Source organism: Diplotaxodon limnothrissa, linkage group LG2 (genome assembly GCF_057381915.1).
Source record: "Diplotaxodon limnothrissa isolate DT_005_m linkage group LG2, D_limnothrissa_male_GT1.1, whole genome shotgun sequence".
In the NCBI taxonomy this organism is placed as follows: Eukaryota; Metazoa; Chordata; class Actinopteri; order Cichliformes; family Cichlidae; genus Diplotaxodon; species Diplotaxodon limnothrissa.
Genome location: NC_140597.1, coordinates 39,411,282 through 39,469,627, shown reverse-complemented (window position 1 = coordinate 39,469,627; position 58,346 = coordinate 39,411,282). Strand labels below are relative to the sequence as shown.

The following is a 58,346-nucleotide window of genomic DNA, read 5'->3' as shown; positions in this document are numbered from 1 at the left end:
TTACCATGATATGAAAAATACACAGATTTTCTTCCACCAGTCCAATTCAGGGTTAGGTTTGTGCTGGAGCATCTGCCAGATGTCATTCTATTGATACAGATTTAGTTATTCTGATTGAGATGATTTTATGAGGGACTGGGTGTTCATAAAAAATAAGTAAAACTTAAAAAGTAAAAAAAATAGTTTATCTATTCTTTTTGAGGGTGTTTCTTTTTTGGAAATGTCCTTAGGCTGACTTTGGCAAGTCTGGGCAAAGAGTGCACAGATGAGGAAAAGTAGCTGCAGCATGAACTGCTTTAGCAGCAAGCAAGCATTCACGTTCCAAACCACAATGATAGGTCTTAAATCTCTCCAGACCATGGACACGTAACTACGGATAAGTTTATTATACTGCATCATACAAACAGTACACAAAGTAGCATGTAGTCAAATGCCAATAGATGACAAGGCGAAGAACAACAAAATGGCAAATTCAGGTTTTGTCTACAGACCAATCAGTATCAAGTAAAAGGAGCCCTGAGCATAATTTGTGATGAGAAGGCGTGGGCAGGGATCTTATATAATTGTGACATGAAACCAAAACGAACTGAATTACATTTATAATGTAAAATGTGAAAAACGTGTCTTCATAGGTTAATAAACAGTGTTGCACAGCTCCTCCAATTCCATGTGTATATTCACTTTCATCCACTCGTATCTGCGCTTCAATACAAGCCTGCGTATTCATGGCTATGTGTGTAAAGCCTGTAGGTGTATGTCTGCAGACATCTGTTTTTTTGTGTAATTAAATGTGTCCATGTGAGAATGCATGGACAACTACAAAGAAGTCTTGTAAATGTAATTTTTGCTTCGATTTCTACCATGTTTTCTGATAGAAGGGAATTCAGTGTACCTTTAGCTGCATATCTTATGGGGTTATAGATGCATGTAAGCGTTTACACTTAAAGGTTCACTATGTTGTAATGTGTTACAGTTGCCAGCAGCTGCACTGTATTAGCTGCATTCAGGTCCTGGAGCAGAACAGCATCAGAGGGAGAGCAGCTGGACAGTAATGACTGCCCACTATTCACCAATCCTTCAATGGCCTTTAATCCTATGGGTCCAACTGAGTTCTCATGGGAGCTCACTAGATTCCTACATACTTAAAATTCTCCCTGTGGAGGCCATTTTCTGAACAAACGCTCCTTCTCCTGAGGCAATTTCACAGTTACTGTCTCAGTATTTCAGGTGAAGCTGGTTACATTTTTCTTAACCTCTTGTTTTTATTAGTGAGTCTCGGCTAAATAACAGAAACAGATCTTTTCATTTACTTCTTTTTACTTCAAAATGATCATAAAATGAAACTAACATATTTACAACACTTTTAAAAAGTGTTTTAGGTCGAATCTTTGTCCAGATGAGCTAAAAATGGAAACGATTGACTTTAACAATGATTACTTTTTTATGAAAAAAAAAAAAAAAATCTATGGCCCATGTGATAGGCAAATGTACACGGCTTCATTTGATCTTAGTTTCATCCACCCCCACCTCACCAAAAGTCTCCAACTTTTAGCCTCTTAGTTTTAATCTCTGGGGTCCAGCAACCCTCGAAAATATTTGCTCCTCCCTGTCCTCTCTGTGCTACTGTGGTTTTAGAAATGGTTGAACTAGCAGTGAACCATGCCTTTCCTTTCCTGACTTGCCTCTCATGTGTAGTTGTGATCTTTAGATGGCAGATGTCTAGGGCTTATGGGAAATAATGATTGTTAAAAGCGAACGACTGAATAAAAACATGAGGTTGTTTTTCTTTTGAAAACACAGTCAACACATGTTTGCAAAAGGTTCCCGTTCAGTTCCAGTTTCAGTGCAGCTCTTCATGTAAATGTAATAGGTACATTGAGAAAGGCCCTATAAATAGATAGCCCAAGTCAAGTTGAAGTGCAATAATTAAATGAAACTCTTCACCCATGGTTATTTCTATTCCCATGGGATTTAATTGGAGGAAAGTGTGTTTTCGGTTTGAAAAGAGCAGAAGCAACAGAAGCATAGCCTCCAGTGCAATTAATTGGATGACCCAGTGGTAAAAAAAAAACCTCACTACATTTTCAACAAATGACTCTTGAATGGCAAAGCAAGAACTTCCAGAAAAAAGGGTTTGAAATTAGATAAATGATCCCAAACATGAGATTTTCCAGAGCAAACATAAAGGTGTCATTACACACGATACTCACAAATGATTATGCATATTATTTGTTAGTAAAAGTTGCAGATAGACACACATTCAAATTAGGCCAAAAAACACATTTTGGCTGATTCAAAATCTTGACGCTGAACCAGCGCACTGACATTAATCTTTCTGAGCATTTCTATCTGTATTTCTGCTCTACTGCTAAATGAGACATTCTGAAGGCAACAGTCTGGTGGGCTGAGTGTATGAGGATGTCAGTTCACATCCACTTCTGATACCAGCCATGCCCTCACTCAGTCACTATCATTGTTGTGAAGCCAGTCAGATTAAACCGAGCAGCTATTTGGCCTGAAGAAAAGTCTCTGCATGGGCAACGATATGGGCTAGAGGCTGGCATGTTGTCTGCCTCTTCTTTTTCTGCAGATTTACACATATTGCTGGGTAACCTTTCAACATCTTTAGCTCCAGATGTAAGCCAAGTCAGCACCTGTCCATTGGTGATCTAGTCAGCCTTTATAAAACCCACGCGTGCATTTCCATCTTTCCCTTAACAAGGAGTGAATGTTACAACAAGCCTTTTCTACACACAAAATCCAGAAGTTCAATCTCCAAGAGCCTTGTTAATATAAAAAACTGTTATCAGTTATCAAAATAGTATTTTTTATGAATCTACTCGATAGTTGAGCCAGTAATTGTTGCAATCATTCTAATTGTGACCCTTATTTGTCTTTTAAAAACACTCTATAATGAATACTGACCATAGCACAACTACAGTGTAAGTGTGGGTACGTAAAGAATAGAAATCACTAGGAAAGATGCAATTAACAATCAAAACACAAAAGCAATCAGTCCTGGAGCTGACATGATCAACAACACTAAAAAGATTATGCTTTGTAAACCTCACAGGAATATTTAATCTCATCGCTGTTATTTTCTGTATAACATTAATTAATTCCTTATATCAAAACTGAAAAACAAGAAAATATTATCTGTGGTTTTTCATTTTTGAGAGACTCAGCTGGGTTTATACTGCCCTCTAATGGGTTTAAAGAGTAGTACAACTCCTGCTTCTCCAGACTTTGAAACACAAAGACTCCATCACTCTTAGTGATAAGAACACAGTCTCATCAGTGCTGGAGTCAATGAAATGAAGCTTGTTGTATATACTATCTAAGAGTGATATTCTCACACTGCTGCCTCTTTGTAGCTCTGATATTTCAGAGCATCTTAAAGCAATCTGCAATAATTAAGGCTCTGCAGTCATGGCAACCCCCAGAGAAACAGCCTGAGAGTCTACACAGGTGCTCAAACATACTTATATAGAAAAGTCAAGTTTCACACAGACCAGCGAGGAATGCCATTTGAAAATGGCAAATGCAAATGCCATTTATTGAGCTTTCCTAACACATAGTTTAACATTTGTCATACTGAAAATAGAAGGAAACAGACACAGTAAAGGATTATGACAAAATATATCAAGTAGAATAACAAAACAAAGTTACTTGATAATGGAAATACTTTTAAGCTGCAGTCTATTTAAATATGTATGCTTTCACACAATTATGCGAGTTGTGCTTTTCCTGACAGAGACTTATTAACCGAGACCTTGATGCAAAGGTGTTATTGAAAAGCCGACAGGGAAATTATATATTTTCTCCTGTGTGTTATGTGCAAAAACAGTCTTACGTTGCAAAGCTGGCAGAACTTCTTCATGTGCTACCTTGATGCAACCTATCCCTGTCACCTTATTAGCACTGCCTCGATGCCAAAGGTCTGTTGAGGCATTGAAGCAGAAAAATATGTTACCTATCTGTATTATTATGTCTGCCCTTTTTGTAAAGCTTGCAGTTCACTTCTCACCATGGTTATTATAGATAGCTAACACCTCTGTCAGGGTCAAAAGAAAACAAGGTCACTAATTACCTAATTGTTTGCTCACTAACTCCAAAGCCCTTATGACCTCTTCATACCAGTCTTCCTTATCACATTTCAGGCATGAACCAAGCAACAATGAAAACAGATTTCGGGCAGCTATGTGAGCTTTCGCTTTGCATTTTAAAGCACTGCTAACTGATGTTCATAGTGCATGCACTCTTTGTGGCCTCCAAAATAACGGACTAATTTATGCTAGATCCAGGTTTTAGCTTTGTCACTGACGTTAATTGATCTGAGAGCCATGAAAGCGTATTGTTTTATCAACCAACCAGCAGGATTATCCACGCAAAATATTCACCAAAATGTAAACACAAATAAGACTTTAGGATCTATCTATCTATCTATCTATCTATCTATCTATCTATCTATCTATCTATCTATCTGATTTGTGGCTACCTTATGTCCCACTTGCACATTGACCTGATCTCTACATGTGCAGTAAGCCAATAAAGACATCCTATGAAAAGAATGTTCGAATGTTTTACATGGTATATACCCATGCTTTATTTTTAGTTGTTTGGTCTGTGATTTTCGTCTGTTGTTAAATGGTTGTTAGGCAACATGATGACACCATAGTATATAACTGAAAATTCAAATGTTGTGCTTTTCTTAGGTGTTATACATCGGTGCACATCCATAGGTGTTATATGGACTAAGTGCTCCAAATGGTTAAATTTAGCCTGATAGAAGGTGGGTGCTAGACAACATGAAAATATGTGACCTAGATGAGAACCTTCAGGCGCTTAACATGTATGGGTGTTGCATGTTTGGTTGCTGAATTCCTGATGTGTAGGGGCAGTTCATGTATGCTGGTGATGTATTATATGCACGAGGTTCTGGAAGAGGCAAGTATAACGAGTAGAACGACAGGACTTAGAAGAAAGTATGAATGCCTGGAAAGGCTTCTGTGTTAAAACTGTTATTATAGAATGTTATTATGTGAATGTCCAGGTCATGCAAGGCTGCTTAGTTATAATAAACTTATAATAACAATTGTTTTAGATTGATTAACAGAATTACTCATTGACTTTATTAAAACATAGAATTTATTGCCTTGAATTTTATTTGCAGTTCAAATGCAAAAATTAATAACAAAGAAAGGGATTAAATAAACGTGCCAGAGGCTGGTGGGCTGTTTATTTGGGATTCCAGCAAATGGCAAAGGTAAAGGAAAGTGGAGGGACTGAAAGGCAAAGATGTATTGCAAAATTTGAAGTGATAATTGTGTCTCTGTGATGAAGTTATTTGCATAGCTCTACTGTCATGACATGTCAGCTTATTTGTTATCAGCTGTGAGGCCATATTAAAATGCTCCACATACATTTCTTTTTTGTATTTCATTTCTTTAAAAATGTACATAAGGTGATGGATTGCCCAGATTTTAGACACATATTGTAACATAGTGTAAACGTATAAGCAAAAGTGGCACAGTTCTGTTCTGGGTCATTTTGACCGAGCATTTTTAGTTTCTTGTATTTTGGTATTATTCTGTGATATGATTTATATTCTGATTCTCTAGTTGTGCTGTTTTGATTATTATTATTGTCCTATGTTTCAGTTTAATTCTGGTTAAGAGTTTAGTTTTAGGTTTTGTTCTTGTGCCCTCGTGTTTAGCGTAGGTTTAGTTCGGTGTCAAATCTGTGCCTGTCGTGTTTCCTGTTTTACTTTGAAAGTCCATGTCTCATGTCAGCGTTTCCAGTTTTGCTTCCCTTGTCTTGTTAGGTCTGATTACTCCCAGCTGTGCTCTCTTCCTGTGTCCCATTCCATCCTTATCTCTCAGCGTATTTAAGCCCTGTGTTTTCCTTGCTCTGTGTCGTGTTGTACCTGCTTCGTGCTGTGTTTTTCCTCAGTGTTTCTGATAATGTTCAAGCTCACTGTTTCCTGGTTTTGTTTTCTAGTTTCCCAGTTTTCTAGTTTAAGCTTCATGTTTTGAGTTTCTAGTTTACTTCCCTGTATTTCATGTTAAGGTTTTTCTCCAGCAATAAAGCTGCTGCCTTTAGTTTATCATTCAGTCTCCAAGTCCTGCATGTGGGTCCTACATCCTCCTGCCACACAGCACGTCCTGACAAAAAGTCTTGAGCCACTTCTCATTTCTTAATATTTTGCTTCCAAGGATCCAGACTTTAATTTTTTTAAAGTGCTCTTGAGCAATAGTTTTCCAGTTTGTCTTTGAACATTGAACATGAATTTCTGCCCAGTCCTTTTACTTGATCATTTAAAGGAGCTTTTTTTGTTTGTTTGTTGAGTCCTAACTCAAGAAATGAACCAGTTGTGTCTAAATATAACATACAACTCAACATAACACAGTTTTAAGTTGCATCTTAAGGCACTGTCACAAAGCAGAAGTCTTTTTCCCCATTTCTTTAGGCTCAGAAAAATGCCAACGACACCACAGTTCGACCAACATAAAATGCTGTTTTTGCATCAACATAGTGATGCCCAAAGGGAAAAACCTGAAATTTGGCATATGCCACCATGGTGTGCAGTGTGTCCTTAAAAATGGATAAGGGGATGAAAAAAGCTATGAGCTATGAACACACAAAAGTCGTTTTTTTTAATCCACCATACAATACCATCTGGAAGCATCTAATTGGCAACAATTCAACCTTTTCAGCATGAAAATGATCCCAAATATGTTGTCAATGCAGTAAAAGCACATTTGGATAGAAAAACATACAATACAACACTATAAGTCATGGATCGGCCTTCCCACAAGATTACTGAAGCAGTATAGGGTTGTCTTGATAAATGGACTGGTACTTATTTAGCAGCTTTCCACTCTGACTCTTGAACGCACTTTTCACTGCAACCCTCATTTAACAAACCACACATGATCATTCAAGCATGTTTTTTCTATACCTTGTATACCCAACATTCATTGACATGTTCACACTACAATGGAGCAGCGCAGAGTTCAGTATCTTGCCTAAGGATACTTTGACATGAAGCTGGAGAACCAATCCAGTGACCTTCCACTCTTTTGGTCCAAAGAACAAAATGAAAGGCACCCAACACCCAAAGATGAGCTTTGGACTGTCCTTCAAAAAGCTAATTACAAAAAGTGTTGGAAAACTAAGATGATCATACCAATTATAGGCTTTCAGGCTTGTTGGAATAGTAGTCTAAGGAGCTTGGAAAGAAAACGACTGCACTTCTTGGGCTGCTTGGAGAAAATTCTCCTGTGTTTCTTGGATAAACCTGCTACATAAGGGATAAAAATGTTGTTTCGTTTGTCATTCTGTTTCTCCCAAGTTGGTGTCTCACCTTCTTTCCTGTCTAGCTTTGCTGATTCAATGAAGACCCAGTTGGGATAACCACATATTTTAAGAGCTATCTGATGATGTATGTATTCCTTTTCTTTCTCTTCTGGCTTTAGAGGGAACGTTTTCTGTCCGGTGACAGCTGATAATACATAAGATGACATGTCATGACAGTAGAGCTGTGCAAGTAACTTCATAACAGAAACAAATGTATTACTTCATCAAAATATATTTTGAAATACTCTGTCTTTGCCTTTTAGCCCAAGGACAAAACTCCAAAACACAACCTAAACAACATAGTGTATGCTGTGCAGTGAGGATGCTCAGACCTGTACATTGGAGAAACCAAACAGCCACTCCGTAAAGCATGTCACAACATAGCAGAGCCACCTCGGCAGGACAAGACTCAGCTGTACATCTGCATCTAAAGGACAAAGGTCACTCTTTCGAAGATGCCAGTGTTCACATTTTGGACAGAGAAGACAGATGGTTAAAACAATGAGTGAAAGAGGCCATTTATGCCCACCGTGACTGTCTTTGAACAGAGGCCATGGCTTAAGACACCAAATGTCAGCCACGCAGAATGCAGTTTTGAGGCCCCTTCCCAGGTGCCCTTAACCCCTACTCACATCTTGCATCAGGTGACCTCAACAGGTCACATGACAGGTTTAGACAAGGTCTCACAATGGTTCGACTTGAAACCTCAGCTGATAATGACCCCCGCCCTTTTTGGTTCATGTGATGAGGCACATGATCAATGGTTGGTCATTGACCCTCTTAAGGGACAGCTCCCTTTTTTTTTAACTGAAGAAACTTCTCGAATGAGAGTTAAAACATCTTCAAGAATTTTAAAGAAGTCCAGTCGCTTTCTTTCGAAGCTCCTTAGACTACCATGACCTGGATGATTGAGAACCTACACATACCTGTTGGAATAGTACAGTCTCAGTTTTAGCCCTATACTTATACTTCATTTCTTGTATTTCCATGTATCATTGGACCTATTTCAAATTAATGAGTGATAGCTCAAAACACTCTGCTCTGTTAGTAAAGCAGGTGGATGATTTGAACCCTGGTTCATCCAGCCTACATATCTGAGTGTCCTTGAGCAAGATAGTGATGAATAAAGGATGATGAAGACATTGTGTTTTCCTGACAGTTAGAAAATGCTTAAAAGCATAGAAAATAGTGCTGTATGAATGTGTGTGCTCAGTTAAAGACCAACAGTGCTATAAGTACCAGTCAGACTCAGACTAAGTTGTGACACTGTCACGATCCTGGGTCTTATGACCCAGTGTTTTGAGTTTTAGTTTATGTAAGCCCTTCAGGTTCCTAAGTTCATTTGTTATCATGCTTAAGTGTTTCTAGTTCTTATTATTTCCCCCTCGTGTTTCCAACTATGGTAAATCTCCCCTGCTTTTCATGTGTTTCATGTCTGTGTCTTACATTGTGAAGTTTGGGTTGTCATGTCTACGTCTCATTATGTTTCCTGTTTTATTGTGAAGAGGTCTGGTGTTTCTGTGTTCATCGTGTTCAGTTTTACTCTTCCCCTGTGGCGTTATGTTCATGTTGATCTACTGTGCCTTTCTGTTCCATGTTTCAGATCCCTATGTTCTGTCTCCCCCAGTCTGTTAAGTCAACATGTCTTGAGTTCCGTCAGTGTGTTTCCTGTTTTACTTTCACAGTCTGTTCTATGTTAATGTTTCTAGTTTTGCTTCCCTTGCCTCGTCCTGCTTAATTACTCTCAGCTGTGCTCTCCTCCTGTGGCTCATTCCCCCTCGTTATCCCTCAGTGTATTTAAGCCCCATGTTTCTCTTTGTCAGTGTTGCGTCCTCCATCATAGCTGTGTGATTTTTCCCTGTGGCTCCTTGTGCTTTAGTTTTTCCCAGTTTAGTTTATTTTGTATTGTTTTTCGTGTCCCACGCCAGCAATAAAGCTGTGTTTTTTGAGTTTAACTTTTGACTCTGTGAGTTTGCGTTTGGGTCCTTCTCCTGCCTGCCACACAGCCGAACTGTGACAGACACCTGGCTTTATTGCTACTACAATTGTATTTCTAAAATATTTCTACATAAGAAAAGGTCATTTTTTTTCATTTTACAGTTTGTACATGTATGTATGCATGTTGGCAGACATGCACTTTAGACTTCCTTGAACTTTTGTTGTTTTTTTTTTATTCAGGCAGTTTTGATGTAAATAGCACTATTCTGCTGCAATCAAATCATTCTGGATAATTTGTAATGTAGACTCAGCCATGAACAGCAGGCGAGTAATTGGATAACTTGCTGTGAAAATGCTTTCCTGAAGCAATTTGAATAGTGTTAGCAAGTTCAAGCAACTTTGGAAGAGATTTTTTTAAGTGTCCTCTTCATTTGCTTAAACGTTTGTCCCCCACACAGAGGAGGTAAGAAAAAGACTTGAAAGATTAAGATAATGTGGAAAAAATTTAGTTAGTACTCTGTTTTATGGATCTGAGGTTTGTTTGAAGAAGCTCACACAATAAGTTACAAATTACACATGACGGTAGATGATTGCACTAAATTTAGCTCCATTGGTTTAGGAGAAGAGCTTGTAAGAGGTGAAGTCAAGGATATTTGCTCATTTGGTCCTTTTGTTTGCAACTTTGGATTATTGTGCCTTGTCCGTCTCCACTGCTTGCTTAAACAGCTCCCAAAGTGTGGCCACGAAGAGCTGCTGAAAACTTGGACTAGACTAGACATACACTACTCTGAATTTGGATAATATGGGCTACGGAAACTATTTCCCTAGTAACTGCTTTAATTAGTTCACAACAGTGAGTAGCATTTGGCACAAAATAATTTATACGGAATTTATATGTATACTTAACATATGCAATAACTTTTTTCTTGGATTACAAAGATTATGAATATAAAAACATGAACTAACACATGCCAATATCTACAATAATAGCAACCTTTAAATAGTGCTAATGAATGCAGAAGTAGAAATCCTTGGTTTGAATGCCTGTGATGTTGTAGTGAATCATACATATAAACACTTCACTGGGGAAAAATAGTTTGAAGTCACTGTTTAACAGCAGTAAAACTTTTACATCTTAACATGCCATCAGTCATGTTAAGATGGCAAAGAGTCCCAGTTTGCGTTAAAAGTAGTTTCATTAAATATTCCACCTTCCACATTATTTTATGCACTTAGAACCAACTCGTCTCTGATTGGCAGAGAGGGCATTAAGGTGCTATGTGTAGTGACCCAACTCTCTTCTACCTGTGGACCTGCTTGCAAGACCATTCAAGCTGCAGCTCTTAAAAAAACAGCAACATCTTCCAGTTCTCCTTAAGTTTTCTTTGCAATATCATTACCTTTTCCTGCATCACAAGAACTAAATGAAGAGCAAAAAGGAAGAACGGGAGACGTCAGGAGTCATCGTGAATCAGTTTGCAGATGGTAATGATCATCAGACTGTATGTGGATCAGAGTTTTATGTGTGTTTAGTACTACTACTAGTACTCTTTGCTTCTGGAGCACCAGATGATGGGACATACTTGGTAAACTTTTTTATTTTCACGCATAATAATTTAACCTTAGCAGATACTATATTCTGGCTGTCATTATAATTTGATCAGTGAGAAATCTTGAATTTAGCATACCCAACATTTTAAACAGAATCCACTTATTTAGAAATATTATTTCTACCTAACATTTAGCAGAAAATAAAATCAGAGTATGTGATGAAACACCACTTATTCATTTTGCCTGTTTGGAAGGATGACGGTTTTTTGGTTCCAGACTCTCATTATTGTAAATATGTAAATGTTTGTATGACTTTGTTATGTCAATGGTGACAATAAGCATGTGATAATAACACATTTTTATCTTTAAAACCACAAGTATTGATTAAAGGTCAACAGGAACAATACAACAAATAGTACTTCATACGTGTGGTAGGTGTTACAGAATCAGCACGAAGGAAGTTTTCCAACACAGTTTAATATGCATAAACACACTCCACATGTGTGTCCACATGTGAGTCTATATTTAATGTTTGACTATTGCTGCTACTTTCATGCCTTCAGTTATACATTTATAGCTTTAAGTCAGCAAAATATTGTCTCTCATAGGCCATCCAGTACTGAATTATGAAACTGCTGGAACTGCTGTTCACAACAGGCATTTCTGCATATGCTGTTCAAAGGTTTATCATGATGAAGCATTGTGCTTATTTCTGTTATAAACACTGTGTTTTTCGTTGAACAATGCTTATGTGTTTGTATTTGTATGTTTCCCCACAGTTATTTCCCTCAGGGTGCTTGTGGGGTTTGATTAATGGTTCACACTAGAGTAAGCCAAGCTCGTTTACTTGCGATGAACCCCTTGACCACAGAACATTAGTTTATTAATGCAGTATTTCATTGCTTTCCTGGGTGCTGTGTTAGTGACTGTTAATGTGGTGATGAAAGGTCCACTATGCAGATCTTTCTTCCTTGAGCAGAAGTGTAAAGTGTTGAGGATCAGTTATTTAGGAAAGATGCAAAGAGTCTTCTGAGTAGACCTTATGAACTGGAAATAAGGATTTTTTTTCTCTGTGTTCTGATGTGATGCTTATTTGAATTGGTAAAATCTCAATAATATCACTTTATTTTGCAGATTTTATTTTGCAAATATGGCATGCGTGAAAAGTTTATTCAGTGCATAACTGATATAGATAATTGACAACTGGTTGTTAAAGGCAAGGCAATTTTATTTAGAACCCTTGTTTCATACTCACACTACAGAGGCAGATTCATGGTGCTGCAAATGAACAACATAGTGCAGCACAGTTCAAAGTTCAAACAGCGCAGAACACAATAAAAGATTAAACATCTACTTATGATCAAGGTTTCAGGCCTTTGAGCTTAATAAAAAAACAACAACAAGCAAACAATAATCATTTATTTCCACATAGAAATTCAAATTAATTAAAGGTAGTTTGTAAGTAGTTGCAAAATAGCTTGTAAAAAGCAACAGTGTGACTTTAGTGGTCAGGTTAGACATTAACACTTGAGAATGAATGAGGAGTACCCTCTTTTAGCCACTTCTGAGAGTCTCAGTCCTTTACAACATGCAGAATTCAGTTTGCTATGAAAGCCCCTACAGAATCCCAGCCTTGTTGCTGCCATGCTGCTTTAACACCAGACTCTGCTGCCATCTCAAGGCAAATGAGGGAATCACTTCTTCTTCCTAAACTGAACATTAGTCTGAAGCCAAATTCAACCAAGAACACAACAAACAAGTGATAGATATTAGATATTCTCAGAAAACATCGAATCTTATATACAGCTCATTACAAAATATACATCTCAATATAAACGTTATTTATGATTTTGGAAACGTTCATTGCAAATACATACTATAAGTGCAACTTATAAATATTAACTAAATATTCACTCTTATTATTCCAAATTCTGCATCTGTACAATGTCAGACAAAGGTATTCTATTCTATTTTATATTTTCAAATATTAAGTTAATTACAGAATTATATCTTTTGGTGTCAAGACACTACTTTTGCATCATTCGATTTTATTTCTAAACTGTCATTGAGTATCTTCATTTCATAACCAGCATGCAAGACACGCTTTTAAATAACTGCCACATCTATCTGTGAGAATAAACATCATAAGTTGAGTTATTTTATACTGTAATAATATATAATATACTGTACTGTTATTTTATATCGTAAGTTTATAATATGGTTACTTAAACCTTAAAACGGTTCTTTTTCACAGCTTTTGCCAGGTCTGCTTGTAGCAGTTAAGAGGATTTCCCAGCAGTATGTGCATATAGATAATTAAAATAAAGATGTAGATCCAGAATAAAGGGTAAACAAGTAAACTTTCCCCTCAGAATCTACATTAAAATAATGAAAGTGATTCTTATAGTGTAACTAAAGAATCTTGAGCATATTTTTAATGTTATGGATCAATAGTTTTAACACGGGTTATTTTTTTTAGTGTCTTCATGTTCTTGGATGTGCATCAGATTATAAGGAATAATTTGAGCAGGTGTTGTGGAAAGAAATACGGTATGCCAGTGAGGAATAAAACAGTGTCCTGTTGTTAAACAATGGGAATTTGAATTTCTACTGAGTCTATGACATTCAATAACAGATGTACAGGACATGTATTTCATTACCTCGGCTGCAAATGCGATATTTATATTTTACTGGTCTCTTTAAATGTTTCAGCCTCTTATAACGAACATTTGTTCACTTTTTCCTTGACTGATCTGTCAGAACCGGTTTGTGTACAATCGAAATATTCCCATTGTTTTTTTGTATTTATATGACATTTACAAAAAGAGACATGCTATTTGATGACTTTTGAATTGTTTATTGGTTTGAATGATTTAACCTTTTAAAGCTTACATCACGATGCTGAAAGAGTTACCTATGAAAATAACATACCAAAACCCTAAAATTGCCTTTTTAAAAGTTACTTGGAATATAGTCCATTTCATAGGCACAAGGACCCAGCAGAAACAAGCACCTCTCTCCCCCTCATGCTTTCCCTTTCTGCCCTCTCTCTCCCTCTTCCAAACTCGTGTGCTCCCAGAGGAGGTGCAGGGAGGTAACGTCACATCAGTATGTATGTATGGGCGTGTGTATAAAAGACGTGGAGGATGATTAGTAAATGCTGACGAGCAGAGCAAAGATAAAAGATTATGGGTTGAGCTTTGGAAAACAAATGACCTAAAATTTAAAAAACCCCTGGAGAAACATGGAAGACAAAAAGGTCCTTACTTTTGTGCCCTCTGGTAAGTTTTACAGGAGTGGAGTGAGGTGAGGAAGTGAAATGTGTCAAACATGTGGAGGAAGCCGTTTTAGAGTGTATGTGTGAATGTTTCTTTCCTGATTCTTTTCACTTGTGGTTACATTTTTAATGTCTTCTTGTTGTTAACAGTAAAACTACAGAATAGGAGAAAGATGCTTTCATTGCCCAGAAAGTGAAAAGCAAAGCACATGGGTCAATATTTACAGTATGGCAATAAATGATACACTCATCTGCCATGCAGTGCTTTAATAACAGACCTGCAAAAATATTTCCAGCACCAGTTTTAACTCTGTTGTGGCACCAGGAACAGTTCAAGAAAATTATCCAAGTTCTATATTTTTTCTTAGTGAAATTTGGCTTTTCTTTACAAAATAGTTTTCCTCTCTAATCTTGCAGAGTCTTTACATCATCCAGTGCCCTAAGATGACTATTATTGAAAACAGGTGCTATATAAAACATTTGAAAAGAAATCTACTGAAGTGTATGGGCTCATGTTAATGGTAACACAGTTCCACTGGCTGATCTGATTATTAGTGATTATTATTAATTAGTAAGTGTTTATTACAAGCCAAAATATGTCTAACATTAAAGGTACCAATATCTAAAATGGGACAATTCTCTTTGTGACCTGGAACTTACTTTCATCATTGCCATTAATATGTTAATTCCTACTTGAATTTTCTCAGGTCAAGGATTAAGAAGATTATCTGGTAGAAAAATGTCTAATGTTCTAATCTGGCAAATCTCAAGGTTTTCCATTCTCAGCTCTTCGTTCTGTGGTTGTCGTTGGTGATAATTTCAATGTCAGAAAATCTACCAACCTCAATAACACCCCTGATGCTCGACTTTAGATTATTACCTAAAGGCTTCCAGGTTTTCTATAATTCAGCAGAACCTTCTTGTAATGAATCAATTTGCTCTTTTAAGATTAGTACCACATGGCAAATAAATTCTTTTGAAGTGAGCAAAACCTCCTTTCAGTCAGATACTCAGGTTGGTATAAATTATGTAACTGTAACTGTACTGTTGGTTTCTAATGTTTGTATATCCAGCACATTCACTGTGCTGGATATGCAAACCGATAAAGATAACCTAATATCTTTATCGGTACCCTTTGAGGTGTTGATGTGGAATGAGCGCTAGTTCCTCCTTCCTGTTATTTATATTATAACAAAGCATATGTCTGCATTGTGAACCACAGTGTACACACTGTTCATGGTACAGGAGCGTGCACCCACCATGGTCAAATTAAGTCTCGATAAGATTTTGCTTTAGCAGCAGGTGTAGTAATTCAGTGTATTTTATTGAGTGGTGCATAGGAGGATATCATTAGCTGACCTTCTTATTTGATAGACAAGCTATTATAAGTCCTTACATGTGAACACCATGGTCCTTCTGCTTTCATAGTTTGACCTTGTGCAGTTCAGCACAGAGTTCTCAGATTTGCAGCTCAGCATACTTGTTTCCAGAGACCCAACAAGGATTCTCCTGTTTCCTTTTTCACAAGGACGTAGCCTGCTTGAAGTCTGCAGATGGCAGTGTGGCTGTCTGTAAGAATAAATCATATGTTATGCTTTAAGACTTACAGATTTGGTTCATGAGATAGACCAATAACAGATAGCAAACGATGTGCAACAACAGAGGGGTGATTTGGCACGTCAGACTTCAAAAACTGTAAAATACAATTTTAGATTCAAACATAGCGAGAAAAAAATACTGAAAAAATTCAGATAAACCAGCGATTGATACAAGGATACCAAACAAGCTGCATTAGCACTCTTAATTGTACTTAAACACAATTTTATTTTGAGCCAAATGCCAACACCAGCATACTACTATCCTGATGGCAGTGATATCCTGCTTATAAGGCATAATGGTCATTTTTTGTGGGGGCCGCTAGCCATAATAGATGATAAGCAAGAAGCAATAATAGACAAGCATTTCTGTCACTGACAATTCAGCCATTTTTTCCTTAATTTTTTCTTCCCCAAATGTCATTTATGTCCTCACCTCAGCTTTCAGTAGGGACTAATCGGAAAGTGATGCCATTACTCCTTTTGTTCACAATATTGATAAGGAATAGTTTAGCATATTTACAATAAACCTGACATTCATGTTTTCATGAGGCAGTTTCAGAGGTCACATCCACACACTGTCCTGGCACAGACAGCTGTGTAGTCTGTGTGGACTCCTGTGAAGAGGAGGAGGCCTGGGAATGTTCTATCTAATCTGCTTTGAGATATAGCCTTGCTCGCAAGCCCCTAGAGCCAAACAGTGCTTCAGGCAATGAAAACTCATCTGTACAGCTGCAGCCGTGTCTCACAGATACATGACCGCCAATACAAACATCAGACACAGCTGGCACTAGATTTGTTCTGTAACCGAGACTTCACAGATCTCTTTTAAGATTCCCAGGTTCTTGTCTTTTTTTCCCTCTCTCTCCACAGCATTACCATAACTTGACATAAGCTCCTTAATTTTCATAACAGCATCACATTATTTTGGTAAATCTGGAAGTAATTGTGCTTAGACGTGTGTGCTCGCTTTGTTATAGGAATTTGTAAAATGTGTATACAGAATGCACAAGCATGTGCACAGAAAAGAAAAGATGAAATCTTGAGATGCATCCTGAAATGAAAGTGAAACTGATTGTTGCTCTGGTGAAAAGCCACTGTTTTTGCATGTTTGAGTCCAGTTTCGCACAGTTACCATGTTAGCTGTGTCAAACATGTCACTCAAAACAATTATAAAGACTTTCCTTTATTATCATTGAAGATGTTGTGGTTTCAGACATGGTTGTAGTTTTGACTGAAGAAAGTTGATATCCTTAGAGGTTCTATTAACAACAATTCATGTTAGCCAGTAGCAGCTTCTGAAAAATGTGCTTGATGTGTAAAAAAGAAACATATTAACACTAACACGATATATTAACACTGCAGTTATTGTGCACTTACATAAACTTCATTATCTGAAAAAATATTAGTGATTCAAAATAGTTTATTCTGTGCTTATAGCGATGTGATTCTAACTTTTCCATACTGCACCTAAAGAACTGAATGGCAGACAGTACAAACAGTGATGAAAATCTTTAATATAAAAGACTGCGCTTGAAGCTGAGCAGGACATTTTGTAAACATCATATTTGTTCCTTCCATCCACAGCGGCTCCACCCACAGAGAGGCCTAACAATGGCTACTTTTTCCAAGAGATGGGTGCGTATTGCTTTTTACAGCAGACTTTTGCTCTTTTATGAAGTTCAAGTGATCTGCACAGTAACAAAGATGATTTTTCCCTCAGGACGGTGGGGATCGTACGCGTCTAAATTTATTGTATCACTATTATTTATGCAGATGTCTGTTCTTCTCTCTGCTCACTGATGACCCATTTCACATGCTGGTGGGCACAGCCAGTCTGTTCGCTGTGTGTTAATTAATGAATAACAAGACAGATGATCTCTGAGTCAATGATGGGAAGAGTGAATAATCATAGCTCAAAGCTTTGCCCGTGAAGGGTTAATTGTCTAATTCTGAGGCCATTTTTTCTTCCCCCATAAAACTAGCAACTGAGAAGCCATATTTATCTTCTATACAATGAAGGACTTTACGAGAGGCTGCTGTTGTTATATTGCTGCATGTCTGGTTTAAGGGTTTTTTTTATTATTGGCAGTCTCTCTCTCCATCTCGTCAACAGATGGTAGACTGGTGGGAGGGCAAGATAAATTCTCCCTTACTGGAGGCATTGTTAATGTGGCTAGCATAGCATCTTAACCTTGATGCAAAGAAGAGGTTTTATCTTAGTGTGATTTATCTTAATAAACACGGTTGTATGATGACCTTTACAAGTCAAACAATTTTACAGTGAAAATTTATTTACTGGATATTATTGGATTATGCTGTTTATGAGATATAACTCCTCAGTTATATGTAATGTATGTACTCTGGGACTTTGTTGCACTCATTTATGTTTTGTTCACAGAACTGAGGGATGGAGAGGATTCACCTACTACCAACAAGGACCACATTTATGACAATGAGATCCAGATTAGTCCTTCAGGTCTGCCTTTTTGAAATTTGCCTTCATTCTGTTCAATTCGATTTTATTTACATAGCGCCAAATCACAGCACTTTGCATTGTAATGTAAAGATACTACAGTAACACAGCAGATGGAATTATTTAGTCTTGTCTTGTTTACTTGTCTAGGATTTGAAATCACATTTGACTCCAGCCTCTACCATTATCAAATCATGTGTGGCAGCTTTGATTCAAATAAAAAAACATTGTTGAAAAATCCGGAGTGAAGGAAGGAAACCTTTAGAAATATGAAAGAAAAGACTGTATTAGAGCGACAGTTTGGTGATACTAAGACAGTCTTTGCATATAAACGTAATGTTTTGTGTTTCTTTTGCTGAAGATCCTGAAGGACCTGGATTTGGGCTTTTAAACACAACAAGAAAAGTAAGATTTACTTTTTTGTATGAATTTTTTTATACCATTACTTACTTTTTTCTTATCTAAACCACACTGCAGCAGCAAAAGCAAATTAAAATATTTTCTTTAATGTAACTGAGACAGCATCAGCAACTTACAGCAGGCAGAAAACGATACCCTCATTTCATTCATTTGCATCCATGATTTAAATGTTCTTGCTTCCCACCAGTATGTTAAGCCCATGAACTTTGAGGAGGAAGTCCGCGCCCACAGAGACCTGGACGGCTTTCTGGCCCAGGCAAGCATCCTTCTGGATGAAAAAGCTGCCACTCTGGATGAGGTGCTAAGGCGAATGTTAACTCATGTTGTGGTCGAAGGCCGTGAGAGTTGGGATGTGGATGAGATCATGAACTCACTGTTCACAGACGCAGGAAGGAAAGAGATCAATGGTGAACGAGCATGTTACCAAAGAAGTCTAAATCACTTGATTACATTAAAGGCAACTAGAAAATGAGCATTTAGTCTGATTTTGCTGTTTATTGGATTATGCTTCCACAGTTCATCTTCTGTCAGAAACCATTCAGGGTGTGACGGCAACTTCTACTGGCATTCATTACCAGCAGTCCTGGCTTTGTATTCTGTGAGTTCATCTCCTGTTAAAGCTGTCTGAGGTTTAGTTCATGTCTCTTCTTGGTTAACTGATTTCAAATAATAAATTTCTTTGAATTCAGCTCGAATGTGAGGAATCTGCAGAGACGTCATGTCTGCATCACCCGCCTGGAGAGGCCACAAAACTGGGGTGTCAACTGTTGTGAAGCTCGCTACGTCGTCCTTATCCTCGCTCCACCTAGAACAGTAAGGTCAAATTCTCCACTCATCTTCTGAATATCATCTTAATTTTTTCTTAATTTGTCGATAGCTTACTTGTTGCAAGCAATTACTGTTTGCTGATGACTGGCCATAATATTCAGTTGCATAGACTGCATGTAAAAGCCTGATGTAGCCACTGTTACGTCACATATTGGCTTACGGGCTGCTGTTTGGAAGCCTTGAGTTTGTCGTTTTGGCCTCTGTCCATCCTCTTATCTTATCCTATCAGGGTTGCAGTGGAGCTGGAGCCTATCCCAGCTACCATAAGGCGAGAGGCAGGGTACACCCTGGATAGGTTGGCAGTGTGACGCAGGGTTAACACAGAGACAGAGAGACAATATACCATATTTGGATGAGTTATATGTCTCAATTCTAAGATGAAACTGAAAAGAGAATTTGTAACATAGTATAATTTCAGGAGGGATTTTGGTAAATGGCATTTATTAGATTTGACTTGTGATCCTATACATGAAGTTTTTAGGTAATATAGTAGATAATGCTTCAAAATTCAAAAACTTCCTAAACACGTGGCTAGAGATTTTGCCCGGCAAGCTTGATTGCTAAAGTTCATCCATACTTTCACTCCATCAGTGCAGCACACAGACACAGACACGTGCTAGTTATGCCCAATAAACAGCTCAGGAGGCCCAATTTGAGAGGTCCAGTTCATCAACATGAATCAGTTGATGTTATGCCTAGAACATCTGGGAAGTGACAGCTACAGTTGTGGACATTTGCCTGTCACTCAAAGAGGCCACACCCCTAATAAAACAAATATAAAATTTACTCTTGTATCATTTTCATTCTTAACTTAAGAATTAACTTTAATTTTTTTTCCCAACCTCAAAAGGCCATTTGAGGAACTTTGTGTTTGGTATTAACTAAATATTCAGGCTTTGACATAAATCAGCTAAGTCCACATTTATAATAATAATCGATTATTTATTTTGACAGTCTGTTTATTGATTACTTTTTTGGTCAGTATTCACTGGCTTTCCATGACGTTTAACTTAACTCTTCACTTTTCCTGACTTATTACAGACCAAAAAAGAGTCAAGTGAATAAACAACACAATTCAATTCAATTTTAAAGGACTTTTAATGTAAAAATAAAAACGACATGCTTCTAATGGAGAGATGTCAAACTGTGTTTCATTGTTCTTGTAACAGTGACAATAAAAATCTATTTTATTTATATAGCGCCAAATCACAACAATAGTCACCCAAGGTGCTTTATACTATAAGGTAGACCCTACAATAGAGAAAACCCCAACAATCACATGACCCTGTATGAGCAAGCGATTTGGCAACAGTTGGAAGGAAAAGCTCCCTTTTAACACATAGTGGTCACTACAGTGGACAGCCATTCAAAGCATTTGTATTTCTTGTACTTGTGTCAGTGTATATTGGCACTTCATACCAAAGTCATAAGTCAAACTGTATGTTGTCCACCGAAGTGGACATGTAACAAACTGTGTACATGTTTTTAAAAAATGAACTTTTTTCATGCTAAAGATGAATAAAAATCCTGATTGAGGTTGTCATAATTTATCCAAAGAGTTATTAACTGTAAGAAACCTCCAGCAGAACCAAGCTCAGGGAGGGCCCTAATAACCACACTCATTTGTCCCCTAATCCCACTGTTTCTGAAACACTAAACAAAAATGACACTGAATATTTAAAACATGTGTAATACATTATCCTCACAAGTCAAATTTAAAAGAAGCCCTACTAAGTATTTCAGTGTTTTTGCTATATTATTAAATGCAAAAATCACATGTGATAATTAACATAATAACACAACATAATAACATCACCTAAATTATCATTTAAATTGACAGAAACTAACAAAGCCAAACTTTGTTGTTTTTGTTTTGTTTTAACATTTATTTATTGGTTTTAACTGGTTTTACATGATACACCGTGGACATAAAAAATAAAAACAAAATAAGTAAATAAAAAAAAAAAACCCACAACAACAACAAAAACAACATAGTAATAGAAACAAAAACAAAGCAAACCATAACAGAAGGGAAGAGCAGATATACAAATCAAGTTAGTGCTTCAGGCCGTTAAGTCCACAGTGTGCACGCTGCAGTTCTCCAAAAAAGTTGTAGAATTTAGACCATATCGCCCAAAACCTGTCCAGTTTATTTCTTAATGCATAAGTTATTTTCTCCATAGATAGTATAGATGTCAGTCCATTAAGCCACTGAGATAGTCCACATATTTTTTGATTTTTCCAACACATAGCAACAGCGCTTGGATTCCAAAAGTCCAGTCGTTAACAGAGCTCTGTTGTTTGGGTATATATTTAAAATACATATTTTAGGATGAAGTGGAATCACGTCACCAGTGATTTGACTCAACAGATTTATTACCTTTTCCCAAAAGATTTTCACATGTGGATGCTCCCATATACAGTGAAATAAAGTGCCTGTCCACTCCACACTTAATACAGGAGTCTGGGATGTTTCAGATAAAATGATGCATTTTTGACGGAGTAAGATATTGTCTTGTTAACCATTTATATTGAAGTAGTTTAGATTGCACATTAATTGTTTGACTCTGGGCCAAGGAGCATGATTTATACCACTCATCATCAGATATATCCATTTGCCTCTAAAATAGACTGTGTTGATGGAATTTTCCATAAATAATTTGTACAATGCAGAAACTCGGCCTCTCCCATTTAGATGCTTTATAACTGTGCTCTCTAGAGAGGAGGAGGTGGGGATTTCTAAGCTGTTACCTTGTGTGGTTAAGATAAAATTTCTTAATTGAAGAAATGTAAAAAAATGTTTGACAGGAATAGAAAAAGTACTTCTAAGTTGTTCAAAAGACATAAGAGTATTATTCCTAAATATATCAGACACTTTTCTTATACGTTGATCGAACCAAAATTTAAAGCCTGCATCCGCGCTACCAGGAGGAAAGCTGTTATTGTCACGGCTCTGGGTCAGTATTGACCCAGCATTCTGAGTTCTGGTCTATTTTTGAATGAACCTTTTGTTTCTCTTGTGTATTGTTGATGATGATGATGATGTTTGAGTTCTATGTGTTATATTCGGTAGGCCTGCTTACGAGTCTGCGTCTGTGTCTCTGTCTGTCGTGTGCTTCCTGTTTTATTTTGTAGGTCTGTGCCTTATGTCAGTGCGTTCAGCTTTGTGCTCTCCCTGTCTCGTCAGTGTAATCAGCGTCAGCCGTGTCTCCCAGCTGTTTCCTCTTCGCTCTGTTCACCTCTTGTATTTAGTGTCTGTGTCTTCCCCTACTCGGTGTCGCGTCGTTAACGTCTTCTGCCCTCACTCCCTCTGTGTGTTCTTTTTGCCAGCCTGCCAACCTGTCTAGTTATTCGGTACTCCTAGTTTAGTTAGTGTTTTTCTGTTCTGCTTCATCCCAGCAATAAAGCTGTGTATTTTGAGTTTCTTCTTCCTCCTTGAGTCCTGCATTTTGGGTCCTCTCTTCCTGCCTGCCTACACACAGCCATGATAGTTATTTCCAAATATGGGAGTAAACCTAGACAGTTGTAACATTTCTCCCAAGTAGTTATGTGTTTCAAACCAGATCGTTGTAGTGTTTTTTAAAAAGGGGTTCTTAGTTTGCTTATTTAGTGTCTTCCTGTCGGCTGAGTAAAGATATAAGTTCGGGGGACTTTGGATTTCTGTAGACTCCATAGAAACCCACACTGGAATTTGCTCATTAACAAAATAAAACATTGCCGCTCTGATTTGAGCAGAAGTACCACTTTAAATTTGGAAGTTGTAAACCCCTCTTTCATAAGGGAGGTTTAGTAATGAGATTCTGAGTCTTGGTCTTCTGTTGTTCCAAATAAAGTTTCGGAATAGTTTTTGCAAATCTAAAAAGAGTTTGGTGGAGAGAGAGGTACTGATTGAAAAAAGGTAAAGATATTTTGGCAAAATTGACATTTTTAGTATATTAATACGACCAATTAAAGATATAGGTACTTTCATCCATCTATTTAGAAGTGTAGTAACTGACGTTGTTAAGGAATTATAATTGGATACCAGAATATTTTCAATTGAGGGAGTTAATTTCACACACAGATAGTAAACCCATGTTCAGATAGCAGAAAGGGAGTGTTGATTGGAGGATTTTGTCATTCATTTTAATTCAAAAATAATATTTCGGATTTAGCAAAGTTTATTTTATAACCCGAAAATGTACTAAATGTATTAATGAGACTTAATATGGATGGTATTGATTTGTTTAAATTAGTGCAGAACAGGATCACATCATCTGCATATGGGGCAATACGGTGGTCAGCATTACTTTAATTCCTGATATGTTTTTATGATTCTGAATTGCCATCGCAAGAGGCTCAATTGCCAAGGTGAACAAGAGAGGTGACAAGGGGCACCCTTGTCTAGTTCCACGATATAATCTGAATGGTGCGGATAAAAAGACCATTAGTTAAAATCTCTGCTTGAGGGTTGGAGTATATCAACTGAATCCATTTAAAAAATCTGTTTCCAATGCCAAACCTTTTCAAAACTTCAAATAAGAATGGCCATTGGATCCTGTCGAAGGCTTTTTGCTGTGAATCAGAGAATGCAGAGAATGACATAACATCAACTTTGTTGTTCTGTTTTTTAGAAAAGCACCAAGACAGCCATTGAGGTGGGTAGAACATTTGCAACAATGTTCTCTGGCATTTCCTTCAGACAGAAGCTTCTGGAGACAAAGACCGAAGAGGAGTTCAAACAGGAGCTTGTCAACCACCGACAACAGCTCTCTGTAATCAGTGATAAACCGGTCACAGAGGAAGTGGAGGACTCAGACCCACGCAGGGGCAAACCACTCCAGGTAAAAATAAGTAACCAAGAGAAACATATGTGTAAATCTAGCTAACTAGTCACATAAACAAATTTCTCTACTGAGTGTTAGGTTGTTTTCAGATGTGGAGACCACCCCCGCGTTTCCCTGTTATTCAGGCATATGTGCTGCAGTAATATAAAGTAGTTGAGCCAGAATGCACAATAAAGGCTGAAAAAGCAGCCAAGTCTTTGATGGAAATGTCAGCTGAACGTGTGCACGTCCATGTATGTCATTAAGTCCAGTTTCTAAATTAAGATGAAATGTGTTTGTTCAGCACGAGGTGGGAGAAAGGAAACACCGAAGTACAGTTAAGCGAAAAAACATGTAATAGGTTGTAAAAGACTTAAGTTTACATCAGGTTGTGGTTACACCTGATGTTCTGACTGCTTTCAAAACAGCATTTAAGTATAGGCTTGCTGCTGCCAAGCCTATCCTACAATCCTAGAATAGTAAAATGTGAAAATAAACATTATGGATGCCAGCACCTCAGTTTTATATCGTATATCAGCTAAATTCCTTCTGAAATGTCTCCACTTGGATCATTTTTAAATACAAAAGTCACAAAGATAAATTCAAAGCACAAATGTGAATGTAATTTTTTTTAAATACATTTTTGTGGTAATGGAAGTCTATGTTTGTGATCGCTTTCACGTCATTGTTTTTTTTAAAGGAGAAAAAGGGTCTTTTCTAAAACACCAAGAATATAAGAAGAGAAGAAATCCAGTTTTACTTCCAAAATGTCTGTGTCTATTTAAGAATCTGGTTTCATGGAAGCAAATGCTATCAACAGCTAGTTTAATACACTTTTTCTCTTGTTGTTGTTTGTTTTTTAAGTGTGTGTTTTGGATTTGAGACACCACACTTGTATCCTCAGATTATTTTTAATAATCCGTGAATGTTGAAACAACTGCACCACACGGTAAAGGATCCAGGGTCATTTTACATGAAGGCCAAACCCTCTTCTAGCCAAATAAACATTTCACACATAAGTGCAAACTCCTGGTAGTTTTTGGTGTATTTATAATATTTATTGTAATGATAAAGTCACATTATTATGTCCACTGGGTAGTTTTTTCCCTTCTAATAAGTCTTCAAACTGACAGATACATTACTCAGAATAGCTTTCCAGTGTTCATCTTCTCACTGATACCTAAAGCAACATGCGTGAACAAAGTCTATGGCATTTATGCTGCCTGTACTTTTAATGATGTATAAATCATGGCCACAGTGTACCAGCATAGTTCAGACTTCTGTACAGTAAATGACTGCATGTTTCTGGTTTAGTTCAAAAGCATATCACATTCACATTTCTGATACATTATGCATTCAGTTGTAATAGCATTATATTATGTCACATTATATTGTCACAGCTTCAGTGGGCCTGACTATGTCCTACCTTCTTCGCAGTGCACAGATTTCTTCAGATTTGGTAAGGGTGTTTATGAGGACTTCCGCCGCAGGCTGCCTTTGTACCCCTCAGACTTCACAGATGGTAATAACAATTTCCTTCACATTTGTTTTGTGGATTTGTTACTGTGTAGCTTTAGTAACATTTTGTATAATTCAAACAGGTATAATTGGAAGTGACCGCTCTCTCTTGAAGTACACCACCACTGCGATTTTCCTCTACATTGCAGTTCTACTGCCTGCCATTGCCTTTGGTTCACTGAATGATGAAAGCACAAGAGGAGAAATAGGTATGGGATTTTTCTTTACTCTTAATTTGGCACACAGTATGTTCAACAGCTTTAATGAAAAATACGTATCTGTTTCATTCATTGAAAGATGTTCAGAAGACCATTGTTGGCCAGAGCATTGGAGGAGTGATCTATGCTTTGTTTGCTGGCTCGCCGCTTGTCATTCCGCTGACTACTGCACCACTGGCCATCTTCATAAGCGGTACATTCACATTGCTTGCTACGATTTGGATGTCAGACTATAGAAGTTAGATTTTTGAATAAGTAACACTTATTTAATGACAAATAAGTCATACAATTAGTTTGCTTTGAAGTTTACATGGTGGGATTAGGTGCAGCAAATGAGGTCAGAGTCAAGCCTGATGGCTAACATTAGGCAGCATAAGCAATCAAATGAAGTCATTACTGGGCCACAGCAATAAAGAAATGAATGCAGTCTGAAATGACTCGATGTAACTCATTATCACATCCTTTGGCTTAAATGTTGGTTTGCAAGGATCCACTCAGAGAGACTTATGACTAACCTCTACAGACCTTTGCAATCTCGTTTGACTAAAATTTATTTCAGGATTTGTTTTTTTTAAACACCATCTCCAGTCACCACAGACAGCTGTTGTTATATAAAAAAAGACTCCTGATAATCTACTTCATACAACACCTGCCTTGCATATAATTTATACAAACAGTAGTCAGATCTGAGAATTGACCATTAAAAATGAAGGTATTAATTTCAACAACTCGCTAAGCAATATGTTGTCACTTAAATAGTGGAATGCTCTTGAAATTAATAAGCTTTTATGAGTTTGTGTGTGTTATTGTATAATTTGCAGTCATCAGGGGTATTTGTGATGACTACGACCTCGACTTTGATGCTTTCTACGCCTGCATCGGTTTATGGAACAGCTTGTTCCTCATCCTCGGAGGCTTATTCAATGTCAGCCTGCTGATGAAACTCTTCAAACGGTAAATACACGCTCGCAAACAATATTTGTTACTATTAAATATCACAGACAGAAGGCCACTACTTTTGTCTAAACACTGAAGTGAACTGATAAAGGCTAATCTGTTATTACTTGTTGTTTTCAGCTTTAATCAGTAATTTTCTTTCATTCTCTCGTGCCATTGTAGCCATAATTTTCCACTGAAGTTAATGTTTTGTCTGTGCTTTGGAAAAAACCCACACTTTTGATACAACATGAATGATCGCACCATGCTGCTTGCTTCTCTTTTCTTCCAGCTCAACAGAAGAAGTGATTGCATTGTTCATCTCAATTGCATTTGTTGGAGATGCGGTGAAAGGCACAATCAAAAGTGAGTCCAACTAATGTCAGACTGCCACAATAAAATCTTTTTAGGAAAAACAAGCAAATAGTAGAAACAGAGCAGTATTCTATGAGGACATACAGTATATAATATTAAGGAAAACATTTTTTGTGAACTATTATTTTTGTGTTAAGTTTCTGTAACAAGTCAGGAAAAAATGGCTAAACATATCTAGGATTCTTAAGAATTGTTCTTCTGAGCCTCAGGCTCTTGTAATTTTCTGCCAATCGACTCCAAATTGAGCAATGCTTGAATAACTGTAAATATGTAGAGAATGACTTAAAGGTGATTACGTTAATCATCTGTTACATTTGTTAAATACTAACTGTGTGGATGCTCTATATCAGCGGTCCCCAACCCCCGGGCCTCGGACCGGTCCGTGAGTCGTTTGGTACCGGGCCGCGAGAGTTGAGGCTCAGGTGTGAAATGTCTGGTTTCCAGCGTTATTTTGTTATCGTTTTTATCGTTTACTCGGTTTTCCTGGGTCTTTTACATGTGTTACGAATAAATCTTCTTTTTTTCGGTACCGGTACTAGTTTTATTTTGTTGTATTTATCCGCGACACCTTAAAGGCCGGTCCGTGAAAATATTGTCGGGTATAAACCGGTCCGTGGCGCAAAAAAGGTTGGAGACCGCTGGTCTATATTACATTTCCTGCTACAGACTTTAATAAGTTCCTGCAACTGTGGGATGTGTTCCACTAAGATCACATACAGCTATATCTTGTCTTCTAGTTTGTCTTTAGTGACATATCTTTTTTCTTCTTCTTCTTCCATCTTTCTACTCCACTTTCTAGTTTTTCACCATTATTACCACGGGCCCATTCTCACGACCACAAACAAAACACTGGTGCTTCAGCAGATTAATGAGATTCTAGACAGTGCAAAAAACAAGACAGACACCCCACTGGAGCATCAAAATGAGACCAGGGTGATGTCAGGACATGCAGAGTCAATCTTCCTGCCTGAGTCTTTGGTGTTATGCACAAGAGAAAGACCCATCCTCTGTCTCCTGCTCATGCTGGGGACTTTGTGGCTGGGTTATACACTCTACCTCATCAAGAGGAGGTAATGTTTGTTCACTTGTTGTTTCACATTATGGATATCTGAACCATTTTATAGCTTATTTTATCGTATCAAAATATATGTAGTAAGCAGAGGCGCAACTCTAGTTTTTTTTCTCCTGGGAACGCATCTTTATAAAAGAACAATAAAGTGTCACCAGGTGGAAATACCACATTAAAAGTACAAGTTCCACATTGAAATTTGAGCCTATTAAAAGCAAACTGTGCTTCAGTACACTTTACACGCAAGAGAAAACAATATTTCAAAACATACCAAATACATCAGGGGAAATACTCTGTTTCAAATGCTGCCCAAAGCAGACTCTTTTCCATCTGGAGTATCGAAGCCATAAAAATGTCATGTCGTGAATATTTTAGTCAGCTGAACTGCAATAATAGAAAGATGGAACAATCAAATGTGAAAGATATATGATGTGATACAACCAGAGATGCTGTATGAGATATAAAATGGACTGCCACATGTTTAACACTTAGTATTTAAAGCAGTAGGATGTACTGCAGTATAACAATGTTACTCTTTAACTAATAACATGAAAGCTGTGTTTTAACTGTCGTCCATTTTATATTCAGAATTTTAAAAGTCTGCAGGACAAATTTAAACTCTGTTGTAAGCAATGACAGAAAATGCATTTACTCATGTGCAGCACTTATGTGTGCAATACTGAGAGGAAATATTAAAGTTATCAGGAGCTTTACTCCACTATGTGTAACTAGACTGTTTGCTGCTTTTACCTAGTAGTGATTTTAAGCCTGGGTTTAAATTAACAAAGGGAACTGCAGTTGTATAATGTAGTAGATACTTAGCTAGTTACCTTTATCCAATTCAAAAGAAGCCATGTAATTTATGAGACATCCAGCCAGGATGTCCCTAGAAGAGCTTGAGGAGGTTGCTGGGGAGTGGTTTGGGCATCTCTGCTTAGACTGCTGCCCCCATGACCTTCACCCAAATAAGCTGAAGCAAATGAGAAGATTTGTGATAGTTACTTCCACTTCCCCTCATGCTTGCTGCAAATAGGTTCACATAACGTACAAAACAAGGACAAAACGTGCATCCCAAGACTGGATTGCAAGGTTACAAATCATGTGCAATGAATTTCACCCTGCAGTAATATTACTGGAATACGTGAGTTAGATATATGTGACTCTGTTATCATGCATTTCTATATCTGACTCCTGGGACTTCATTGTTCTTTTTCCCTCAGTGGCAGCTTTCAGCACTTGACATGAATTATTTCCCAAACACAAAGAGTAACTGCAGTAAATGTGCTGTAAAACTACTTGTAGAAGTCGAGTTGCAAAACGCTGAAATATTTATTGCTATTTTCCCAACAGCCCGTACCTGAATGACAAAATCAGAGAGGTGGTGTCTGACTGTGCTTTGCCTGTGTCTGTGCTGATACTCTCCTTCACTGGCTCCTACCTTTTCATTGACATGCAGCGTGAGTATGGATCTTTCAAATGAAAGAAATGATAGAAGAGTACTCTTGAGGCTTAAAGTCACAACCCTGGCACATAACGTTTTTCACTGTTCATAAATCCTCTGTTGAAAGGGGAAAACATTTGCTTCAAGTGAACTTTAAACCCAGTCTGGGGATTTTGTGTGTGTGAGAGATAGACACAGATTTTAAGCTTTGCTTTTAAAACAGAGGCTACTAGCAGAAAGGTTAGTTCAAGCAATTATTTATTTTTTGTTTTCATTGTATGTTTGTAACAAGCTTTCTGTAAATGTTTTGCTTCTATTAGTTCCCGTGTTCAGTGTACACGATGGTCCGATCTTCAAGTTCCCTCCATTTGAAAAGCTGTCAGGAATGAATGCACTGAGTGCAGTTGGTCTGGGGTTTCTACTTGCTTTGCTCATCTTTATTGACCAGAACATCGTCATTTCACTGACACATGTGCCGGAACACAAGTACGAATCCCACTTTATGTTTGAGTTCTAAGCTATGAGAAGAACGACACACAGCAGAACCTGTGATTTAAATGTTACCTTTACAGTATTTGGTATTGATGCTGTGCCACTTTAAGCTTACGTGTGTGAACATCTATACCAGGTTGCTAAAAGGCACAGCATTCCACTGGGACTTAATGCTGACAGGCTTCATTAACATCCTCATGTCCTGTCTGGGGTTGCCATGGATGCACGCTGCTTTCCCACATTCCTCTCTGCATGCCCGTCAGCTTGCCAAAGTAGAACAGCAAGTAGAGAACGGACACCTCTACACGACGTGAGTAAAGTTAAAACGAGGTGTGCTCTGACCGCACGGAAAGCACCAGCTTTTATGAATGCTTTTAACACTCAGTTTGAAACCTTTGTGACAGAGTGTCAGTTCAAAACTAAGCAGAATAACAAAATGGTTACTGTATGTAGTTTAAAGAAACTCTGGCTTATCTCTGCAGCAGACGTAGTGTGCATAGTTGCCCATAAATTGTTTAATACGTCAGTGATCCATTTAATTTCTATCCTTTCATGTTGGATTCAAAAGCTGATCTTATGCATTAAAAGATATAAAGATTGTTCTGGGTTGCTCAAACAACTCATTCCTCTCTTTTTGTCCTAATAGCATCGTTAGTGTGAAGGAAACACGTCTGACCTCACTGGTGGCCAACATCTTGATCGGCCTGTCCGTGTTCATGCTGCCCATTCCTCTGCAGTGGATTCCCAAGCCTGTGCTCTATGGGCTCTTCCTTTACATCGCAGCCACTTCACTTGACGGAAATCAAATGGTGGACCGCATGACCCTCCTGCTAAAGGAACAGGTGGATATGAAGCAGATAAGAAGAGTGTGGTTTACTGATCCTGTTCCTCATTCTAGTTTATTGTCTCTTTGTTTCCTTCGTATTGATTGAACTTTACAAATGATAACCAGTAGCAGTGTAAAAAACAAAACAAATAACTAACTAACAAATAAAAAGCAGAAGAGTTTGAAGCAGAAGAGAAACTAAAATCCAGCAGAAAAAAAAAATCACTCTTCTGGGGAAAGAAAAGGAAACAAAGATCTCTTGTTATCACATGACTGGTCCCACTCTTGTTATATCACAGAACTTTCATATGATAAGTTGGTGCACACCATAACAAGAACAACTTGTTTTTAATGGAAAACAAAGTTATTTTTGTCATAAGAGTTTATCATGGTCTGGTTTAAATAGACAAAATATAGTACAATAACATGGCACATTTTTGCATAGCAATGAGTAAAATATAAAGCAACGCACTTCTGAAAAAAATGCAAATGTTGCATTACAATTCCAGAGCTTACAGGAGTATTTAGCATACCTTTTCTTCTCAAATGGTAATTTATACTGCAGCAACAGGTGTGCTGTTATATACAAATCTTGGCTTGAGAGGGGTATTATACACTCAACAAAAATATAAACGCAACACCTTTGTTACTGCTCCCATTCCCCATGGGATGGACGTAGAGACCTAAAATTCATTCCAGATACACAATATAACCATCCCTCCCAAACAGTGGTCACAAATCAGTCCAAATGTGTGGTAGTGGGCACATCTGCTATATTGAGATAATCCATCCCACCTCACAGGTGTGCCACATCAGGATGCTGATCTGACATCATGAGTAGTGCACAGGTGTACCTCAGACTGCCCACAACAAAAGGCCACCCTGGAATGTGCAGTTTTTTGCGCTATTGGGGGTCTGGGGACCCAGAACCGGTCAGTATCTGGTGTGACCACCATTTGCCTCATGCAGTGCAACACATCGTTGCATGGAGTCTATCAGATTGTCAATTGTGGCCTGTGGAATATTGGTCCACTCCACTTCAATGGCTGTGCGAGGTTGTTGGATATTCATGGGAACTGGTACACGCTGTCGTATACGCCGGTCAAGCACATCCCGAACATGCTCAATGGGTGACATGTCCGGTGAGTATGCTGGCCATGCAAGAACTGGGACATTCTCAGCTGCCATCTGCCCTGAACAATGTGAACCATGATTCATCCGTGAAGCGCACACCTCTCCAACGTGCCAGACGCCATCGAATGTGAGCATTTGCCCACACAAGTCTGTTACGGCGACGAGCTGGAGTCAGGTCAAGACCCCGATGAGGACGACGGGCATGCAGTTGAGCGTCCCTGAGACGGTTTCTGACAGTTTGTGCAGAAATTGTTTGGTTGTGCAAACCAATTGTTCCAGCAGGTGTCTGGGTGGCTGGTCTCAGACGATCTTGGAGGTGAACCTGCTGGATGTGGAGGTCCTGGGCTGGTGTGGTTACACGAGGTCTGCGGTTGTGAGGCCGGTTGGATGTGCTGCCATATTCTCTGAAACGCCTGTGGAGACGGCTTATGGTTGAGAAATGAACATTCAATGCACGGGCGACAGATCAGGTTGACATTCCTGCTGTCAGCATGCCAATTGCACGCTCCCTCATTGCTTGTGGCATCTGTGGCATTTTGCTGTGAGACAAAACTGCACATTCCAGGGTGGCCTTTTGTTGTGGGCAGTCTGAGGTACACCTGTGCACTACTCATGATGTCAGATCAGCATCCTGATGTGGCACACCTGTGAGGTGGGATGGATTATCTCAATATGGCAGATGTGCCCACTACCACACATTTGGACTGATTTGTGACCACTGTTTGGGAGGGATGGTTATATTGTGTATCTGGAATGAATTTTAGGTCTCTACGTCCATCCCATGGGGAATGGGAGCAGTAACAAAGGTGTTGCGTTTATATTTTTGTTGAGTGTAGTTAATCTCACTTAAAACATAGTTAATCATATCTTATTCTGTCTCTGTCTAGACCTCCTATCCTCCCACTCACTACATTCGGCGTGTGCCTCAGAGGAAGGTCCACTACTTCACGGGGCTGCAGATAATCCAGCTGATCATTCTGTGTGCATTCGGGATGTATCCTCTGCCCTACATGAAGATGGTTTTCCCCTTGCTGATGATCCTGCTGGTCCCTGTCAGGTGAGATAACCCAGGCCAACAGGGGGCAGAGTGGGAACATGAAAATCTGCATGCATCCTTATCTGCAGCTCATTGGCACCTCAGGAAACACAATTTTATGGTCCCATTTTTGCAATTAGTACCAGTTTGTGTTAGAACAAATGCAGTACAACACGACCTTCTTAAAAACAAAACAAAACAAAATTAAATGTTTTACATGGAAAAAGTAGCATTAAACCTTTACTTTCTCACATTAAAAAAAAGGAAGAAAAAGGGGACTGCTGCGTCTGCAGTTATTTTTATCATATTCTACGTGTAGAAAGACACACACACACACACACACACACACACACACACACACACACACACACACACACACACACACACACACACACACACACACACAAGAAGTGATGTTCTTACCCTAAGTACTTGAAGATTTGTTGTTTCCTTGTAAATAATACACGCATTTTTAATGTGTTTTCTCTCAGGACGAGCTTGCTTCCAAGAATGATTGAGGCCAAGTATCTGGACATCCTGGATTCACAATACATGTAAAACTTTAAAGCAATTTCATGACAAGATTCAGTTTCTCCAGGAATTAATTATCTGATGAAATAAAATTATTTGGACTGCAAGATTTCGCTATCATTTATAACCATCCTTTTATTTTTTATTGTTCATTGCAAATGTAACTTAAATGTAGCTGACTTTACTATGGAAAATCACTGCATATTTGTTGTATGTAACCCTTTAACTTTAACACGGGTTTTCATGCACAGATACGTGTTTCGAGTAGCCCTTGACAATGAGTGTAATCCCTTTAGAATTAAGTGGAATTTCAATTTTTAGCTTAAATCACAGTGGTATTATAGAATTAAATCATATAGAATAGTTTTAAGGGGGTAATTTTTCACAATTATAGAGACAAGAAGGAATCATTATACAATGAGGACTAGAGAAGCTTCCACCTCCTCCTCAAATGAAAAATCATCAGAAGAAAGTGAAAAAAGAAAAGAAAGAACAAAGAAGAAAAGCCAAAGACAAGAAGAACAAAAAGAAAGCAAAGAACTGAACTACAAATAAAAACATATAAATTAAATTATTCACAGGTAATATGAATAGTTTATTGTTACTTCTGTTGTGTTCAGTTTTGGGTTTGCATATAAATAATAAAAACCACATAATTCTATTGGACTCTGGTCATTCACATTGATCATTTTTTGTACTTTACTTATAGTCCTTTTAAATGTTTGTGTAAGGAAAAAAAAAGTTTGACTTGGCTCCATGATTGTGGACCTTTGGTGGACCTTTGCCCTGCAGTGTTTGCTGCTGTGTTTTTTCTCTTGTAAGTAGAAAAGAAAGAGTAGTCCTTATCACATTTTTATGCCTAACATAAAAGAACAATTGAAACTTACAACATCTGCGATGCGAACCAGTATAGTGCACAATAAATGTGTAAAAAAAACAAGGTTAGCTACATAATGTGGCCCATGCTACTAAGGCTAACGCATATTTACTTTATAAAATGAGGAAATTTTAACTGTTATTTCCACAAAAATACCTGGAAATTGCAGACTAATTCAAATTAATTACATTATAATTCATGCCTCTTTTCTGTAAACTATCTGGCAGTTATGCACTACTTACAATAATTACAAAGATTATTTTTGAACTGCTACTACTTAAACACAACTTATAATTATTATTTTCCCCCTGTAATATACCTAGTTACACGCTGCTAAAAATGACTTATGCACTACTTAAAATTACTTACACTGCAGATTTTTTCTTCTTTCCAGTAGTTTAGTGTATCACTTGTATGTACATGTTTGTTTTATTACATGGTATAACCAGGTAAAATACATGGAAATCCTAGTTAATTCTAGGGAAAATCACTCTTAGTTGCAGGCTGTATCATAAAGTGCTAGGGGAACCTAAAATTGCCATGTCAGAGGCTTTCAGCTCTTGTGCCCACAGACCAAAACAACACTTTATATAGTTACTTGGAGGGAACCAGTATTGCCAAAGAATATTGGCAGGATTTTCTTTGCAGCCAGTGTCTTGAGTTCTCATTTGCAGACATTACAGACACACGTGACACTGCACAGGTTTGGAACACAAACCCCATCAGGTCATTGAAATGTGTTTTTCAAAGCCAGTTGTATATAGACTGTACAATATTCTTATGGATGAGTCCATCAACAGACCAACATATCATATTGTGAACTTTTTTTGTTGTGGACAGCTAGGATATTTTCCCAAATTACAATGGCAGTTTGGGGCTTTTAATTATTTTTTTGAATAGTCCCTTTTCTATACGCCCAATAATATTTGGTTAATGTCCGTAAAAAAGAGGCACTATTTAACCTTGGTTGGTGAATTTACCTGAAACCTTTTTAGCAGTTGAATATTCAGTTTTCTTTGCGCCTACTGAACCGTAGTTTGATTCGAATGTTAGTTTGACAGCACTCACCACTCTTGGAACGACATCACAGTCTACATATTTGAAGCAGAACAAATAAACTATTTGTGTGAAATACAAGCAAACTTTTAGTGCTTCTCGAATGACCATGTATGTACACAAAAATGCAAATGACAGTAACAGTATCAGTACATGGGCTACCTGTGTTCCTAAGCGTGTAAGAGGGGTGTCGCCAGCACAAATAGTAACATATTTTCAACAACTACATATATTTTAAAATCCAGTGTAAAATCCAGTATCTCTCAAAGAGACAAACACACTTTCCTTTCTGACAGTTTTAGCTATAGACATCCCATGGGTATGGGGAGTAATCCACTATATACTTTGGGTCTTGGAGAGCGGCCCTATGAGCTGTTGTTTCAATGGCAGGTAACATGTTACTCTTAGGATGTACAGAGTAGGTCCTTGTAAGAAGGTCAGACAAACTGCTTTTCATTATTTTCATCCATTGTGGTCTTCTCAAGAGCTCATCCCTCAACAGGAAGGAGGTAGTTGAGAAACAATGTCATCAGGATGTTTAGATGCAGTTCAGAATGAAAGCCTTTGATAGTCTCAGACTGGCATCGTGGTCTAGTAATCCTTTCATCCGAATCAGTCCAACTGTTTACCATTAAGCCTCAAAAATCCAGCATCAGTTTTGAAACTTGGGTTCAGAAGGTCAAGTGAACAAGTTAACATAGTCTTTCATTAAAATATTTCATATTTTGTTAATCCTTTCATTTGAATTTTTGCATAGAGTTGTGCAAAAAAGACATGCTTCAGTTTAAAATGTGATGCTGATGCTATGATAAGGGATGTGATAACTTCTGTGTAAGCTGAAAAAGCCTGTGTGAAAAAGAAATTCTAACTGTGAAGGTGTGAGTTCACACTGGTGAGTTTCTGTTCAAAAACACTGAAGCCAGATTTCACAAGAACCACTCCAGCGTTTATGTGAAAAAGAGCTTTTTATTAAATTCCATAAAGATCTGTAATATGTATTGCATGATATTTTACAGGCATTCGGTGTTTAGTGTTGGTGTTAACATTTTTATTATATCACACATGTTTAATACTCCTAAAGCAAAACTAGGCGTGCAAGAACAGCCATAGCAAAACGGCCAAAGTCTCAAATGCTATTTCACATAGTGCAGTGCCTTCCTTCAGGGAGATGAGAACTGACAGTTATAAAGCTAAGAATAATAAATTTCCCCAACAGATGGCGGTAGAGGTTTGCCTTTTGGGAAGGTTTAAGCTCAGGTCTTGTAGATAGTAGATGTATACTCATCTGTATGTTACAGAAAATAAATTTATCAACCAGTAAAATAAATGTGGATGGTAAACTTAAGAATGGGCAGATATAAAGAATAAGCAGAAGAATCACCACCTTTAGATGTTTTGTCAGGTTTTAGCTACATTTGCTTCCCATGAAGCCACCTTTGGCTGCAAACAGACTATTTTACTAATTCTAGACCCATTTTGCAGCTTATGCTGTTTATTGCACCGTTAAGACATTGACTGCTTAATCATGCCTGTTTTCTGTATTAGCCCTGTGTACTGAATGGTATGAATGGACATGTGCTTGCAGGGAAAAAGCAAAATAAACCAAAAGGCTCTTTTAAAATGGTGCAGCAAACAGCAAGCAAACAGCAAGCAAACAGCAAGCTATGGAAACAGTTATTGAATTTGGGCTGAGAATATGAATATGGATGCAACAGAAAAGATAAGGGTTGTAGTTATGTTCTAAATTATCTTCCATCCATCCATTCTCTTCGGTTTACCCTTATCAGAGTTGCAGGGGGCTGGAGCCTATCTCAGCTAGGGCGAGAGGTAGGGTACAACCTGGACAGGTCGCCAGTCTGTTGCGGGGCTAAAACATAGAGACAGGCAACCATTTGCACTCACTTGTTTCCACAGCAAAATATGAAGGATTTGACAATGTGTGAATTTTCAAATAATAAGTATTCCTTGTTTCAACAATAAGAAAATTCATAGTTTGATCCTATTCAAACTGACAGTTGACTCTTCAATATGATTCTTCTTTGCAATTTGTCCATTTGGGAAGTGACACTGCAGGAAAGAAATTCAAGAGAGTCAAAAATAACACAAATTGGCATTCATCTTATGTTCCCTTTTAAAAGCTCACAAAAACTAGAAGGAAATGTTAGAATTTTATTTTTATGAATGTACAAAATGAAGACAATGGAAACCAGAGAATACAGAGGTTGAAAGGGGAACCTGACCTTCTTGTATAGTCCTTCAGTCCAGGTCGATCAATACAGTAAGCAAAAAAAGTAAAGTAAGTAAAAAAAAAATCCAATTATGCTGCTCGACTAAGATTGGCTCTTTGAAGACATTTGATTCTCATGAGTAAATAAAAGGGACAATAAAAGGGAGGGAAATGTCCACCGCTTGGTCGTCATAAAGAAGCTGCCAGTAACTTTCCCCATTACAGAAACCTGTAGATTTGTCAGTGTGCCACTGGCAGGACAGATCTCCCTTATTTGAGAGATGTACTAAATAATTTGGTGCCCTTGTCGAGGGTAAGTCTGACTTTCCTTCATATTTCAAGTATTCTCCAAGTGTCTGTGCTGCATTGCCTCCCTGTTGTCTCCTGTTCTTGATGCGGCAAAACCTTCAGAAATTCCAGTGTTTCACCAGACTGACTCAGACACCAAACAGCTTCTCGCTGAAAGGGCGAGAAAGAAGAGCCTCTTCCTCCCTGGGGTTAATCTGTACACACATGCACACAACCAGTGTCATCTTGCTATTAATTACCGAGACGCAGGGTGTCTTTGAAACATCGAAATGCTGCTATAGGCACAAAAAGGGTGCTAGTAACACAATGATCATTATTCTTATGAAGCTTACCCACAGATTGAGAAAATCACACTGGAAACATTATAAGAGAGAGACAAGAGTGAAAGAAGTAGACGCAACTTCCAGACTTGCTTCTTTCAAAACAGATGCCATAAAACGTAATAATATTATCTTAATCTGATTGTCAAGTAACACTTATCTGCTTCAGAGTTAAAACCAAAGTTGGGGCAAAATGTAAAGTAAAAGAAGTCTGTGCATCTGTTTGTCAGTTAGTTATGAAGCCATCTGTTACTATTCATATCTGCACAATTCTTCAATCCTATCTGCAAGAAGAAGGGTTTTTACAAAAAAAAGACAAAAGAAGAACATATTAACTTTGCATTGGTGGTGATGTAAATCAAATTTCAAGCTCCGTCTATAATGTTAAATATAATGGTTATAGACGCCAAGCGACTTCCAGCACCTTTGAGCAGACTCCAAGCAGACTAGAGATGTGCATAATAGGATCCTAATAGGATTTTCTGTTGAACTTAGATAAAGGTAGTGGCTAATATTGTTTTAATGGATAGGTGTGTCCTAAGAGTCTGTCGAGAAAAAAAAAAGCAGACAGAAGGAAGGTGAATAAACTGCAAACTCAAAGTAGTGCAATATATTCCAGTGATACTTCTAGTTTAATCCTTTCACACTTGTCTAAAACAAAATGTTTGAAATGTTTGTTCCTCTAAGAATAGACAGGCTTCCTTCTGTTAGGTCTACTTCTAAACAATCATTCACTCAACTCATTAGATGGAAACTGGATCAAGAGGAAGCTAGGGCATCCCAGTTTATGTGAGACTGTAAAACTTTGTTATGCATCGTCTCTGAGTTGAATATTGAGACAATGGCACATTTGGTTGGCTCGAACATAAACATATCACACGTAAAATATGCGTCTCCATTAGAGATGTTCAAAATTGATGATTACAGGGCAGGAAAGTAGCTGAAATAACAGTGATCGTGACATGAAAGGTTACTCCACAAGCATCCAAAGATTATTCTTGTCCCATATGATCACCCTGAAGAAATGCTTCTCAAACTGTAAGGCGAGCTCCAGTGTTGGAGATCCTCTACAGGTGGGGTGTGGATTATCCCAGCGAAAATAGAGGATGAAAATAGGTTTTAATAATTTATTTAGCCTGTTGACTCTGAGTTAAGCTTTGAGGGTGGGTGCGCGCCATATTTGTGCACCTTATTGAAAAATAAAACCAATAGTAAGATGCCACAAAAACTACTTTCACACACAAATTAGCAGCGACATTCTAACACATACTCACACCTCCATTTTTCACACGTCTGCTCTTCATTTTCATTACGCTCACACTCGTTTCTCACACCTTCACTTAAATGTTGTGAAGACAGCAAGCATCAAGACAACATGAGCTGCATGACAGGATTTACACTCTGTAGGTCAGGGAGGATCAGAGCAGATGAGGTGACAGAAGACACAGAAATCCACTGCATGGACTGCTGTAGACAACCTTATAGTGTCTTGCATTAATAACTAGGTTGTTCAAGCCTGGTGCAGATGTCAGGATGCTTTAAGGTCCATCATGGAGTTAGAGCTGGAGTATCTTTACAGGCAGGAGAACTCTGTGTGTGGAGCTAGTAGATTGGTAGAGCGCACTGGACGTGTTGTTAAGGAGTCCAGGCAGTCGGCAGCTTGATGCACTGAGTCATCGCTGTAGCAACATATACATGGGCAAACAGTCATCAGCAAACACAAACAAAACCCACGTCACTCATAATTAAAACAATACTTTACTACTTTAAAACAACACATTAGAGAGGTGACAAAAATCAATATCACTCTCTTGTCTGAATTTAAAATATGAAGCTTGAGAGCTAGACTTTCATCTTTCCTGGAAGGACGATTATATAAAAAAAAAACAACCTGTCATTTTGGTTATAAACCAGAAATCAACTCAAACATGTCACACTATTCAGAGAAATCAGGCTGACTAACAGCTTTAACTGGAAGCAGCAGGCAGCAGCAGACAGACGCTGAGCATGAATATATTTATCATTAAACTGTGCGAGAGTTGGATATGTGATAAAATCAGAAGGTGGTAACTGAAAACGACACAGAGAGGCAATACTGAAGGAAAGAAATATATAAATTAATACATTTGGAGTCATACTCGATGCAAAAAAACCCTAGAAAGTTGAGAAGCAGGATGCTGACCGTTGCTTTAGGTTGCATCAGCATTAAAAAAAAAGTAGATAAATAAAAAACATGTATGAAGCTTGTGGATTAACTTAACTAAACATAGTAAAGTAGTTTATTTCCCCAAATATCTTTTTTTAAGTGCAGAAAAAGAGGAAATAATTTAAATGCCATTTAAACTATTTGACTTTGTTACTTTGCTAGCTGTTCCATGCAGAACATTATCCAGTGATTGAAATAACAGTTCATATTCTACGCCAAGCCTAAAAACTGGCTTATGAGGAACTGACAAAAACGCCAGTTTTCTCAGATAAATGAAGGCTGTAAAAATCTTAGAGTAAATGATGGCTTTTATCAGTGCTGGAGGCTTGTTTGTGTGCCAGAAGTCTAAAATGGCACAGCAGGACCCTGGCATGCAGCAAGCCCATATGTCAGCCCTGCAGGGAAATTTAATCTATGTCACTATGTCTAGGACATGTGCCTGTGTTACCTTGGTGTCCAAACATCGCAGGTAGGAACAGATGTATTCTATGCTGGACCCAAAATAGGTGGAGGTGCATGAAGGTTGAAATGATCCCTAAAGATAAACAAATTAGTCATGCAAACATGTTAATTAAACTGTCAAATGCAAAAGCATACCTAGTGGAAAACCGGTAGTCTTATGATTTCCATCAAACACGTGTTGAGACGATTTGGAAATATTCAGGAAATCCGTTTGCATTATTCTTCCTCCTCTTCTCTGAGTGAAAAACATGCAAAGATGCATCAAGTGGCTTTTTCTCTGACTCCCGGCACTGTTAAGAGCCTCTTGTGTATTGAGACTCCAGATTAGAGGCGGTTTTCAATGACGGCATTGATGCTGTTGTCACTCATCAAAGCTGTGTGCAACAGAAACTCTCCAAAAGCTCAACCAAACCATCTGTTCTTGGCAGTCTGATGGGACCTGGAGAGAGATAATCCTCCACCACTGCTAGAAGTTAAAGCACCGAAAATGCCGACTGAAGAAACACGAAACTCACGAACACCCAGCTGAGATATTGATGTTAACGCTTATGATGATCTGACCTCAATGTGTTCACTAACTTGTACTCCTGAAACAAAACAGCTGAGAAGCTAAAGGTTATGTAAGAGAAACTCTTTTAATTCAAGTAACTCTTTTTGCATAACACAGCAGGGGCTGACCCTGTGCAGTCAATGTAGTTAAAGTGGAAAAGAAGAATACATTTAAGGAATAGATGCATTAATAGGGTAATATAGCCAAAAGTACACGTCAAGGAAAACAGCATCAAAGTCCATTTTAAATGAGCTCTGGCCATAGAAGATGGCTGGATGCTGTTCACATATGGCCTGTTCTCATGGCTTTAACCTGCATTTGTGAACTGTGTTCACAGGCAGTGACTTCTGGAGGTGTTTCTGGGTCCATGGTGTGATTTCACTCCCAGAACCATACCAGAGGGCCCCTACAATCATGGGCATCCAATATTTGTTTTTAGCCTTGTCCTTTGGGCGCAGAGATGAAAAATCATAGCGATGATAAAACATTATAAAAAACAACATACACGCACATTGAAGTCTAGGCACAGGGAAATTATTAAAAGTGGACCAATACCAGTCACTCACCAGTCCTCAGCTGAGATTGTGGGATGACCAAAAAACCCTTGGCTGAGGACCTAATGTTACAACCGGTGTCAGAGTATCTGAGATATATTTTGATCTAAACCCAGAACGGGCTTTAAAAGTCCTCAGAAAAATCTAAATGAATTCTGAAATTAATGGCTGGCAAATGAGAAGAAGCTACAAGACGAAAAGTGTTGCATAATCAGCACAGTAGTAATATTACATGTTACTGTATATTTCTCAAAAACTAAGTTGGGGGAAGCATGTATAATGAAAACAGAAGACGTCCTGAAGTGGAGCCTCAGAGGATGCCACATTTAATGGGAACTGGGGGAAAATGAGCAATTTCATACTTTGAGCGAAAAGCTTCTTTCTCTTAAATAAGAGTTAAAGCGCTTCATCGCTGGGCTCTTAAGATCAGTTTCATCCACTTGGTTTCTTATGAGCGTGTCATATTCAGTTGTGTTGAAAATCACACTGAGTTCTAGTAGGACTAAACTGCATATGAACTGAGTTGAGAAGGATATCATTACACACCCTTACAAGAGCCGATTCTGTGCTCTCTGTAAAGGCATTCAAGAGTAGAGCAGAAAAAGCTTCGTTCAAACATTGCACTGGAAAGATGTCTAGGGGTCAATAAGAAGAGTTCATTAGTGAGATCACCTCTGATAGTTGTGAGGATGTTATAGGCTGGAACTGCTTATGGTAATGTTGAAGGATGAAGCTCTACAAACCCAGAACCAGGGAGAGAGATGCTAGCTCTTATATTTTCTATTTTGTCGGTGAAGAAGCTCAGGAAATGCTCTCATGATTCAGTAGAGATGTACAGAGCAGGACCACCACTGAATAAATCCACTTCAAGCAGATTTATAGCAAAGAAAACTATTTTAGGTCTGTTGGCATCCACATTAATTAATTATTTCATTATTCAATAATCTTCCTTGGCTTTCGTCACACCTCTTCACAGTCACCTCTCTTGACACCTGGACTTTGTCTTACTTCCATTTCCACTTAGCCCGTCTGTATGCTTGTCTTAGGGAGCAGGTGGAGTCATTTAACCAGGTGCTTTTCTTAAGTCTTTTTAATTTTAAGGGGGCGACATAGTCCCCAGTGCCATAGTAAGAGGCATTAAAGAGTGTCAGTACAGGAAGACAGCGCAGCTGAGGTGTGAGTGAGTGTGAATGTGTTTGAGAAAAGTCTTCCTGGGTTTATGCACTGAGCTAAGGAGTGAGGCTGGGATGGGGAGGAAGCAGGGCAGGGCAACAAGGATTTAAACATAATCATGAGATGATCGGAGACACGAGATAAACCAAGGTCTAGTTTTGCATTTGAATTTATAAGTATCTTTTGCCACAGAGAGTACCTTACATTATTTTGTGAATTGTGGTTGCTTTTGTGCCAACAAGGTTATTGGTGGTCTGGTCTGCAGGGCATTGCATTGTTGGGGGTTCGGATAGAGACTGTTGAGAAAAAAAAACAACTTAAGAATGCAGCAAGTTCATTATAAGATGGATTATAAGATATTATCTGCCATAAGTCTTATTTAGTCTTTTATACAGGGTCATTCTGGTTCTAGTATCCATGTTTGAAACACATGAACTTGAAGTAAAAACCACTCCTGAGCACAATCAAAGCATTATATCTAGCAACCTTCCAGTTTGTTTAATCACTACATGTATCTCAACAATCATATCTGCAGACATGTTAAGCTTCTTTTCAGTAATAATCTTATTCCTGAAAATGTGTGGGATTTGATGACACGATGAAGCATTAACATCACACAGTTACACATCTGCTCAACACTTCGCCGCTCTTAAAAGCTGATTTTAATTTAGCTCAGTTTTGCCCTGAAAAGGCCTTTGCAGCTCAACAACTCAAACAAAGCCCTTTCATCTTGTATATTGTTGCTTCTCATTTCCTTGAAGGCATCAGTTCAAAGATTATGAAACTGTGTTCATCTACAGTCACTGCGTGAAGGGTGTGAAAAGGCAAAGAGATTCAACCCTTTGTTTTCTGATGAAACATTTTCCCTCAGAGCTGAGCATCCTGTTTTCCTCCAGTGTTCACTTTACCAAACAAGACGTAAAGAAGAGTGAATCTGACATAGAAAAGTGCCAGGATCTTTAACTGTGGCTCATCTGTGCCTCAGCAAACAGCCAGAGTGGGCTTGAACAGAGGACAAGCACCATTGGCTACCTAACTACCTGTAAGCCAATCACACAGTCACTTTACTATGACACAGTGGATGCACATAAGAGCAGGAAATCTGGCTCCAAATAGATAGATACGACACTCAGTGAAATCCAGCATAATTTGCATTTCCTTTTTCTTCCCCAACAAGACACAGCAAGCTTTATGTTTCATGCTCTGGGCCAGCGGATGTACTTGACAATTAACATGTGAAAAAGGCTTTGTTTACTTCTATAAATAATTTGGTTTATTATTCACTCGGGAGACAAATGGGCATATTCCCCATTATCATAAAGTCACATTGTGCTATGTAATCTAATGAGTAAATGGTCCTCTTTCTCTCTTCATATCTTTCTCCTATATTGGTGTAATACTGTTGTAATTATGCATAGCCATTAGCTCAAAGTGACCTAAGCAAATCTGGAAAATCCATCCATGTTAGACGAAGTATTGTTAGTGCATGAAATTGTTATGCGATGACTGGACAAAGGGAGCACGATGTAATGCCAAAAAAGTAAAAATGGTTGAATCTAAACCATAAATTATAACCATAATGTTTGAGGCTGTTTCCTCCTCTTGGCCCCACTTGTCAGTGATTTTTTCTTATTATGATCATCTCAGGCATAGAGCAAGATTTAATCTTCTGTTTTTGCTGGTTGCTGGGTTCAGAAGACAGTTGTCTCAAAGGAAAGTGGCCTTTAAAGACTGAAAGATGTCATTTCAGACAATGAACTACAGGGTTGCACAATCACTTAATATAAGAGAAATGTAGATTATGATTTTAGTGTCCCCAAACAGCTTCAGGTTCAAAACCCTAAGTTCATAAGTAAAGAACACATTTAGACATTCACGTGTATAAACTGTAGAAAATATATGGAGTAAACCGTAAAAAATGAGCCCCTTAACTCCAACTTTAGTCTTATGCACAAAATGAAACTGAAAACAGAAACAGCTCGTTTTGGACCAGTAATACATTTAAACAGAAATTAGGATTAAACAAGTAAAGCACAGGACCTACATTTGATTCAAATCTGTCTATACTATGTAATAGGGAATCGTAATTATAAGATCTTTGAGGTCCTGCTACCGTCTAATTTGTCTGTAATTAATGAACCAACAGATAAAGAGGTTTGTAGAATTTGGTTTCAGTTGTGTGAGATGTAAACATTGTATGAATATCGGTAGGAAAACAATTAATTTAAATATAAATCATCAGTGTTTTAAAAGGTAAAAAATCAACTTGCATTGTTGTCAAAGATATGGAGGTATAAAAATAGTTGATCACAAATTCAGAGCAATAAAGAACAGATCAAAATGTAATTTACTGAATAAAATGGTGAAGATGGTTATAGAAACTAAGGTGGTGGAAATGAACAGCAGTCTTAAGCTAGTAGGTGGATTGTGAAGATCTTTAGATGCTTTCTTTTCTCGGTGGCAGGCAGCAAAAACATGGATGTTGCAGGGGAGATGGAGAACAAGTCAAGTAGTAGATTTATTCATAAGCTGAACAACAAGACAACAAAAAGTTGTTCAAGGAGCAGTTTTAAAAAATGATGTTAATGTATAAAGAGCTGTAGTCCTAAAAGTGATTCACAAGGAGTTTCCATCTCTGAGATTTTATATTTTCTGCCTTTGAAAGTTTACTTACTGTGCCCAGGTTGAAAGGAGTTAAATGGTGCTGATCCATTGGTTTTAGTGAACATATTCCACGTACTACTGTTAATTCTTGCAGCCATATCCTACTAAGGACTAAATGCAACATTCAGAGAAATACCTCCTTGAGTTTATCTTTCATTATTCCATGTTTTTTTCCAAATATTCATTACCATGTAGACTATGGACACTGTGAGAACTGGAAAAAGTGGTGAAATTTTGACTTGATGGTGAGGCTGGAGGTAAAGTGATTCGGGTGCAGTGTCTGGGAGATATGATGTATTCAACAATTCATGAATTCATTTTTCAGTAGTGACATTCACTGACTGACTCACTGATGCTCGCATGAAGCTGTTAAAATTTCAGCACTTCAATTAAATACTCATGCTACTGAAAAATACAGCCTAGACAAAGCACCAGGTACTAGCAGTCTCTCAACTAAGGCTGAAGTTCAGCTGCATCACAATGAAAACGTGTTTTTTTTCCACGGAGAAAACAAACAAATTCTTCCTGAAATAGACATGAGGCAGTAGAAGAATTAAGCCGGCATCTAGAGTTGTGACAAAGAGGCAAAGCAAAACAACACAAAGTGCTAACGCTGCTACAGATCAAACCTTGATCAGCCTTTGACACCCTTGCATAAAGAACCGAGGATCGGAAAGAAAATCAAGGTGTTTGCTTGCATCATTCACAATGACATATATTTTGATTGAACTGTCTAAAATGATTGCAAGTTCTGCTCTAATCAGGTCACAGTGGTCTTGACTCGTCTACCATGACAGTTTCTGCATGCATGTATTCGAGTATGCACATTTACTGTACATGCATCTTTTCATGCTGGGGCACAGGCCTCCTTTTCTAACCCAGTTGTGTCTGGATGATTTATTCAGTGACAAGTACAGTCCCTGTGAAGATTGGCCTGTAATGATATGTCATTTCCGTGGAGGAGTTAAGGGAGGAGAGGAGAAGAAAGGAGAGGAGAAATAAGTAGAAAAAAGGGGCAAAACAAACATTTTGTCAGGGTAGGTTTTTTTTATTTTTTTTCACCCCGTCTTATCCTGACTTGATTAGCACTCTGTTCACTCTTTCTGTCATTCCACTTTAGCGTCTCCAGCTAGGGTAAATTAGAAAAATAAGAGGAAACGTCAATGAAAAACAAGCCACACACTAATGCAATCAGACACACCAAAACTTGCTCTCCATCCCTCTCTGAGTCACACTGGCATACACACATACACACAAGTGGTTTCAGCAGCAGCAAGAACAGCAAGTACAAGGTCCAGTTTTAAATGGACTTTTACTTTCACTCCCCATACTTTTAAACAAAGATCGGTAGTTTCTACTCTTTACATTTTCAGAACAGCCTCGTTACTTTTGCTTTAACGGATTTAGAGGGAGTCATTATTTCGTCATTGCGAGCCTCCAAACATCAAGCCTAACTATGCCTAAACAGGAACACATGAAGGGCAGTCCTGTTCAAATTCAAATTCAAATTTTATTTGTCACACACACACACAACCATACACAGTATGACATGGGGGTGAAATGCTTGTAGCTGTACAATGCCCGACCATTAAATGACAGAAGAAAAGTTTTACAATATTTACAATTCGTTCATTTATTAATCACTTAAGGTTAAAAGTGGGAAGGAGTGTTTTAGTTGTTGTTGTTGTTTTGTTTGCCACAACACCGGAACGACTGCAGATGTTCATAAGTGACGGTTGTGGTACTTCAGCATCCAGCCCTAAAGAGCATAAAGGCAGCGACTATTTTATTCTAGTATTATTCATGCTAGTATTTTATTTTAGTATGTAGCAGAATGAATGTTTTATTTCAATAATCACATTAGTGATTAGTGAGCCAATCACATTAGTTTTTGTTTTTTTAATAGTAGCTGCCATCTGAGTATCCCTGACTCGCTCACCTGTTGCCAAACACATCCGGGCTTCGGTCACTTGACTTTCCTCGTGGTCCAGGTGGGAGTTGCGTTCATGTCGCTGCTGCCTGGCTACACTTTTGTTGGTTGGTGTTCTGTGGAGATCACCTGCCGATTATTTCCCAGAAGCCTCACCTCAATTGCTGGTATGCGTTTATTCTGTGCCAAGCCTGCACACCAAGAAAATCTACTGAAGCTCTCAGTAGAAATTATTGTGACTTGTAATTCCTTACCCCACACTGAGTCATTACAACCAAAGACCTACCGTTTACTTTCTCACTTTGAATACATTTCAAAGAAGGTTTTTTTTTTAAACTTTGAGCAAAGAAGTTGAATCAGTACTTCAACTTTTACTGGAGTATTTTTTAACTGTAATATTTGTAATTCTACTTAAGTACAGAATGCGTATATTTTGGCAACTCTGATAAAGGGAGCTGATTTGATGGACACTGCTGGCATGAACCTTAATGTATTTTATGCATCCAATATTTCACAAGAATAAAATTAAAAAGAAATAATTGAATAAAGTTCAGTTGTCAAACCTTATGATTAAAAGGTTCATAAAGGGGACATTTCATTCAGAAAATCATCTTTACCATTTCAGGAGCACATGCTCAATTTCAGACATTGGCTACGTTTGTCACGGTGTGGCATGGCACACCGTGGAAGGAGTGGGGAAGGAGGACCCAGGCGCGGTGCTCTACGTATAGACAGTGTTTATTTACAGAGGGTGATATCAAACAACAATAAATCCCCGTGTTTCTCCCCAGACTCCCGTGTCGTGTCCTCCAAGTGCTCTCTGGTCCCGTGTCTGCACTCCCGGTGCTCGCTGCTCCTTAAGCCCTCCACGCTCCTCCTGCGGGAAACAATAGCGGCAGTAGTCAGGACACTGAACAATGGCAGGCATACACTACACGACCAAAACCTAAACTGGGTAACTAACGTGGAGTCCCAAGCAATGATCCCGCGTCGGTGGGAGCTCCAAGACTCTCCTAAGTAGCTCCCCCGACGAGCCCTGATCAGCGGCAGGTGTGTGGCTTCGGGTGTGGCCAGTCCTTCCGCAGGGCCACACCCCTCAGGCCTGCAGGTGGCTGAGCTCCATCCTCCAAGCATCCCCGCAGACATAAACACACACACTCACATCTACAATCATGGAGGAGAGCAGCAGCAATACCAAAATACATATAATAATAATAATAATAATAATAATAATAATAATAATAATATAATACATAACTGCTCAGGGATCCTGGGTCGCCCAGTCCCAGGACCCTGACAACGTTCTCATACATTTGTTTTTGCAATGTATGAGAACAGAAATGTTTTTTCTAAATAGAAACGGAGCATTATAATAATGAATATCCTGCTAAGTTATATATTAAGTGTGATCAAGTTAAGCTGCGTAAGCCACTGTGATCCAGTGCCATGATCAGGAACTTTGAAGTAATAGTTTAACAAGTTAATGGTTGGAAATTTATCCAGTGCAAAAGTGGTGATCTCTAAACCCTGAGGCAAACTCAAGAAACCCTTACTTGTGATGTTAAAAAGCGGGTAAAAAAAACGTCAATGTTCAACTATATATGTATGTAACATTAATATCCAGCATTCAGCCGGAGGAATATGTAGACTTTTAATAAAAAAATACTGTATTTCATTCTTGGCAGAGTTCTGATGAAGAGGCAGGTCCATTGTCTTGCTGACATGTAATTTTCTGTACAACAAATTTCCATCACTTACTGGCTAGCAACTGTATATGTAGTACATTTATGATATGAAGTAATATTGGCCTGGACAATTTCTCACTCAGCCTGTGATTACAAGTACTCGAACACAATGTAAATGTAACCATTTTAACTAATGATTATGGAAACTCAGCTTGAGGGGTATTTGCAATTCTATTTTTAAAAAAATGCCGTTCACTGGCCGTTGGAGATGCTTAATTGCCTGAAATATGTTAAGTAGGGACAGCTCTTCAAAGTCATCATCCCTGTTCGAGCAGCTGTAACATTTCCAATGGCTGAGACAGATCAGGAGGATGACAAGCACTTTAACCTTTTTAGAGGTGGTGGCTGAAACATATTTAAGGGGACAGTAAGGGAAAATGATTGATTGTTTGCTGTGAGAAAAATTGCTGGTGGAGGCTGATTGGAGTGTGATGCTTGTGTTGAACGCTCAGGTACTGCTGCAACACAGTTTCTCAAGGGCAGTGTTCCCAATGACCAAAGAGGGCTGGGGGAGTGTGATGAAGCTGTGGCTTGACAAGTGCCATGTGAAACACAACATATCTGGTGACACTGTTCATGTTGATACTTGTCAGTCACTGGAAAAATAGTCATGAAAAAGCAAGAGGGTCCATTTTTTCCCTTTTCTTGACAGCATCTCCTAGACATATATATCTTGCAGGTTTTGTCAATAGTGGGGAAAAAAAAAAAACATGGGAAAAATAGGTCGCAGCAACATGTCACTGGATTATTTAAAAATTAAAACAGGGCAGTGAGTGCAAGTTATTCATAGCTTAAATTAACATTGTGCTTGCACTAGCTCAGTGAATGCAATTTTTATACCCTGCCATCACGATTACCAGGTGAATGTACTTCTTTTCATGTTTCTTTTGCATCTACTGGAGAGGCTCACAAAGGTCAGTCAAGGAAGAGCACTGACCTGGAGAAGCATGATAAAAGAAGAAGAAACACTGCACTGATATTTGCTCCAGTGACATTAAAAACTTACAGCTGCTTCATGAAAGAGTCGGGAATAGCTGGCATTAAAGCCTGTTACCTGCTTGGAATCAACACTGGAGAAATGCTTTTCTGAAGTTATTATATAGACTTGGTTCAGAAGACCAAAAAGCAGAAAGTACACACAAATCTATTATCTGCTGAGACCCAGTGTCACAAAAAGAGACCTTTTGAGTATGTCTGTATAATTAGCTGCAAAATAATCAGGGTAAATGACATATAGAAAACAATGTTAGCTGCTTGTGTGGACATTTTTATGAATGAGTGAGATGTTTGGACAAGGGAGGTGGGAATTGCCAGATTAGAGGTAAATGAGCAAGAAGAGCTTCTGTTTAAACATGGTAACAATAATTAATTACACTAATTGAATGGAATTTGCATTGTTTTTTAATATTAACCTAGAGAAACATGGAATTTTAATAACTATATAGGAAAAAAAAACATTCAGGCACTAATAAAATATAGCATTATACAATATAATAGACCAGACACTTTGTTAGGTACACCTGTTTAAATGCTTGTTAATGTGAATGTAATAATCAGCCAATCATAGGCCAGAAACTCAATGAATTTATGCATCTGCACATCTAGATGGCCTGTTGAAGTTCAAACAAAACAGAATGGGAAAGGAAGGTCATTTAGGTGACTTTGAAGATTTGTGCCAGACAGGCTGGCGTGTGTTTCAGACACTGATAATCTACTGGGATTCTCCCACATAACCATCTCTAGGGTTCACAGAGGCTTTAGAGAAAGAGAAAATATCCAGTAAGCGCTAGTTCCCTGGAAAAATATTCCTTGTTGATGCTAGAGGTCAGAGGAGAATGGCTACACTCTTTCAAGGTGATAGTAAGACAAAAGTAACTGAAGAAAAATTTGTTATGGGGACTGGGTATACAGCCCAAGGATCTACAGCAACTACCATGATTTCAGAAGTGTTTTTTAGCCCCTTGTTGAATCTGTGCCACAAAGAATTAATGCAGTTCTGAATGCAAAAATGGTGCCCAACATGGTACACGCAAGGCATCTAAAATCCCTGGTGAGTGTACAGCTTGGAAGAAAAGGTAATGAAACATCTTATGAATAGTGGCGGGTGGGAGTCATGCTCTTAACCTCGGCAACTCAGGGGTACTAAGAAGAGCAACTATACAGATTTAGCAGCTCTGAAGAAGACATGGAACTGAAAAAGTAGGCCACCAGGAGACATTTGTCAGCACTATTTTAGTATTATGATTAGCCGGGTACATAGCTGATTGAACTGCAAGCTCATTCTTATGCTAGCTTACCTTGATGTTACCATCGTCACACCTTCACGTCTGTAGTTTTCAGTGAAATTGTCATGGCCTGGGTCTAGGGACCCAGGGCTCAGGCATTTTCAGTGTATGTTTATGTTTATGTTTTCCGTGTGTTGTATTGGTTTGCTCTCCATCTCTCCATGTGTCTCTGTGTGAGCTTCCGGAGGTGTGGGTTCGCTGAGGAGACTGCGAACCCGGAAGTGGTCTACTCGAGAGACGGCCGCACCTGCCGCTCGTCGTCCTCTGCCAGCTGCAGCAGATTACGCTCGTCTAGGAACGGCATTTAGGACTGCAGCTGAGCTGAGGCCGACGCTGGATCCTTGAGTCAGAACTCGTCAGTACTGCCGTGAGCTTTTACGTAACCTCCGCGGAAACAGATCCCCTGCTAACCCTCTGCCTTTTGTGTTACCAGGAATCGGGAGCGGAGTACGCCTCTAAAGTCACGGTGTGGGAATTGGAGTTTTTTGGAGTCGCCACCTTTCACTTCTCACGGACATCTGCACTGTGTGGGATTCAGGGAGAATCACCACGGGACCACAGTGCTGGGATTTTGTATATAGTTGTGTGTTTTTCACCTCCTGTAAATAAATCCACTGTCCTTCACTTAGAGTCTCGCGTTTGGGCCCTGCTTTCACTGTCACTCCACGGTCTGCCATCGCAGCCCGTGACAGAAATTACATCTTTGTAAAATTTTAGTATTAGTCAATGCAGTAATATGTCTTTAGAATTATTAGGATGGCACACATTAACTGTGCTACACATTTGTTCAAAAATGTATATTTGGTTTTCTCTTTAAAACCTCTTTGCCTGTCAGCCTTGAGCAGCCCCATTAAAATTGTGTGCCACCTTAACTGCTATTGTTAAACTTAAAAAATACTTTTAAGATTACTCGTTTCCATGTTTAAAAATATAATCTGTGACCAATGTTTTAAGTTGAATTACCTTTCAGAACTGTCTCTAATAAATGTTTTAAGGTTGAAGAGTCCCCTAAAAACTGTAGAGCTTTCCTCAGGTTTGACATGAAGGCTTTACTCTACACAGTAGAATCAGAGCTTTTTTCTGCTTTCAGAAACCAAACATTGCTCAACGTTCAGCTCTGTAAACAGTTCTTGGTTGACACAGTGGCACCTGTCTTGGAGTTGTCAGTCATGGCAGTCTTTAGGTGTACAAAGCACACTGGGAAACAAGAGAACCCATTAAAACACTGAGATCGTGTTGCCTAATGCCTGGATGGAGCTTAAGTGGCACCAATGCCAAAAGAGGTTTTATTGTGCAGGGTTGATGCAAAAACTATTTAAAAGCAATAGAATGAAATGCACTATAACTCTAATGGTTACTCACTCACACTGCAACCAAGTTTCAAACATGGCCTAGAAATAAAACATTTTTTTTCTGAATTTTGCTTTTCTAAAGCCCTCCAACTTCCTGTTGATGTACAAAAACTGAGAAGGAAATACTTTGTTCCATCTCTTATTTTATGATGTAACATCAACATAGAGCATTACAGAAAGTGAATGGAGGCATGACAGCAATATCAAAGGGGTCATTTTCCCAAGATATGCAAATATATTTTGCCTCAGATTGGCAAAATAAATCTCTGCTGTGGGGTAAAAGTTTATTTGTAGATTTTATGTGTCCTCAAGTGCCTTCTAACACACACACACACACACACACACACACACACACACACACACACACACACACACACACACACACACACACTTCCAGGCTGTTTCTTGGTTTTAGTCTGACACTGAGAGAGATACGTCTGTACAAGTTATAACCACCTTTAGTTTTGCTTCCAATAACACAATGTAGTTCCCTTTTAACATTTTACTGTTATTCGAATTATTCATTTCATGCAGTAAGTTTTTTCATTGGTTACTGCTACTCTCACACAAAAGTCAAATGCTTTTAAATTCACACAGTTGGAAGAAGCATGTAATCAGTATTACTGTTTGCAGGTTTATTTGATTTGATGTGTTTACATACACTGTCATAACCTGGTTTCTGTAAACGCAGCAGTTCAGTAATTTATATTCTCTTCTACCTAAATTAGTTTGCTGTGGCAAACCAAACATTTCATGCTGTTAATAGTAAAGACTTCCAAACAGCAACATGGGGTTGCTATAATTGTGTAGTAGAGCTAAGAATAGATACTGAGAGAGCACCTGCTCCATAATCATAGAAATAACAAACAATGGCTCTGACTACAACAATGACACGTGTCCCCAAATTGACCGGGACTATAATCTGATATCTTTATCATTATCTGGCTTGAATCTAAAATTCTTGCTGTCATTTTCAATTTTCTGTGTGTAAGGTCACATTCAATACCAAAGCTCTTAATCAGTATTCAGCATCATGCCTGTAGGGCAAACTTCCATCCCCACGTTTATGGTGCTGGCTTGATTCAGGGACAAATTAAAAGACACTACTTAAAATGCACCAAAATCGTCGCAAAAATGTAGGCAGTGGTGTGTTGAATCATTTTCCCAAGATGCAATATTCATCATGCAGGGAAACCCATTATGAAGTAATTTCTTTATAACTACACTACAAATGAGGCTTTTTTTTCTTGAGATTTTTCCATTTCAGTACTCTCAAACACGAACAAAAGTGTGTCCTGCCTTAACTTTGTGTGTTAGTTTTTCTTAGTTGCCACTTGTTCTCTCTGTCTCGCTCTCCTTTAACTCATCTCTTATTCTCTGATTGATAAACAAAGAAAAAGAGCAGATAAGCAGTGATATTCACATTTTCTTTCATTCACAAGAAAGGGAGAAATAGTTAATATCATGCAGGGTTAAAAAAAAAAGGGGGGGGGGGGGGGGGTCCAATTTTAACTCTGGTGAATCAAGGAAAAAAAAAATCCAACCTAAGATCTTCTAATCAGCTTCTTTCACTGCAATGCGGACCAATTCATCAGCTACAGTGCTGTGCAGTGCGTCAAGTGAGGTGAAAATTGAGTACCGGTCTGTACACTAGCATCCAGGAGTGATTGTGCTGCTTAATAAGGCAGCTGCTCTGGAAGTGCAGGGCCTCATTCATACAGTATTAAATGTGTTTGTCCTATAGAGCCACTTGTATTATTATTTTTTCCTTATAATATTGCATTTTATGGTAAAAGTAAACCCTTTTTTACCTTATCAAAAGCTGATAAATCTGCTAATTTAATGATTACAAATTAATGATCAACAAAACAAATATAGATATTAGTTTCATTATATTATATATATTTAACATGTTGTCTTTGCATGATACTCTTATTAAGTATTGGGTTGATTTTCAGAATATCAAATTCTGTTTTTATTTTATAGCTTCCTGGCCTGAATTCTAAGTTGGATCATACAGTTAAAAATCAGAAGCTAATATGTGACATTCTTAAACATGTTCGTCCATCCATTCATCTTCTAGTGTTTATTTGGGGCTGGATCCTTAGATGAACAACAACAAAAAAAAAAAAAAGGTGTCATTATTTCCTTAACAACAATTAGGCCAAAATGCAGAAGCACTGTGTGAAAATCTAAGGACCCATTACTTCTTCATTGGAATTATGAGGGTAAGTAGCAGCCAGATGGTGATAATCAGATGCACTTAATTGAGTGATCATCAGCAAATGACCACCTCTATAAAAGCTTGAAGGAGCAATGATTTTAGAGGAGGGAAGAGTTATAAGGCTATTGACTAATTTGAGGTCTGAAGTGAGACAGATTATTATTTACAACTAGAAATCATTCAGGACTGTTAATATTCCCAGGAGTGAACATCCCTGCAAATTCACCAAGGTCGAACCAAAGAACTTTATCTTGGACTAAATCATGCCTAAATTAGCATGCTAAATGCTAAAGTTCATGACAGTATAATCATAAAAAGACTGAACAAGTATGGGTTATTGAGAAGGGGTGCCAGGACAAAGGGTCTTTTTGTTTTTCTTTTCCCCAAAAATGAACACGGCAGCACACATTTTGCCAAACTGCATCTGAACATTATCAGGAACAATGGGGGATGTTTGGTCAAACACCAAATATGGTAAAAAAAAACAAACCCAAAGACTCTGATAGGCTCATATCCTATCAAAAACAGTTGTAGGCTGATCATTTGGGCGCCACAGAATTATAATAGGGTGTGCTAGCTTTTTACCATGACTACTAAATGACCATCAAGGAAAAATGACAAATATGCTCACCAGATCTTTCAGATAATCTTAAACTCTAACTTTTGAGATTTTTACTAGCTAAATGTACCAACTGACAAAGGTTTTGCAACTGAAGGATAAATAATATCATTATATAGCAGCTGCCTGATGTACACATTGCTCAATGTGTGAAAAAACCTTTAAACAAAATAAGAGTTACCTTTACAAGGTATCACTCAAAAGGTACTTGGGAATACGCTGAAATAAACACGATATAAATGTCTTTTAGGTTTCAAGGTGAACATCAATTCTCTCCCACACATCATTCAAGTGGCATCATGAAGGGACCGACAGGACATATTTATCTGCCCAGAATATTTCAGCCTTTTCAAAACTAGAGAATAACAGCATTTCTGACTGGAAAAAAAAGCAGAAGGTTTGAATTGTCAACTCGTGTTTTCATTCATGTGGTGCTGACACATTTCACAAAGATAATTAGAAAGCGCTATGCCAAATTAGATGGAAAGTGAGAAAAACTATTTCTTGCAAGCAATATTTTCTATGGCATCTCTTCACTTTGGAAAAAGTATCTGCAAGCTGGGGCTATTTGACAACACAGCAGGTGATATGAAAAGTGGATTGCTGCCTGAGGAACTGTTTTCTGTGGCTCATTAAGTTCCTAAAGGTAATATTTTATTAAATATGCCCTTAAGATGTGATTCTCAATATGGTTCTCAGGACACAAAGATTTTTTGTTTTCCATTTTAGCCATTTAAAGAAAAACATTTGGTCAAAATGGCAAATGGTGTTGATCAAATAAACAACAACCGCAACAGATTGTTTCATTCTTCCCTCTCTGCAAACACACCTTTAGCTACAAACATGGTTGTACAGGAAAATCGGCATAGCTAAGTATTGTGTGCTTGTTAAAGTAAGACTGATTTGCTAAAGCAAAATAGTAGAAAAATCTACCTTAAGAGCCGAGTATGGGGAGGATATTGAACTAAAATGGTAAATTGACTGTTTCTTATACAGCACTTTTCTACTCTCAAAGCTCTGTATATAACATGCCACATTCACCCAATCACACCCAGTCTCACAAGCACTTTATCTACAGTGGGGCAAAAAAGTATTTAGTCAGCCACCGATTGTGCAAGTTCCCCCACCTAAAATGATGACAGAGGTCAGTAATTTGCACCAGAGGTACACTTCAACTGTGAGAGACAGAATGTGAAAAAAAAATCCATGAATCCACATGGTAGGATTTGTAAAGAATTTATTCGTAAATCAGGGTGGAAAATAAGTATTTGGTCAATAACAAAAATACAACTCAATACTTTGTAACATAACCTTTGTTGGCAATAACAGAGGTCAAACGTTTACTATAGGTCTTTACCAGGTTTGCACACACAGTAGCTGGTATTTTGGCCCATTCCTCCATGCAGATCTTCTCGAGAGCAGTGATGTTTTGGGGCTGTCGCCGAGCAACACGGACTTTCAACTCCCGCCACAGATTTTCTATGGGGTTGAGGTCTGGAGACTGGCTAGGCCACTCCAGGACTTTCAAATGCTTCTTACGGAGCCACTCCTTTGTTGCCCGGGCGGTGTGTTTTGGATCATTGTCATGTTGGAAGACCCAGCCTCGTTTCATCTTCAAAGTTCTCACTGATGGAAGGAGGTTTTGGCCAAAATCTCACGATACATGGCCCCATTCATTCTGTCCTTAACACGGATCAGTCGTCCTGTCCCCTTGGCAGAAAAACAGCCCCATAGCATGATGTTTCCACCCCCATGCTTCACAGTAGGCATGGTGTTCTTGGGATGCAACTCAGTATTCTTCTTCCTCCAAACACGACGAGTTGAGTTTATACCAAAAAGTTCTACTTTGGTTTCATCTGACCACATGACATTCTCCCAATCCTCTGCTGTATCATCCATGTGCTCTCTGGCAAACTTCAGACGGGCCTGGACATGCACTGGCTTCAGCAGCGGAACACGTCTGGCACT

The 58,346-nt window shown here is 38.3% G+C and overlaps 1 protein-coding gene across 1 annotated transcript; it reads left to right on the top strand.

Annotated features, from left to right (window-relative positions):
* The first annotated feature begins 10,721 nt into the window (after positions 1-10,721).
* Positions 10,722-33,852, top strand: LOC146639132 (solute carrier family 4 member 11-like). The gene is made up of 20 exons (XM_085373487.1): positions 10,722-10,782; positions 17,308-17,358; positions 18,122-18,199; positions 18,558-18,601; positions 18,804-19,023; positions 19,133-19,214; positions 19,306-19,429; positions 24,058-24,267; positions 25,687-25,771; positions 25,851-25,976; positions 26,065-26,178; positions 26,807-26,939; positions 27,214-27,287; positions 28,096-28,366; positions 29,716-29,822; positions 30,127-30,292; positions 30,435-30,608; positions 30,945-31,140; positions 33,146-33,315; positions 33,786-33,852. The coding sequence occupies exons 1-20, from the start codon at positions 10,722-10,724 to the stop codon at positions 33,850-33,852; spliced, it is 2,553 nt and encodes an 850-aa protein (XP_085229613.1).
* Positions 33,853-58,346: the final 24,494 nt, after the last annotated feature.

Bases quoted from the DNA above. Each gene is read 5' to 3' on its own strand.
- LOC146639132 (XM_085373487.1), top strand. From the start codon at position 10,722: ATGAAGAGCAAAAAGGAAGAACGGGAGACGTCAGGAGTCATCGTGAAT. The intron at 27,288-28,095 runs GTGAGTCCAACT...TCCACTTTCTAG, and splicing joins GGTGAAAGGCACAATCAAAA to TTTTTCACCATTATTACCAC. The intron at 29,823-30,126 runs GTGAGTATGGAT...TGCTTCTATTAG, and splicing joins CCTTTTCATTGACATGCAGC to TTCCCGTGTTCAGTGTACAC.